At 47.0% G+C, this 72,089-nt stretch overlaps 2 protein-coding genes and 1 pseudogene across 2 annotated transcripts; all 3 read right to left on the bottom strand.

Moving 5' to 3' along the window:
* Positions 1–5,249: 5,249 nt before the first annotated feature.
* LOC119440712 (uncharacterized) lies at positions 5,250–18,500 on the bottom strand. Its single transcript, XM_049663022.1, has 5 exons — positions 18,191–18,500; positions 13,177–13,509; positions 10,770–10,955; positions 8,280–8,528; positions 5,250–5,393 (listed from the first exon to the last, which is right to left on the bottom strand). Exons 1-5 carry the CDS (start codon positions 18,293–18,295, stop codon positions 5,250–5,252), a joined length of 1,017 nt encoding a protein of 338 aa, XP_049518979.1. The 5' UTR covers positions 18,296–18,500.
* A 5,083-nt stretch (positions 18,501–23,583) lies between these two features.
* On the bottom strand, positions 23,584–66,341 carry LOC119442680 (dual specificity mitogen-activated protein kinase kinase 1-like). The gene is made up of 11 exons (XM_037707645.2): positions 66,147–66,341; positions 62,448–62,673; positions 61,256–61,402; positions 58,962–59,039; positions 58,730–58,781; positions 57,417–57,541; positions 52,088–52,241; positions 51,295–51,371; positions 40,098–40,159; positions 37,508–37,553; positions 23,584–29,649 (listed from the first exon to the last, which is right to left on the bottom strand). Exons 1-11 carry the CDS (start codon positions 66,239–66,241, stop codon positions 29,530–29,532), a joined length of 1,182 nt encoding a protein of 393 aa, XP_037563573.1. The 5' UTR covers positions 66,242–66,341; the 3' UTR covers positions 23,584–29,529.
* Positions 66,342–70,853: 4,512 nt separating this feature from the next.
* On the bottom strand, positions 70,854–71,027 carry LOC119443289 (U2 spliceosomal RNA; annotated as a pseudogene).
* Positions 71,028–72,089: the final 1,062 nt, after the last annotated feature.

Here is a 72,089-nt window from a genome sequence, read left to right as displayed (position 1 = left end):
GATCCTCCTTTCACGGGGGAAAGACTTCTAGAAGTACACTTCTGACTGAGCGCCCTTTATCCTATATACTGCCAATGGCGCTACCCCTTCCACCAAACATTATCGTTGTCAAGGCTGCTGGTCGAAACCAAAATAAATAAAAGCATTACAACTACATCAAGAACACCGTACCAGCATGTCGAGGGTAATAATTTAAGGAATATTTATACGCTTTTTTTAAACAAAATGTACGCCAACAAACTTTACGCAACACTCTTTCTGGTTGACATTGTGCCCGAGGCGTCAACCAGGTAAACGAGTCCGTGATTCGGAAGCCACGCCCGTGATTCTGCTTCCGGATACCACGGCTGGCGGCTTCCTGTCGCCACGTGAACGTTAGCGCGATTATGCAGCACGCGACCGCACGGGCCGGTGTAGAAGCGGTTGCGCTCGCCCGGGGTCCTCGGAGCATACATGCATGCAGTGCTCAGCGACCACGATGCGCACCGCACGGCCCGCCGTGAGGGAAACGCATGCTGGGAGTTGTACTGCTGACGTACACCATCCCGTAAGTAATGACCACGGGACCGTGGTGACCTTCACCGAGTCCTTCCCACGGGACATGCTCGGCGGCTGTCGGGTCCAGCAGTGCGTTGCGACAGCGCTCGTTGTTCTTCGCGCACAGCAGTTCCTTGCCGTGGTCGTCGTCGTTGTAGACGCCGTTGTCCGGCTCACCCATAACGCTGCTGTTTTTCTCTTGGATTTCCTGGATCCTACCGGTTCGCTCCGGGTACCGCAGGAATCGAGCGTGTTTGGTCTTCCGGGGAACATCAATGCCGTAATCGTAGATGGCAACTTGCAAGTCGAGTTCGCCGTTGTCGTGCTTCTCGGTCCAGCAGTAGACACGTTCGTCCACGACGACACCGCGGTAGAGGCCGAACGGACGCGTTAGCCCAGGGTCACAGACGGAAGGCGGCGCCACGTACGAGAACGGCGGCGCAGTGCTAGGCGACGCAACTGAGATCGTACTGAAGCCGTCGTCGCTAACGTCGGTACGCAGCACGACGCCCATGTCTCCACTGTGGTGGTTGTACCCAGACGGGGCGCTCTTCGCCGCGCTATCCAGCTGGTTTCGACTCTGCGGTCGCTTCTCTTTGCGGGTCTGGCAAATGGCCATCGTCCGGAAGCCGCAAGAAATTCTTATCTGCGACGGAGACAAAAAATTGAATGAGAGAGCTATAATCCTTCGAGTGCCGTTGCGAGAAATCAATTCGTGGGAAGCTGTACGGTAGCTCTGAGGCTACTGAAGAAGTGGACACAACCAGCTGAGCTAAACGGACAGCTTCCGCACAGGCTTAGAAGATACCTTGCCGAGTACATTGCTGTTAAAGTATGTGGACACGAAACCATGCAGAGAACTACGGTATACTATAGACCCTAGTTTCGCCGCTGTACAGCAGGGCGGCACGATGCTAGCTTTTAAACGAACAGTGAAGAAGCGAAAGGTGAGAAACAAAAGCGCCACTTACTCGTCTTAGCGGTGTTGCAAGATGAGGACTGAGTTCGCAGAAACGTGGCAGGCTGCGCTTCTGGTGCCACGCGCTCCGAATGGAACGCACGTGCGGCTTGTGCACGCGCTCTTCATCTTTCTTTACGGAAAACGGTACGTGCAACAATTTTTCTTGTTTAGCACGAATATTTAATTGATAACGAAATAAGTAATTTTAGAAACACCAGCAGCGATTTCGTCTCCGTTGGTTGAGGCTACAAAATTGTCTAGCGGGATAAAAAAAAATTACGTACAATCTCCTCAGGGAGTTATCTCATAGAGTTTCATATTATTTAGAAACTCTATGAGTTATCTGAACAATGCGTAAGCATTTCGTAGTAACGACGTGGTGTTGAGTGCTCACACTGAACACTGCTGGTAATCCTAGCACTTCTCAGCCGCTGCGGTCGATTTGGCGCCATTACGGTAAATGCGACAGCGCTGTGGCGACAAGAACTGCTGCGGAAGGCGGTGCAACGTGAACTGATGAGGCAAGCAAACTACTGCAGGTGGTAGCAGAGGTGCGCTGATGACGGTCCGATCCAGAGCCACGGCTGCTCCACAGTTCTGGCTTACTAAAGGTATGCCTAGTGCGTGCCTGATTGCACACGTCACGTGGCCATAGAGACGAGTTCGCGCCACTGCTCGCACGTTCGTCGTCGTGTTCTCCCACAGCTGGCGAAAGCATTGCTGCTGGCTCTATATTGAGAGCGATCGTATTACGCGAAGGATGTACGGACGCTCGAACAGCTTTCTCGTTGGGTAACCATAAAAATGCTAACGCATTTAAAAGAGGCACCTGACCCCAAATATCGTGTTGGCTGCCACTGATGATGCACTGCCAAGAAACTAAGCGAAGAGCAAGAGACCGCTCTACCAGCCCTTTATGCCCCCCTTCTCCTTTTTTCAGCGGCCAAGCACTTCTGATGCCCCTGCACTTGCTCGTAAAGTCCGAATGTCCGAAGTCACTTCGCTCGTAACAAAGCTTACGGTCGACGAGGTTAAATCGTGATGGCTGCCACTGCTCAATTTGCTGCTCAAATTTTTAGGCGGAAGCTTTACTAACCTAGTCGAGCCGAGTTTTTCCGTCGCCAGCAATTTGACTTTCATTTGACCGCAGCTGCACCGTAGCCTTGGCAACGCATCATGTGACTCGCCGCGCCGAGCTTCGCCGCCACCGGCTTGGCGCATGTGCTCTCCGCAGATGGGTCGCCGCCTCACCACGTGACTTGCCGTGCGCCTGAAGAGGAGCGCCGCGCTCGCCTAGTCAGTGCGAGCTTGGCCATGGATGAGAGCGAGGCCGTGCCGTCTTCTCCGAGCGTTGCGCAGGACCGGGAGCAATCGTCCAAGCAAGTCCAAGCAAAACGCTTGGACTTGTCGGCTTATAATTTATACCTGGCTTAACGATGAGTGTATACCTAAGTATAATAATTGCAGCTAAATCAAAGGTTAACCAAGTGAAACCAAGACTTAACCAGGCTAAATCAAGCTTTCGCATTGCATATCCAGAGTTGGTTATGCCTCCTTTGTTCAGAAGACAAAAGTGAAGTAAACAATATGCGCAGATTGAGCGGTGCGTCTAGATTCAAGAAACTACGGTACTTGCGCTAGATTGACTCCCAAGCATGGCAGAGACGTCAAGAATGCTTTAAAGTGAAGTTACGCAAAGAGTTGCCCATTTTCATTAGTAAAACCTACGCAGAAAGCACGGGCGAATAGGAGTTTCGCCGAGCTTAAGTTTAAGCTCTAGTTCCAGATGAGGTAATGGTGTAAGTGCATGTATCTGTTTCACTTTTTTTTCGTGCAGCATGAGCAAGCTTGCCCAGATGTGAAAGAGAAAAAAAGAGGAGAAATACGAGGAAAATGTAAGCGTTCTAGTTAAAGCAATGAAGCGAAATCCAGCCACAATTTCACGCAGAGGGGCGGACATTGGATTAGCTACATCTACAAAGAAACCCTGCGTTCTCAAATAGCTCAAGCTAGAATATCATGCTGCCTAAATCCGAGATAGAATAATCCATTAAACATTGATACATAAATCATTCATTCCGCACGCTCTCACGTATCTTTAACATCGCTAAGCAAGCCGTTCTGTCGCAACGTACGATCGAATAAATTACAATAGCCGTATATATATATATATATATATATATATATAGCGTTCAGATATTGGAAGACCGCATTCTGGGTTTAAAGAACAAACGTGACCAAGTGATTTTACTCAAGATTGGCGAGACGTAGTAGATCAGAGCACGTCATGTAGGACAGATAACCGGTCGTCTATTACAGTAGCCCAAAGAGTGCCGAAGGAATAAATGCATTCGAGCGTGTCAGATTAGAGGAAGTTACGATATGAGGAAATGTGAAGTTAATACATTAATACGTGTAATGTATCACTTCCCCTTTTAAAGCGATGCTTTATATGCCTAGGCGAAATCGTATATGGCTAGGCGAAATCGTCTTTCTACAGAAAACTATCATCATCAGCATTGGCTCGAGCGTCGTCGTCGTCGTCTTCCGCAGCTGGCTGCGTTGCCGCTCATCATTCCAGCGTAGAATTTCACTTCTGTCGTCGTAATGGGGAGGCCGCGTTTACAGGGGTATGAGCCATTGCTTATGGGGTATGAGCCATTCATTTGTCTTACGTAACGGACAAATTTAATTTTGAAGCAACCTAATTTCGAAGAATCGCAAGCGGCAATGGCGGGCGAATGCTGCTAACCACGCCGCCGAGCAAACTCGAGACATCGAACGCTAGCGACATCGGTGGACTGCGGGCATACCGTCAGCGACGTCGTTCTCTCCGTCGCAGCCGAACGTGTGTGTAACCTCATAATTCAGAAATACTTTATTGAACCCTCGGAATTAACAAAGTGATAAACACCGCAGCCGCACGTTTCAGCTTCGCTGGTTAACAATCTTCACGGAGTGGAAGGGCCGAGGAATTTTTAGATTTGCGAGTGCCTGTCACATCAGTTTTTATTCTGCCATTCTTGTTCTGCAGATTTTTCTTCTCGGGATCCCAGTAAACTGAGTCTACTTCGCTTGGGCACGGAGACATGTGCTCATTCCAAGATCGCGAGTACCATAAACGAACCCTTCTTGTTTCCTCGCCAGGCTACTAATCTAATCCGTCTTAGTAACCATTGTCATCCATCAATTCATTTCTTCATGCCAACGGTAAATGCACGATGTTTTAGCATAGCGCTACAAGTACTCGGCCACTCGAGCCAATGCTCTGCCGTAAAGGATAAGAGTGACAAAGGTTTTTGCACGAATTTTTGACACTATAGGAGCGTGCGAATATTCGAGTACACGTATCGAATACTTTTGTTCTTAATTGTATTTCGATCGACAATTTTAAATTTGATTTCCTTGGATATTCGATTAAGACCGATTGTACTAGGACATTTAATTAACAAGAGCCGCGCACATATAGTCTACCCGCTCCTTCGGGTACACAACGAGAAACTGTGGTGAACATTTTGCTCGTTTCAAAGACTTGCTTCGTCACCTTTCATCTCCATATATCTTTTTTTTAATTCAAAAGCAGAAAAAAAATTAAGAATTAGACTAGAAGTCCTTATTTTTTTTTATATTCGTGTTCGATTCGGAAGCTTCAGTGATCGTAACACCGACGCTTGAAACACCAAACGAGTTATACACACAAATGGACACGTGTGTTCACCGTTATCGACGAAATTCGCAAAAGAAAGCTTTATCACGAAATGAGGCAAGCGCGGGCGCATGCGCGGTAGCTGCGGAACATGTTGGGACCCAGAAGACAGAGCTTTTCTGCTGGGTCCACCGTCAGGCACTCGAAACGTCCATTCTTGTTCGCGGCAGAGAACACCGGAAAGTTGACCTGCGACAGTGAAAAGAAAGCCCCCCACCTTCAACGTTTGGCATTCATGATAGAAGGAGGCCACATAACTCAACAGTGCAGTACAGGTATAATCGGTCTATTTGAGATCCAGAACTGGCACAGCCGATAGAAAACGAACGCACTGTACGTAGATTAATGCAGAAAACTGTTTGATGCAAACTATCGTAGTAGTACCGGAAGTACTTCAATTACTCAAACAGTGGTACGTTTAAGTTTACACATGCTGTGCGCATTGGGCCGAAACACCGGATTCGAAACTTTTGTTGTCTTTACGAAGGCCTATTTTTATTCATGCTTTGTTGACTGCAAGGCATAACAAAGAATCCTGGAGAAACGTGTAATTATAGTTCCTTGCAACGTTTTCTTCCTTGTTTCGCGAAAGACAATTTCCAATAGTTAAATTAAATTTATATTCCGGATGCCAGTGTAAGCACCTTCAACTTTTTCTGCCTCCGCCAATGGGATGCACTAGCGTTGCTTGCGCGACCGAGGAGTATAACGATCCTCGACCAACGCGGCTTCGGTCTGTCGGCCGAAAGCCCTGAGGGCGACCTTTACTAAGGCCGAGTGCATTAGAACAGTTGCAAAAATCATGCATGACATTCAACTCCACTGCACCAAAAAGTACTTTGACATTCAACAAGAAAAAAAGCACAGCTGAATTTCTTCTATAACAACTTTGCAAGCGAAAGTGAACGGAGAGACAAGATGATGATGAGGATTGAATGGCATCCCACTTGAAATGGGGCGGTGCTAAATGGTCCCCTAGCCTGCTTGATTTAATCAGATATGCTGTACATGCATGTTTTTTTTTACCTAGCATTTCACTGCGATGGCAATTATATGGTCACTCCAAGCGCATTTCTGCCATCGCCGTCGTCGTCGCCGTGATGTTGCGTATAAAGTCCGAACACGATAACATCGTCGCCGCGCACCGTACGCTGTATGTGCAAGTGAAAGCTTGCGAGGGTCAGCCGACGATCGTGGCTCAATCTCGCGCGCGCGAGGGAGAAACGCGGGGCGGAAGTGTGCAGTCTTCTGTCGCGCGCGCGGGGCACGAGGGGGGAGGCGAGAGAGGGGGGACGTTCTACACCGGTGGCTGCTGCTTACGGCGCGGCCGCGCGGTCGCCGTATTTTGACAGCGATCTGCGACGTGGACAAAGTACGCCCAGTGCAGGTAGCTTCGTATGCGCTGTGCATTCGACGTTTAGTTCGCGTTGAAGCGAGAGACAGGGCGAAGGTCAATTCGCTCGCCGCTGCTCCCACGCTTCCAGACTGTCACGTTTTGACAGAGAGTTTCCGCGGTCATCGAAAGAGATGTGTTCATGTTTACCTGCGCGCGCGTGACGCCGTGCTTGTTAATTTAGTTACTAAGCAAATGTTTGCGAGTTCATACGGCCGATGAAACTAATATCCTTACTTCGTATAGCTGTCTACTAATTTGCTATCGCAATTGATGCTTCACCTTTCGGACGAAACTGCTACTTTTTTTTGCATACCTCTTTTTTTTTCTTCAAAATCTACCTCGTACAGCTACCTTACTGTAACAGATCCGGTCGTATCAATCTTTTTCTAGCTTTTTTTTTCTTTCACCAATACTCTAAACGGATCTTGCTTATCTCAACTGCTGACCGGTTGATGTTTCCGTCCACTTTAAATCCAAGCTAAAGTGTATGTTGCCTACGGTTGTCCCTGGGTGAATCCCTTCGCATTCCATGAGGATGTGCTGAGTGGTCTCCGGAGTTTTGCTGCAGCATACACATGCCTCATCTAGTTCCGAATATTTGCTCCGGTATGTTTTTGTCCTTAGGCAACCAGCTCGAGCCTCAAATAGCAAGGCCCTTCCCTTCGCATTATTGCACAGATTTCTCTTCCAATTTCTTTCTTCCCATTCTTGTTCTTCATGAATGTTTCTTCATGATCCTTTGTTTTCATTCTTGGCATCCAATTGTCTCCGTTTCTCGCACTTACTTTCTGATGACCCCTCTGAGGGGGGGGGGGGGGGGGTATTCTATAAGAATCCACTTCGGCTGTCGCCTTTGGCTTCCGCTTCACGAGCGCGAAGGTGCCAGCCAGTCTCCTTCGCGCTCGTGAGGCCTGAGCCAATGACTACAGCCGAAGTGGACAGTCCTCTAGGTGGATTCGTACAGAATACCCCCCCCCCCCCCCCTGGTTGTCTATTTACACTTTCATCCTGTACTTTGGTCGCCAACTTTCTTGACCTGTTTCTCCATTCTGTGTACTCGCTTTTCAGGTACAGATACTTGTGCACTTTAGCCGCCCATTTATTTTCATTTATGTTCCTGAGCCTTTCTTCAAAACTAATTTTGCCCTTCGCTCCTCTGAATTCAAAAGAGGCTCAACCAAGGGAGCCTACATGTAACGCTGTTTAGCTCAACCCATGTCACCCTGCACTGCTTCATGGTGGTTTTGTCGCGGGCTCCCAACGCCATCCGGCCTATCGATATTTGCTCAACTGCCAACCCCGACAAGATATCCGATTTTAAGCATAGAATGGCATTTGCGAACGTTAGCGCTGGCACCATTACTCCTTCGCAGATTCCCCGCACCACCTCATACTTATTGTGGCCCCATAATGCTGATTCGTTATTGTTGCATTCCTCTTCCCATTATTTTCAAATTATCTTGGTGGGTGCTTCAGTAAGTATTTCCTTCGTTTGTGACGCAGACGTACTTATATTGCTTCACTATGGGAATGACTTGCTGTTGAATTGATACCACGTAGCTACTCGTCTCTTCATTAAAGACCATAATTCCCTATTTGTGCCAAACTTGAGGCCTAGATTTGTCGCTAAGTTCGCACGCAGCGCCACCTGGGGATTCCCAGCGTTCCTCGATACGTGCCTGGTACTCTCCGCATCGCTGGCCGACAGGGTACTCCCGGCAGGCGGGCGCGTCGTGCTGCACGCAGTCGAGCAGGCACTGCTGCATGCTCTGGAAGAGGCGCAGCCGCACGTTGACGCAGCTGCCCTCCGGGAAGCCCCACTCGACGCAGCTGCCGTTGGCCGGGTAGAACCAGCGCCGCTTGACGTGCTCCCGGCTGCACGGCACCAGCAGCGCCGGCTCGCGGCACTCGGCGCGCGCGCCCTGGCCCTGGTGAGAGAGAGGCTCAATCACTTCCCATACAATGACAGCGCGGGTTCATGCACACAGCCGAGCAGAGTTCTCAGCTGCGGATCAAGTGCTCAGATTCGTAACGCACGTCAGCGCCATCAATTAGTCTGTGTTTGTGACAACCTGAAGCCACGCCACGTACAAGTGGTCTTCTGGAAAATTCGCTGCTCCAAAACTTAATATATATTGAAAGAACCAGTGTTTCTGTGCATAGAAGCTCTGGAAGTGCTTCAGATTCGCTGCATCAAAGCAGAGCCTTATCAGCTCAGACCAGATTCAGCGTTCACTGCCGCGGCATCTTTCGCACTCTATACCGGTGTTGTATGGAACGGCGTTCCTGGAATTAGTTCATTTTGGGAAGAACTGAGGAACGCCACCGTTCCAATAAGGGTCGGTAGAACGGTTGCGAAAACACCCGTGTACTTAGATTTAGGTGCACGTTAAAGAACCCCAGGTGGTCCAAATTTCCGGAGTCCCGCACTACGGCGTGCTTCATAATCAGATCGTGGTTTTGGCACGTAAAACCCCATAATTTAATTTAACTACCACTTGCCTGTCACGTGACTATGGCGCATTTTTTTTTCGTGAGTTCTCCGTTACATTTTTTTATGATTGAGCTTGATTGATTATTGTGGTTTATTGGCGCAAGGGCCAGATGTGGCCAAAGAGCGCCAAGACGATAGTAATGGCTTGTTAGTGGTACATGAATAGTGAATTATATCAACATTAGATGTGGCATGGCTGTAAAGGGGCCTAAAAACAGTCGCTGTAAAGTGCGTAAAATCTATACCTAATAATATTATGGCAATGAATAATTATGTGTACTATGGACATGAACAATGAATTGCAAAAGAATGATACGACTTACAAAATATTACAATTGCAAGAATTGGCCAGAAGCACAAGCGCCTAAATAGAGCCCTTTAAACACAAGGGCCTGGAGGCATGTGCTATAAAAAACTATCACAGCAACATCCTCTGGAGAAAGGATGCGCTACGATCTTATTGGGCTAATAACATACAGGACCACATCGTCCAAGAAATCGAGGACTGCTTTGGTGTTAAAAAGCTTCAAGATTGTCACGTGACAATCTTCAACGGTTGTCACGGGTTCGTCTGTCGGACACCAACACTGAGATGCAACTATTACAGAGTTCAGACAAGGGACACTAAGTTGCGAATATGTATTCTAGACATTTTTTCCCACTCACACTGCAATATTGAATCAGCATTCATTAAACGTCGATGTATTGTTCCTTTCGACGCGGTTTCTTGTACAAGAAATTTAATTATATTGGTGCATGTGGGTAACTTTCTATTTGCACAGCTGAAGCGCAGTATCCTGACTGTGCATTTGAAGGTCCAAGTGGAAAAAGCCATATGTGTTGCACTTGTAATAGACGAGCACCAACGTTGCAGTTAGACATGTCTGTAGTATGTCCGGTACCTTTTTTTATCCAGCGGCCGTGTCCGGTGCTCCTTGAAAAAGTTCGTCTGGGAGCGTTTTTTTTTTTTTTATTCTTTTTATCTCCAGATAATCTGCTGTCGGTGATGTTCAAATTCGTATAATATATACGTAGTTTTACGTGAGTTCTAAATTGTTCTCTTTATTTCGCCTCAGGTTTATCCGACACTATATTTGAATTTTAAAAAAAAAAATCTATGTAACGTTAATGTAACGAGACGTTCCAATGTTCACGTTCCTTTCGCAACTTGTAAGGGGAACTCGTTTCAAGATTGGGAAGAAACGAGGAAGGAGCTTTCGTTCCTGATCTAGAGGAACATGTACAATACTGCTCTTTACAAAGACTGGTAGGGCTCCGATTACGCCACTTCCGCTAAATTTAAACAAGCAACAAATGAAATGGCTGGCCGCAGTCACGCGCCCTTTCTCTGGCAGCAAATGAATTTCCGTCTTCATGCAGGCACACAATAAACGGAGCACATATGAAATCGAGGCGTGAAGCGCGTTTGCTACAATTAAAATACATGACAAGAAAAAAAAAGAAGATCATTTAAACACAGGAAAGGAGTCACTATTTTCTTGGTGGACTTGACTGCCACGAAAGAAATGTCAGCGGAAGTTTACTGGAATCACTCGCACACCGCGGTCAATATACGTAGACAAAAGCAAGTACTAGAACGTCTAAATAAGAACTCTCAAACTCTGACAATAGACCGATTCTCCAACAAACTCGGCGTGTTGAGCTGTGTTCTCACCTGGCAGGCGCCGCGGCAGTGGCCTAGCGAGCGGAAGCGGTTGGGGCCCTCCAGGCACCCAGGCGGCGGCACGCTCACAGGCGTCAAGCAGCGGCGGCCGTCGAAGAAGAAAGCCGGCCACCGACTGGTCTTCTCGGAGCACGGCGTCATCTGGACGGGATCCAGGCACCGGGGATCCATCTGCCGCTGTGCGAGTGCCGTCGCCAGCTGTAGCCCGTCACATATCATTCTCGCATATCAAGAGCATTTTTTTTTTTATGCGCGCACCCTGCTGCAAAATGTAGAGTAGACCAGGTGTGTCTTGAAGGAATGTTCCGGAGCGGCCAAACAAGTGAGTTGCGCGAGCCGGAAGTGGATTTTCACTAGCGGCAGGCTACTTACTCTGTCAGAGAGTCATTGTCACGCGAAATCTCTAAATACAGCACTTTTGTGCTAACTCTTGAAGAGCTTAATTTAGGTAGATCGCACAAAATTTCACATATGTCATTCCTAGAAACAAGACCAGCGCTTCTCATGAGTGAATAAAGCCATGTTCAAGAGCAGCCAATGGCGTTGAGATCTAAATCTTCGTGTGTTGAATAATATGCTCTTCAGCAATATGTGTGAATGCCTGTCTGGTCAACCCTATAGGCATCGTGCTTTTTCGCAGCTAGCTTAAATGAAGGTGCTAGAGGTGCCGGCTTTGCACCACGGGCTAAGTCGTGCCATGGGTGAACATAAAGTGCTTGTTGGCAAATTATATTTATTTTATGAGGGTGCACGCGCGTGAACAGACCACAGGGCGCTATAGCTGTTGTAGGCTGTATGGTATGACTGCATCCATCAGCAGTATAGCTGGCTGAGTGAAAATGCTGCCGTAAATAAAAAAAGGAGGAACAGAGGGAGAAAAAGACGGACGAAGCACTGTCCGCTTTCTTCTGTCTGTCCTGTCCCATGCGCTGTTATACCATTTAACTTCAGCATGTGCCAACCGGCCCAAGTTAGCACTCTTTTGCAGTTCATACTACCGTAATCTATATATATCTCAAGGACGTCGCCGAGTTGGTAGTCTGCAGTAACTGCCAGCTTCGGCTTCATGCGATGAAGCCTCTGCAGCTCTGTAAAGTGCACATGTAAATTCTCCCGTCCAGATTCCAGAGCTCACCATCCGGCGTCCGAGTGCTGCTGTTTTTAGCAGCATGTGATCTTTATCCATCCTGCTTAATTGGATCCATGCTTCGCGCGGTATCTCTATATAAATGCATGTGGCACCTAAGGTTACTGTATGATTAGTTAGCCGTGCAGTTTCGAAACTCTACCGTGAATCTCCGCGAAGTCTGAACCGTTTACGTCGCCTGCCACCACAGTCAGCTAAATTCCCTCGCGCGCATCGCCAAGCGATAGACAACAAAGTATGGTTAGGTACAGCTTGACTTCCGAGATCGAAAGCGCGCGAACGATATCTCTCGGATCATGGATGTGCATGAGGTCGTCGCGTCGGCTTGTTTTCAGCAGGGTATATAGCCTCCACTGCACTTCTAGATGGAGGTTGCTGGAGATAAACCGGAAAATTTTGGAGGATGCTTAAGCTTCGCACTTGGAACGCGACAGCATTCAAAAATTCCTGATTGTTTGTCAGGCTTCCCGCAACTGCAGCTTTCTGTTTTCTGCCTTTCGACTAGGCCCGCCGCTGCCGTGCCGTAGGGAGGCTCCCTACCGTGCCGAGGAGGCGAGCGCCATCTGGATGGTGTTTTTGCAAGGAACCCCGACCGGGGCGCGCCGCTGTATGAATGGTAGAAATGCTGGAAAATGGGTTTGTGTTTGAGTTTTCGCTTAACAGAATTATGCTTTCTCGTATATTCGCATTACAAACCGACGCTATCATATCTGTAGGTTGTGGTTAAGTCGTACTGTACGATTTTTCTGACGCATTTTACGTTGAGAAATTCAATTACTTCACCATCGCCTCTGCGCCACGCGGAGGGCGTCTATGGTCGGGGTGGTTCGGGATGAATTTCTAGGCCGCGGACACCGTCGCCGAATTTTCTGCGGCACGGGGTCCTTAGCTATCGAGTTAATTTGCAGATCGGATTAACGCGCAGACTTTCATTTCGCACTGCTACTCCGCGACGACCTCAGTCCTCAGCACAAGCCGTCAATCCCTGACGTGCGAGACCTCGGTCGTGGTATATATAGCGTACTAGAATATTCTAGTACACTGTAGTCGTGGAGTGGTCGCCACATATCAGCTGACCATTGGCCCCCTCTGGCCACGAGCAAGGAGGCGCGTGCAAAATAAAACACTTGGAGTTTGGTTCTGAAAAAGTGTGGTTGTCTCGTATGCTCCGCTCCGTCGTGGCCTGCCAGCACGACCTGACAGAAACGCCACGCGATAGGTTGCATACTTGAAAAAGAACTTGAGACCCACCGTGTCGTTGCCGCCGAGACCGCTGTCATCTTCGCCGGCCGCAAGCTGCGTGAAGGTGGCGATGTCCGCGGCTTCGCCACTCTCCGCGACGGCGGCTGGCATCGCGCCTGCAGGCTGCGAAGGTGCCGCCGACTCGGCAGGCGGGGCCCGCTCTACAGCTGGCGCCGCTTGTACCGGCAGGGCGGCGGACACCGGCACCGACAGGTAATCCTCCTCCTGCGGCCCTGTGCTCGCCGTCTCGGCCGTGAACGCCGGCGTCCCGTACATGTGAACCACGTTCAGCGCGAGCACGCACCCGAGCACCGCCACGGCAGAGACCAGGAACACGATAACCTGTCCGTCAAACCATGGATTGCGGTGTTTTAGCGTTACTGGGATCGAAAACGGAAGCAGTAACGCCGGTAGTGACAATGATGACATCAGGTGACGCTGTGTTTAATGAACCAGGAATGAGCGGTGCTCTCTTCTATAGTAACACTCTTCTCTGCAGCGAAAAAAAAAAAGAACTATTATAGGAAGTTCCCGTCGCTGCGAAAACCTTTACGCCAAGGATAACTACAGAACGTAATAAGAGGAGCGCGTGGTTTATTTGAGCTAGCATTTGGCAGTCTCCTTTTTTCACGTCCGAAGGCGCGCTAATCTTGATCCGTGCTTTTAATGGCTGTAATTATTTCTGGCATTCTTTAGGAATAGGTGAGCCGTAAAACGAGCAATCGCAAGGAATTATGGGGCGCGCCGTCTGCTACCAGGTTCCGGTTCGACGGACGACGCGGCGGCATCGGCGGCATGCCCGGCGCACGTGCACGTGTTTTTCTACGCGGTTTCAACTGTAAGTCGTGCGAAGCTTTCCGTCCGCTTTGTCGACCAGCAATTTCGTACCATTCATGCAGCTGATTTCTAGGTTTCCGTTCACTCTGGGCGCGACGATGACGAGCCAAGAAAGGCAAGGATACGCTTTTAATCATAAAGGAACTATGGTTTCCGTTTCGGCGGCCTTTTCTGTTTCTGCCAGGTTTAGCTCTACGACATTTGCCGTTACTTGGACGCACCGTCACTGACTGCTCTGCCTGCGGGTCAGTCAGACAGGTGAAAAAGTTATCGTTATACGATAATTTATCAAGCGTATAGAAGCATTACATAGAAAATGCGATGGCTACAGCGGTGCATGCTGCTCTGTGGTCGTAGCTAAAAACCGAGATCGTCGGTATAACGGCGCAGCTAGCGCTGAAAATGATAACTTGGCGCTCTGTCAACGGCATTTCTCGGTCGAAACTCTGGGTTCATTTGAAGTGGTACGTATAGTTAGGCGTTCTCGCTTTTTTGTCAACAATGGCCGTATCGCCGTCATATTACGGCTGCACTTTATCTCTATGCGTACTGAAGGAGCTAAGGAGGGCTAGTTGGTTACGAGTATTATGTATGTATCTCGCTGTGTCCCGCTTAAATTCGCGCCGTAAAACCTCGTCTCATAATACCTCTTATGTGAATGCGAGTACTGAAATAGTTCTGGTTGCCTGAGTCAATGTTAAAGAAAGAAATATATTGGGCAATCATTCCGTGTCGGCCCTTACACAGCTAAACGCCGCCTGATAAGTGGCACTGTACGTTCATTTTCTTTTTGTTCACGGATGGTGTCTGCCTTGTTAGTTTTGGAAGTGGCAGCCATTCCTCTGATGCTTGTGCACAGCTGACTCAGCAAGGGTTGCTGCAAGGCAGTAGGTACATGCGTTCACCTTTAACGCTTGAATTTGAGCAGGCAACGGCTGAACAACCGACGATGGTTTTGCTAGGCACTGTTGTGTCTGGCGGTCCTTCGGGACACAGGAGGCCGGCGCCGACTCAGACGCTCCAACCTGGCGCCCCTTTCTCGCGGCCGAGAATTGTCACCTGGGACTGAGGGATTAGCAGTTGGTCTCCGGGCTACCTCATGCGTGGCTAAACGGCAGCGTCGCCCCTTGGTGCGGTCCCGTGAATTACCAGCGCCGCCCGAACCACAACGAGGTCCGGCGTCGATTGCGACGCGCCAAACTGGCGCCCTTTCGAGACAGCCACCGCCCTCCCTGATTCCGCGAACTGGCCGCTATGGAGAGGCGAATCTTGAAAGGGGCCAGTGTCTGGCAATCCCGGGGGAACGACATCAACGTTCGGTTCCCAAGGTGTCAACCGCTGCCTGTGTTCGGGGGCGACCTAACAAGATTGGAGGCGGAGCCCGGCGGGAAACGACGACACATCACGTGCGGGATATGGCCACCTGATCCAAGATGCTGATTGGCTAAAAGAACTACAGTGTATTCAGTCGTCGAGTTAAAGAAGGAAACGAAAGGGATAAAACAGGGGACTTGAGTGTTGTGAGAGACGCTTCACCATGTAGAGACGCTTGAGGCTTGACCATGTAGAGCACGCTTGACCATGTAGAGCACGCTCGACCATGGAGAACGCTCGGAGATGTAAACGCTACCACATGCAAAGATGTTAGCACGTAGACGGCTCCAATATTCTGGAGCCCTTCTTGTAAAATACCATGTACAGTGTATATAAAACAGTTTTCTAATCTCCCTGGATAACTCCTCCTCTTGGCACCTGGCACGGCATCATACATGGAACCTTCGTGGCCGCTCGGACCATCACCATTCGCAACAGCACCTGCAACCGGGTAATCTTCGAGTGGGACAAAGCCGGTCTGCAAGCGCAAGTGGCTCAGTCAGCTAAGGCATTGCGCCGCTGAGCACGAGCTCGCGGGATCGAATCCCGGCCGCGGCGGCCGCATTTCGATGGAAGCGAAATGCAAAAACGCCCGTGTGCTTGCGTTGTAGTGCACGTTAAAGAACCCCAGGTGGTCAAAATTAATCCGGTGCCCTCCAATACGGCGTGCCTCATAATCATAACTGGTTTTGGCACGTAAAACCCCAGAAAGAAGAACAGACTGCAAGCCCATCGATGGAATTCAACGGCGAAGCGGTGGAGGCGGCGGCGCTCACTCGAACCGGAAACAGCTAGCAGACGGCGCATCCCACAATCCCTCGCTATTTTACGGGTTACCTATTGAGGCTTCGTGCAATATTTCGGTGCCACTGTGTGGTGTGTCCTGGTTCAAGGTCGTCAGGAGTCCTGGTTCAAGGTCGTCACCGTAGAACTATGTTATATATGCTTCGTCTTCCTTCCCTATGGCAAGCTGCTTAATGTGGGACTTATGCTGCCACATATCAGGTGGATACCTGTTGTTTAACGAAGACAGCACTGTGTCAAGTACTTCATAGAACCTCTGGCGGTACATGTCACTCGCTGATGGAAACACGTGAGCTGAGGAACCTTCATAATAGCGGCGTGGGGTCTTCTTTCGCCTAGCGGCTAGAACACACGGGTCCTCAACTTCTACTTTTCCTGCCTCTGCCATACATATGTGGGTCACACGCTTCATTTTGAAGTTAATCTCCGCCGAGTTCAAGCTTGGGCCATCCGAGATGGCTGGGGTCCCTTCGCGTGCGCTGTCTCCCCGCGCGCCTAGTGTTATGTTTCCGCTGGTGCTTATACGGTGGAAAATACGCTTCCTTTTCAGCGTCAGACGGGTTCTGGCGAAGTACCGATAAGCGAGGTGCTCACTATTGGTTTTGTCGTTGCTGCTCATGCTGTGTTTGTAGCCGGTGCACATTGCCACATCCGCAGCCGCGGTAGAAGCGAGCTCGACGCCTGTTTTATATTTCTCCTTTTATTGCGACTGCAATTGCATGTATCGACACCCCAGGCAAGTTTTCGCTGTCGTCGTCACTGTGATATTCCGTATAAAGTCCAAAAGTCTTTAAGAGTGAGCAACCTATACGCTGTGGATGGGAGAAAAAGCGCGTAACACTGAGCCGAAAAGGATCGCGGCTTGATCGACATTACCTTCCCACGCCGTCAATATTCGGGTTAGTTGGAGGTCACATGATCAAATGCGCGCATAGGGAGGAGAGCACGCGTCTTCTCATCTAGCCCTGCCGCAGCTGCAAATTACTGTGTGCGGTTGACGCTTACGCGGCCCGCGTGCCGTATTCAATTGTTGGTAATCATTGGGGGGTGCAATGATCTTTTTTTTTCCGAGTCCTAGTAGAAGCTCTGATGCGCATGACTGCTATTGATACTGATTTCGAGTGAATCCGGCTTGGCCTCCCTTCGGTTACTAAGTTATATATATATATATATATATATATATATATATATATATATATATGACCTCTGCATGCACGTTGCGATGTTTCCATCCCCAATAAATGTTGTAAATTATTGAGTTTTGTTTTCATGAGTCTCTAGCATTTCCTACAGGAAAGAGAAGCAATACTGAGACACATATCATTCACGTGTATTTCACACACCGTTGATGAAAGACTCTGCCGAAGGGGTCACTGAAGTCTTCAGGTCTTTTTCAGTGTCAAAAAAGTGTGCAAAGCATTTTGTAGCGAGTTGAACATACAGCAACATATTGATTCTCTGGACATAGACTATCCATATCATTAGAAATAATTATTGGTTGGCTAGCTCTTTCTCTTTAAAAATATAATAAACTTTGCCTGTGTACACATTGAAATATAATGTGTCCGTGAATGGTGTTCACACTGGAAATTTAAATAACATGTTGGAGTTAAAAAATACGGATGAGGGAGCCGCCGTTGGAGCTTCTAATGCGCTTGTTTTGCTATTGCTAGGATTTTCAGAAATAAAGCGAAATTATGAATAAAAGCCGTGAACGTCCGCGTCAACAATGATGCAGTGAGCTTTTAGCCACAATAACATTGTAAGGGAAAATGTAGAGGCAACTCAAAAGAAACCTTAAACGGTTTGGGTAACAGGACTCTGGTACTGAGCGGGGGGAGGGGGGGGGGGTTCGGCATCGCCGGGCAGGTACTGAGCAGGGGGGAGGGGTGGGGGGGCTCTGCCCCCCCCCCCCCCCGGAAAATTCTGGAGGGGGCTCGAGCCCCGGAGCCCCCCCGTAGTCGGCGCCTATGAGTGTCGCTGTTTACAAATTCTCCAAGATGCTCACCTTCTTGCTGGTCAGGCGGAAGCCGACGGACGACGTGGTGGACGCGTGTTCCATTCGGACACGCCTAGGGGAGTCCTCCTTCGTGATCAGCTGCTGCTGCTCCATGGCGCGATATGACTTGTCGAGGATCGGCGCTGTTCGCGACGTGTCCGCTACGCAAGACGGCTACAGAATCAAATGGAAGCAACGGCTGGCTCGTGGACTCCGCGCTCGTGCTTCGACCACGAAACAGCTCGCGCCAGTGTACAAGCTTGCTACCACGTTTCTTCGTCTTCGGCGTAGAAGCACGCAAGTTTACCATGATAACCGCGAATATCTAACATGCCAAAGTGCGCAATTCGAATATTTAGCCGATTCTGGCTACCCCGTGGGCTCAGCTACAAAAAAGCAAGATTGAATAATCTTGCTTTTCACCGTGGCTTGTGAGCATGTGTCATATACAAGATGATGTGGCTAAATTAGCCAAGGTTTTTTAATAGAGAGAGAGAAACGAGATGGAAAAGGAAAGTTTTAAAGGGGCCCTGAACCACGTTTCTTTGAAGCCTCAAAATGCATTGGAACGACTATGTTTTCAAAAAGACCGAGTATAAGCGCACATACTTGGAGCGCAATATTTACTTTTCTCATTTCCCCACAACGTCCTGCGTTCCGAAAGAGCGAGCCGGGTGGCGCCCCCCCACCACCTACGGCATCAATCAGGTCCCAGATGAGCAAGTGGCACAATGCTTACGCATACTTAGACAACTCCCAGAGGAGTTTCTGCGTGAATTTTTGCTGTCGTCATTCCGTCCGGTGAAGCTGCTTGAGCCGCTTTCTTCAGCAAAATTGTTGCTACAAGGCATATTCAAACCATTCTCTTCGCTGAACAGATCGAGCCACCATCCTCGGCTGAACCCCGCACGCTTTCACTCGCACCTACAGCATACGGCGTTCGGCCATGGTGTTATCGCACTTGGACTTTACACGTAACATCACGGCGATAACGACAACGGCGAAAATGCGCCCGGAGTGACCATATAATTGCTATCGCAATAAAATTAGTCTATGCGTCTTGCCGGTTAGGCAAATCGCTATGCTGCATCGCTATGCTGCAGAAAGTGTTGCAGGAGATTAATGGAGCCCTGAAATACTTCTCTATCTCGCGGACAACTTTCTGTGGCAATGAAAGGAAAGCTACGGGCGCGTGGATGCTGCACATGGTGTTACCGCGTCAAGTAGCCCGGCAGCGTTTAACAGTGCTTTTGGTTGCTCGGAACAGACGCTGAATCGACGCCGCTTCCACGTGCGACGGTTTCGCGTTTGGCCAGACGCGTAAGAGAAAAGTCACAACATAAGTAAACTTTTACCACGGCCGCTGGATAAAAAAAAGGGGGTGGGGGCACCTTTCTTTTTTTTAATGCGAAGCATCTTATGCTCGGGGCTGTCGCTCCCTCCCTCCCTCCGCCGTGCGGCGTCCACTTCCGGTTCCACTTCCGGAAGCCAGCTTCCGGCTTCCGGAGAACGCTTCCGGCGTTTTGCCCGAATGATCCCCAGGTGCTTCGCCCAATCATCATCATTCACTTCGTCCTCTCATTCTCCTCCCGCAACGCCGCGATGAGTGCCACGGACAGCGCCAGCGTTAACGCCAGTGTCAGCGCCGTGGACAGCGCCGCGAAGAAGAGGGCTCGAGCCGCTGCCACGAAACGGCAGCGGCGACAGGCCGATCTGAAAACTAATGGGAACTTGAGTCGACCCCATGGCTGCTTCGCATACTACTCAGGGTTCCCCTACGGGAAGATGGTGTAATTTTTTTTTTTTTTTTTATCCAGCGGCCGTGCTTTTACACTCAGTCTTGGTGCGGGCTCCCCTAGCCTCGGAGCAGATGCGTCTGATCAGATGAAGCACCCGGTGCGCTTGCTGCCTAATTTCGCGGATCCAAGCTTCTGCTGAGCCATTTGCCGTGGTGACGACGCCTAGTACGCGTAGCTGGGGAGCTGGTGTCAGAGCACATCCAGATAGATGCAGGTGGATAAGCGTGTCCAGAAGCCGTCGACGGCCCCAGCTGTTCGCAACCGACATGTAGAGCGTCTTCTCTGTTGAAAGTGTCAGTCCTATGGATTTACACCACTCGTCGGCTGTGTTGAGTGCTTGCTGTAAGGCGGATTCCTGTCGTCGCAGGTCGTTGTGAACACTCCATACGGTAATAACATCGGCGTATATAATGCAGTACATGTCTGAAATCGCTGCCAAAGCCCACCCGAGGGGTAACATTGCCAGGTTAAAGAGCGACGGTGGAAGCACCGACCACTGTGGCACATCCCGCTTTGCGTTGAAGCTGCCGGTTGCGTGTCCCGCCACACGGATGGCAAACGTCCGTTGAGTGAGGAAGCACTTTTTTTTTTTACACTCAGTGGTGTGTTGTGTCTTATTTAACAGTTGCTAATAAGCTGTTTCTGTTTTGTCGTCCCATGCCTAAACCAACGTGGATTAAAACGCGGAACTCTTTTCAGAAGCGCTCTCACTTGTGCGCTCTTTGCCTCCGTAGCTTTCCCTTCATTGACACAGAAAGTTGTCCACGAGCATCACTATTCATAGAATGGCCCGACTATGAAAGGATGTCACCTCACGAATCTCCTGCCGCAAAATATTTCGAACTCTTGAACTATAAGCGGAGTTGGAGATATACTTATCGCACCGACGCGCGGCTTTCTCTCTCCTTTTGTCCCCCTAGCGCGCTGTAAGCTACACTGGTGAGATAGCAAGGGGGCAACCCCTCCGCCCCCCCCCCCTCCCCTCCCCAATAGTAGGGCGTACTACGCTATTTGCGTTTCAGGCGTACGTGGCGCTCTCTCGGGCCACTTCAAGCCCCTCGATACTACTACTATTGCAGCAAGCTGGTGAAAGAGCTTCAGAACCACTGATCTGAATGATCCCTCTCGCGCTGCCTCACGTCGTCACGCGCCTGTCACCCTCAGAGACCAATCAGAGCATGGCATTGTCAGAGCGTTTCGCCGGCGAGACTTTACGGCGGGATAAAGTCACTGGAACCTGGAAAGTACCGCAACCGCCGAAGCGCGCGCAGGCAACACCGTGCTGTTGTAACCAGATTTGGCCCAACGCGTCTCTCGGATAAGACGCGCTCGTACAGGCCAGTTACAGTAACGTCGGTGATATATAGAATGACAATACAAGCCATAAAATTGGAACTGTCGAAGTGGCTGGAGAAAAATGATGTACTGAGGGAACTACAGAATGGGTTCAGACCAGACAGACGCTTAGAGGATAATATGTTTGTACTAACTCAGTGCATAGAGATTTCAGTAGCTCAGAATAGACCTTTATCGACAGCATTTCTAGGAAGGAAGGAAAATAAGAGGCGAAAGGCAAAAAAGACTCGACAGCATTTCTAGATGTTAAGGGAGCCTATGACAACGTAGACAGGGAATTGTTATGGGATATTCTTAAGCACAAAGGCATAGATGACGATTTCGTGGAGCTGCTGAGGAAGATATATAGAGACAACCGAGTACAAGTTGTATGGGAAGGCCGAAAGGGTAATGAAGGGGTGGGAATTCACCAAGGACTGAAGCAAGGATGTCTTCTGTCTCCATTGTTGTCCACGCTTTATGTTAAGGGCATAGAAAGGCGACTGGAAAACAGCGAATTAGGGTTTGCTTTATCCTACATGCGCAATGAGCAAATGGTGCAACAAAAGGTCCCTGGACTGTTGCATACGGACGACATAGTGCTACTAGCGGACAATATACAAGACACTTAAAGGCACTTGCGAATATCTGTGGCAACAGCAGCGACAAATCGATGCCTTAAGTTTAGCACAGAGAAATCGGGAATTATGATCTTTAATGAAGAGACGAGTAATTACGTGGTGTCAATTCAACAAGTCATACCCATAGTCAAGCAATATAAGTACCTCGGCATATACATAAACGAAGACTTGCTCAAGCACCCACCCAGATAACCTGAAAATAAAGCGGAGGCGGAATGCAGCAACAGTGAAACACAGAGCACTGTGGGGCCACAATAAGTATGAGCCACGCTTGCCATCGTGTAAACACAGCCACCTGTAGCACGCGCCCCAGCGCAAATTGGCGCGCGGTCAGCGCGGTTGCTCCAACAGAAAGAAAAGCGACCGAGATGTTCAAATCTGCCCGCTAGGGATGGAATCAGCGCTGGTGCAGAGGGCGGAAACTTAAGGTGGCCTCGGATCGCTTGGAATGTGCACGAAGGGCTTGCCGGCTTCTCCTTCTTTCTGGGGTTTTACGTGCCACAACCAGCTCTGATTATGAGGCACGCGGTAGTGGAGGGCTCCGGAGTAATTTTGACCACCTGGGGTTCTTTAACGTGCACTACAACGCAAGCAAACGGGCGTTTTTGCATTTCGCTTCCATCGAAATGCGACCGCCGAGGCCGGGATTCGATCCCGCGACTTCGTGCTCAGCAGCGCAACGCCTTAGCTGACTGAGCCACCCCGGTGGCTCGCGCTCCAGTCTGGCCGTGCTACGTGGTGTGGACAAGCTTTGTCCTGCACCAGCTTGAGCGACGGATAGTCAGATCGCGCATTTTGAAGCGCTTTTAAGAGCACAATACAAAGCTATGTCTAACAAGGCGTCCAGCCAAATGCTAGCTAGCGCGCGCAGGCAAACTTACATGTGGTCTGGAAGACGACGATATGCATTGGTAAGTAGTCACAACAGACTCAAAACAGGGCAAGTGAACGACTCAGGCAGGTAATGTTTGTAAGAGCATGCATATGCAATACGCCGTGCCGCCTCACATGATTGAAAACGCAACATTAAGCAGACGACCGTCGATCGAGACCGGATGAGCATACTTTTTTTTTGTCTTTGAGATCGCAGACATTTATTGAACTCGAAGTTAGCAATAGTATTACTGAGAATGGTCTCGCCATTACAAGATCTGCCAATACATATTCGGCCGCTTGTTCACTCGCAACTTAGCTACCAAGGAGAGAGCAATTTTGTAGCGTTCTTGACACAAGATTGTAAAATCCCTGCTGCTTTCAGTGCAATATTTGGCTCGCATGTTCAAGAAGCCTCGTCTACTGATCGGCAACGTTTTCTTGCTATGTTCAGTAAGTGCTTCAGGGCCCCTTTAAGTTTTAGATACTCTAATATCAACTGTTTCGCAAAAGCTCCTCTTCACATGGTTTCCAGTATGTACGTTGGATCTGTATTTTACTCAAGTCTTCCTGTCCTTTTTCCTCATTAATTTCTATGGCACTACACACTAAGAAAGTCCGGGTATGAAGCATATTAAAAGGCAGAATTAAATGCACGACAGCTTGGCACTTGTGGTAGAGCCATCAAAGCGCCCATTCTTGCTTGCTTGAAGAAATCTTCCGAGTGCAACGACATCCAAGATGACCAGACAAAGTCTGTCGTACCCAAGTACACTTTCATGTATGGGGCACTTTATTGAAACTCAAAATATTTAAAAATAGTCGTATCACCTGCAAAGATGCAGCAAAGGACTTCTTTGGTCAACAAAATGCTTGCTGCTTTTCAGACCCCTCACCACTTCTTGCTACATTACGAAAAAAAAAATCCCCTCACAAAAGAACGTAGAGAGCAACACGATCTTCTCAAACAATAGTTACAAGGCAGCACTTGCCAACTGATGGAACGCCCGCATACAAGACAGGAAAAAGGGCATTGTCCTATCAGTTGCCACCACAAAGCTGTAGTAAGCATTTTACTCCTGAATGAGAAGGTGTGCATCGATAAAATAACACACACTCAGACACAGTGCAGTCACGCGGCGTTATACTTGATGCTTGTGGTAGTAGACCCATAGCTGCAGCACAACTCTCCAAGGTGCATGTCCACTTGTTTTGTTCGCATACCTGCTCTTGTTTGCTGGAGCATTTCATAACACAGGGCCCAGAGGCGGTGGGGGCCAGCAGAACAAACCTCTCGCACATAAAAATGATGGGACAGTTGTTTCAATAAATAAAAGACTATACGAGGACGACGTGCACTTGGGAATGTTTCCTAGAGTACTCTACTAGAACACACCGCTCCCCTTGTTTTCCACCTAGTGTGTTCCACCGTCCATCCCCCTTGACGAAGATGGAGTGGTGCTTACTCCCAGTCTCCTCACCAACACTTTCTGCTCAGTACGAAGCATGGCTGCAGGCATAAACCACTACTAGACCAACGTCACTATCAATAAATTAAGAAATAGCCCCCAAAACACTGTACAGTAGGCTGTGACGTAACCAATCAAGCAGTACAAGTACAACAGGACATGAACGGGCAAAATTTCACGCTGCTACAGCTCGAAATTCCATAGTGGCATGTCAGTGAGTCTTCTTCATACATGGCCATGGCTTTTGTGATGGACACAATCCACTCTTGAGGCTGCCGAAAATTTGACAGCAGCTCTGTTTTCCCCGAGTCAACCATAGGCTTAACCACGTCACATTACAAACTGCGGCTGTCTTGAAGATGTGCGACACCGTGTCCCCTGTGTGACCACACCATCTTGAGAATGCCTGGGCTGTAATGTTTCCAACACAGTCCACTTTCAGAGTGCCAGGCATTTCTCCACCACCCCCTTTTCTGACGCAGCCATGCTGGCATACAGTACGAGCTCCTACACCTATGAATTCACCAGTGAGAACAGAAATAATAGATGCTTGAAACAAGGAAAGATAATCACCATGCACACTGTCCCACAGCTGTTTCCCGTCTGCACATCTATAGGCCACTTTCTTCAGCTTGCACGTCGCTTATGTACAATGTCATGCATAGTTTGCAGAGGAGTGATAATGCAACAACCATTAATCAAAACTGCAGTTTGCATGCAAGAAGGATACTGCACCTAATTATGCAACTCCCCTTTCAATGAAAATGGCTTCCAATACAGGCAAAGGGCACAAATGCACGCAACAGTATGAGTAGAGCAGTGGCACTGCCGAGACATTAGTATCAACCACATCAGGGTGCCATATTTGCACGTACATAATGCTTCATGCTTAGTCTCTTGCTTGAAAGTGAATGTATTGACACGCAACTGTACACTTTTTGTATCTCATGCATTGCACTTAGATACCAGATGTCCCAGCACAGGTAAGAAGCCAATCATAGACCTCCAATTACAGTTATTATCTGAGCTTCCCCTCGCACTTAAATGTGACGTGGTGCAGCCTACCACGACGGCTACAATAGAGCGAGTTTGATAAGGCAGCCTGGCTTCGACTACACTCTGGGGTAAGGTAGAGTTTTGCGGACATGTGAATAAATAAGCAATTTAAAGGCACCTGCTTAACAAGTATTTATGTGCATCGTTAGGCATTTCTTGAAGCCCTCAGTCATGGTTTGCTGTAGCAGGCATTGATACATTATCATCATAACAATCTCTCACTTTTCAGCTTTCGAGAAGCCTGCTCTTATATCATACTTGTTGCTATGCTATGTACGTGCAAATATATAAACTTCAAGCACTGCAAGGGCATTTACAATCAATAGCTGCACTGGAAATGTCTAGTGTTAACTAAATGTAATCTAATGTAAAAAATATTCTTTGTTAATAACTAAAACTGAACGCAATGCAACAAAAACTGCAGCATTTAGACACAAGACCACAAATCCAATCCAGCTGCATCCACTCTAGAAGCCACAACCTTCAAGGCAGCTTGGTCAAAATAAAATCAATACATGTGAACTATTTTTTTAATGCCGTTCGCAATGCTTGAAGCTCTATTATCCTGGCATGATGTCAAGCACAGCAAGGTAGAGCATAAGCCGCAAACATCACTGCAGCTCCAAGTTATGCACTCCTTATGCCTGAATTTCTTAAAGGGGCCCTGAAACAGTTTTACAACTAATCATAAAATTACACCATTAGTATTAAATTAGGTCACCTCGCGAATATCCTGCCGTAAAGATGTTTAGAATTTTTCAAGCACAAAAGAAGTTAGATGCAGTTACCGGACCGATGAGAAGCTTTCTCTCTCTCACTTTCACTAACTTAATAGAAGCTATACAGGGGAGACGGCAAGGGGGCTAGAGCAATGGGCCGCTGGAACTGCCCAAAGGCTGAATGCCCCGGCAGCACAACGGCTCATGGCGGAAACCCGTAGCAGCCACGGTATCTATGCTGTGCTATTCATTTTGAGGCCACACACAGCAAACGCGCAACTGTTGTGTGTAAACCGGCAGTGCAAATATGAAATGGTTTTTCAGTCTTTTTGAGATCGCAGACACATGCTTTTTTCATTTATTTAGCTCAAATTAGCAATAATTGTATTAGAATGTTCGCACGATCACAAAATCAAGCTGGTGTGGGCTACTCTGCTTGCGATGACGCTGCATGATAGCATTGTGAAGAAGAGCAAGCAATTTTTCACTGCTTTTGACACCACATTGGGAATTCCCTGCGGCATGCAGAGCTTGGCTCACATGTTCACAGGAACCTCGTTAATAGATTGGCAACGCTTTCTCACTATGTTCAAAAAGTGTTTCAGAGCTCCTTTAAGGGGTCCCTGAAACGGTTAGGACAAAATTTGTAGGCGCGTAGGCCACAGCTACAGTAAAACAATCGCGGCACAATGTAAGTGAAGCGTCTCATATTCAGAAAGCTATGGGCAATTGAGAGTTACCCTCCTTCCTAGCCAGGCTTTTCCTCATCAACTAGTTCAATGAGCGATTGGGGCTAAGCTCTACCTTCACTGGCTCTGCGTCATGTGACGTCGTGTCTACTTCTGGTGTCTTGACGCCAGCACGCGAAGTCTCTCTGACCTCTCTGCTAGCCACCTGGCCGTCGATCCCCAGCAAGAGCTATCCAAGCAGCGTGCATTGCGAGCATTCTGTCCCAGCGCCAAATCGCTGCACGAGCACGGTATTGTGGCACATGCTCCAGCGTCAAGTGACGGCCGCCAACACGTAGATCCTGGCGCCAATCTGATACCGACAGCCCAATGCACTGCAGCCTCTCCGCCCGCCTGTTGCCTTTCAGAAGGACACGATGTCACAACATGACATGTCGCCAATCGCTAGATTTGAAGCCGACAACATAACAAAGGTGATTCATGGTGTTCGTGAAAAGAAACCTTGAGACCAACACTGACCGCGCAGTTCGTGCCAACATGGAGCACGCTGTAGCACAAGCAGATGACACTTGCTCCGTGCTGGAAGCGCCCGAGTGTAGTGATAAATTGTCGTGTATTCTCTTTCTGTTACTTTACTTCTTTCAAGAGAATCTAATTAACCAATATTACAACTATTACAAAGAACAGTTGTTCACCATAAAGCTGGAAAAATTACCATTGACACAACGTGGGTAGCCAAGACAGCTCGCCCGAATGATGTTGCGCACCCCTGCTATGTAGCAGGGGACGGGGCAGGCTAAAAACATAGGAGAGTTGTGCCACAGCAATTGGTAGTGATGCATATTTTTAAAACCTTGAAATACATTACATGCTTTATGCGGAGCACTTATAAGTATCAATGATCAGAAAGACCTACGCAAACGGCTCACCATGTTTGTACAAAATCATCAAAATCGTTTCAGGGTCCCTTTAAAGGAGAATTGGTACGAAATGTTTCACTTTTTGCTTTCTTAAGTAGGTGTCAACTCTTTAATTACGGAATACAGCCTGCAACGAATGATTAATTACTGTCTTTTAATACAACCAGTTCAAAACATGCACCACCTGCAGTGAAGCTCCAGGCATCAAGCAGGCCATACGTTGTGTCAGGGAGATCAGAGATGGTGGTCTCATGGCACTGTAAACCACTGACAAAAGTGCCAGTCAACCCGGCAGAGGTCAAAAGCCACACCATGCCACTGAAAATTTAGTGCATTTAGCACTCGGCAGAATAAAAGTTGAAAGGAGGCAAGAGGGGCACCCAGGACTCCCAAAGAAGCGACAGCAGACGGCCAGGCTTATCCCATGTCGCATTTGTCAAAGAGCCTAGTGAAAGGCGAATGCAATGGCTCATTTGACAGCGTGAATCTAGCTTCATGCTACAATTATAGAGTTGACAAGTACCTGTCAAGCAAAGAAAGGCGAGGCAAGATTAATGTGCCTGTGTTCCTTTAAACACCTTGTGCACTCACGGTAGGCACAAGTTGATCACACAAAGAAGGAATAAGAAAGAAAAGGCACTGCACAGTCCAACTCAAGAGCACTCAGCTTCACACATGGGTGCAACTTCCATCGAATGAGCTGCAACTTCAATAAGCAAGTGTTTGCTTGTAACTTCAACTAAATCTGTACACTAAAAAAAAAAGCAATGAACAGGGAAGAGAACATTCCATTCCACAGCCACTAACAGTCCGCTTCTAACCCAAGTTTGAGTCCCAAAAGCAAAAGCTCGAAGTGCAGCTGCATGGCATGAAAAGGTTAAAAAAGAAAGCTAAGAACAGCTGTACTGCAGCTAACCTCACAACTACCTGCAGTGGACAGCGTACTCTTTTCCTTCTGGCCTGTGAAACGAAAGACGATGGTAGCCATAACTGACAAAACAGTCCTGCTAACTGCGCTTCGAAACAGTAGCAACCTGAAAGCATTACCTGGCAAGTTAACCAGGAGGCCAGCTGTTCTATCGCAAGAAAAACTAAATAATGAACAACAAGCAAAGATGGATAGAAAATTACATCCTCTCTACACGACAGCAACAACGCAAATGGCCTGCACACAGGCACAGACAAGGCATCCCCCCTTAAGCAACAGCAAAGTATGAGTGTTACCTATGCAATATCAATCACTCCTTAAAAGGAGCGCATCATTTGCTGAAGAGGAGACCTGTCCTCGGGTACCCAGATTCTTTAGAGCACCCAGGAGACAGTCTGGGTTAGCTCTTTTTGAGCATTGCACCAACTAAAGCTCTCCGCTGCAACTGTTGCTGTGCACATGCAAAGTAGGCATGGAAGAACTGCCCCTTCACATCTGCTCCTCAACTGCTCTGCTGCAACACACATAAACCTTCAGAATCTGCCAGTTGATGCGTTAGCATCAGTGCTCTGAAACTGCAGGAAGCACTGCACTGCTGTGGCAGACTGCTTCCCACCAGCGATTATAACCTGCAGGTAAGTTCATTTCACGGAGTTGTGATGGCCAATGGTGACACTTGTGCCCAAGACAGAGACACAGCTTGGAAGCAACAGATAGACGAAAGGGAAGGGGGTGGGGGTGGAGGGGGGGGGGGGGGTGAGCGGCAGACCCGGACAGAGCCAGTGCCCACAAGAGAGAAATGTGTGGGTGTGAAGAGGCAGAGATCGCACGCATGTTCGCCCCCGTTGCGAATGCACTTCCCGTCTTCATGGGCCGAGAGCAGCTGTCATCCTCCACTGCGTTTTGACCATTATGGAAGTCAGGCCTGTCCCTCCGGAGTAAGTTTTGTAGGAGTTGAGGGGTCCAAGCCCATGGTTTGGCACACCCAGCCAGCAAAATCCACTTTCTCTTGCTCCGATGTCCGCACATACGGATGGTTCTGTAAGTAGACACCAGTGCCTTGGCTCACAAATCTTCATGTGTGCATTATTTAATGGCATCAAACTTTCGTCAACTCAGCGATAGTCAACTTCTGTTAATTCGACCCTGATAGTAGAAACGAAATTGATCTAATTATCCTGTGGGTCAAATTAAACAAGACGCAGAGAAAACATCATAACACACCGCTGGTTAATTTGGCAGTACTATTGGTCCAATTCTTACACGCCCCCTAATCAAATGCACGCCCGCTTTCTTTGTGTCCAAAACAGAAAACTAACAAAGAGATAACAGTAAGGCTCCTCAACAAAGTAGAAATCTAATGTGCACCCAATATTTTAGCCAGAAAAGTTGCCATGTGCCTAATACTACATGCTCTACAGTGGCGGCCCGTTTCCTGAAGTCAGCTTTGCTGCAGTTTCTTAAAGTCGGCTTCGTTGCAATGCAGTTATTTCATGCAGCAAAGCATATGAAAGCCGCGAACGCGGTTTCTGACCCAATCTTCTTGGAGAAAAAAAAGCAAGCATCAGAATTGGGTAAATATTGTAATCAGACATTCAGCTACAATTATTGTTTAAAAATCCTCCTAGGGCAGACCAAAAATAGGCGTCTTCAATGATGACGCGAGTTCAACGTATTCAATGTCCTCCAAGCTCCGCCAAGAAAGACACTACCCGTAAAGAAGTCGCTATTCGGGTGACGGTAGTGGTCAGGCGCGTGTGTGCAAAATGGCCAAGTTTGAATTATCTCGCCAAGGCTAAATTACAATCGAAATAACAAAAGTTTGGGACATTGCACAAAAGTTGTGCATTTACAGAGCGACAATCGCTCTGTAAATGAAAACTGGGCACTTTTCAAAGATAAAATGTCCCTGCTCATTGACGAATGTATCCCAATTATCACAATTTCTAACGATAAATCAAACCCTTGGTTCACCAAATCCCTTCGTAAACATAGAAACAGGAAAAAATGCTTGTAATGTAATGCGAAGCGCATTGGTGCATCTTCTGCTTGGGAAAAATACAAACAATGCTTCACCAGTTACTGTTCTGCAATATGCAATGCCAAAGATAAATATTTCCACAACGATTTGCCTTCCCTTTTGCAAAATAACCCGAAGAAATTCTGGCGCTTCATATCCCCTGACCAAGGCACAAACCAGTTATCATTACTGGATGATAACAAGCTTCCTCTCTCAGATTCCGAGTGCTCGTCTGCATTTAATACGTTTTTCTCATCTGTATTCACTCGGGAAGATCATTCCGACGTGCCATATGTCCCTGAGCACAACTACCAGTACATGCAGCCCATTTAAATCATGGTGGATGGTATCGCATGTCAAATTAGGCAGCTTAAGGCATCTTCGTCAGCCGGTATCGATGATATTAACTCCAAAATGCTAAAAAATACCGTTTTTATATCGAGCACAATATTATACCACATCTTTCGACAGTCACTATCATCTGGACAACTACCAGACGACTGGAAAATTGCTAAAATAATACCAATTTTTAAATCCGGAAATAAGAATTTACCTGAAAACTACCGTCCAATATCACTCACATGCATCTGCTGCAAACTTCTTGAGCATATAATCGCCTCCCACATCTACAATCACCTGGAGACTAACAAATTCTTCTTTCCAAACCAGCATGGATTCAGGAAGGGCATGTCATGCGAAACGCAGCTACTGGAATTGACCACTGACCTTCATTCCAACATGAACAATGGCCTACAGACCGATTCCATATTTCTTGATTTTGCCAAAGCTTTCGATCGCGTTGCCCATTGCCGCCTTATTTCTAAATTATCTGCCCTTCGATTAGATTCTCTCACTTTATCATGGCTTCGGAATTTCCTTTCACTTCGCAAGCAGTTCACGATTGTTAATAATACTTCCTCTCACTCTTCCTACGTCTTTTCTGGCATTCCACAGGGCAGCGTTCTAGGCCCACTTCTTTTCCTGATCTATATAAATGACCTGCCAAATAACATATCATCAAGTATTAGAATCTTTGCTGATGACTGCATGTTATACAGAGCAATAAACAGTCCCGACGACCACCTGATCCTTCAAGACGATCTCAACATTATCTCTATTTGGTGTAGCACCTGGCTCATGACCCTAAATACTAACAAGTGTAACATTATTTCTTTCGGGCGTAAGCAAGACGTTTCCATTTTTTCCTACCACATACAGGGAGACAAGCTTTCGCGGGCATCATGTTATAAATATCTTGGCGTTTACCTTACACCAGGCCTCTCCTGGTTTGAACACATCACTGCTACGTGCGTGAAAGCCTCAAAATCTTTAGGGTATCTACGACGAAACCTCCGTCATTGCCCCTCAAACGTTCGCAAATTATCCTATCTAACTTTCGTCCGCCCACAACTTGAATATGCCTCATCTGTTTGGTCCCCTTCCGCTCATTATCAAATTAACATGCTTGAAGCAGTTCAGAACAGAGCCGCCCGTTACATTTCAAGGAACTATGACAATCATTCAAGTGTGACTCAACTTAAACTTGATCATTCCCTTCAACCATTGGCCATCCGCCGTCAAATATCTCTCCTATGCCTGTTTCACAAGTATGTCTACAGCAATAAAATAGCCTCGTTACACCTTGAACGCCCCCTTTTCACGTCACGCAGGCTACATAATCACCTCAGCTTCACGCGCATCTTTGGCAATACGAACGCTTTTAACACATCCGCACTTCCACAAGCCATCCGCATGTGGAATGATCTTCCCGATCATATCGCCTCTGATAATAACCTTAACACATTACGCCAGAAGCTTGAGGTACATATTTTCTGTTAAATAGTGCTGTAACACAGTGATGCTACTGCGCACTTATGATTTGGAGCAATTTTTGGAGCATCAGAAATTTCATTTTGGAGCACTTTGGAGCAGGCAATTTGGCATTTTGGAGTAGCTTGGAGCAGCTGATTTTTCACATCCTGAAGTATTTCGAAAAAACGAGTTGCAATTTACATTCAATTACCTGAATAATTCTTATGCTCTCACGAGAAGCTTCGTAAACATTTCCATCTATTGCAGATCTCGTGGAGAAAAAAATGCACTTGTGTGCATGCGACACACACAGACACAAATTGATATCATTTCGTATATTGCTAGTTTTCCCAGATGCCATCGGTAATATCCAGAAACAGAAATGATGGACACATTGGCGGCACGCAGTTATAACCACGTCATGCTGCGCTTCAAACAAGCTACTAGCTGCGTTTCCGGAGTAGATAACGTCCGCCAATGAATCGCCAATTAACCTTGAAGCCGCGAGCCTCGGCAGAAACCGCACTTTGCCGTCGAGCCACCTTGCAAGGCAGACACCGCGTCGCCGCCGCTCGTGGCACTGCTAAAGTCACTGGAACCTGGAACTCTGAAAGTACCGCAACCGTCGGAGCGAGCGCAGGCAACACTGCGCGGAAAAGACGAGCAGCTCTTCCTCGGGTTTTCTAGGCTTGCTACAGGGAAGAACAGAACGATGGCTGCCGCAGTGGGCGCTGTGAAATCCACAAACAAAACCGCATTTCGTTTAGCTAGATACGATGTAAATTACAAGTACAGTAGCCGACGGATTTTTCGGACTCCAAAAATTCGGACTTGTTGGATATTCCGGACTTCATAGATGTACCGGCAGGATTCCCATAGAGCTAATGCATTTTCGCGAGCAATTTTTCGGACGAATATAGGAGCCAATGTTCGATTTTCCGCACTAAATCGCTCGCTCCGAACCACGCTACCCGATCTTGGAGGCCGCCATGTTGGATTATCCGCTGGCTTGGCTTCCAGTGCCCCCCTGTATAGCCTTGAAGATCCGTAGACGCACGCTATGCCCTCGTCTCCGAGGCCATGCCCGCTCTTCCTTGGCCGACAAAACGTTCTAAAAAGCTGCACTTGCTTTTCTTTTCTTTTTTTTGTTCGGTCCGTACGCTGTCTGCGGGTGAAAGCTTGCGCGGGTCAGCCAGCAACCGCAAGGCGGCCGGAGGCGCGCGCGGACTTCGTTCGCTCGCGGGGCATGGGGAGAAGGCGGCGGAGACAGTGGGGAGTTGCATTCTGCTCTTGCCGCTGCCGACGGAGCTGCCGCGCAGGCACCGTATCTTGAAAGCGATCTGCTATGTGGCCGAAGTGTGCACCCGCGATCTGCGATGGGTACAAAGGGAGTGCGCCGAGTGCCACTAGCTTCGTATGCGCCGTTTTTTTCCCCCTTTTTTCGACGTCCGCGTTGAAGCGACAGAATAGACAGCGCGAAGGTCAATATGCCCGCGGTCATCGAGTGAGATGTGTTCATGTAACCTGTGCGCGCGTGACACCGTGCTTATTTAGTTAGTAAGCGCGTATTTACAACTTTATACGGCTGATAAAACTAACATCCTTACTTCGTACCGCTGTCTATTAATTGGCTATCGCAATCGATGCTCCGCCTTTTGGGCGAAAGTGCGACATTTTTCTTAAGCCGCTCTAAGCCTCAATTTTTTTCTCTTAGGGGGTGGGGGGGCGAGTTTTTCGGACTGTTCGGTTTTGCGGACTGCTTCGATTTTTCAGTCCCCGCGAAGTCCGGAAAATCGGTCGGCTACTGCACTCGCAAAGTGAAGCATTCAACTGTGCGCCACCCGTTCTAAATGCAAAGCGATCCCGATGCTCGTGTGTCACACAAGATTTTTTTTTCGGATGACTAGGTATTAAGCGCTGCCACAAAATCGTTTATACGCGTGGATATTATCGCTTTCTAACGTGGCTACTGATTTAACCACGCACGAAATGTTCCATACAGATATATTTCTACAAAAATAAACAGTCCCTGACTGCACTACAAGAAAAGGGATGCTAAAACAGAATTAACCAGGTGATGTTCGTGTTTTAAACAACACACGAGAAAATATATATTTTAATTTTCAACATTGACAGGTCGATCGATCTTCTCACTACACTTTGGTATTTTTGACACAGCCGCCCGTATTGCGTCACTCTTTGGTTTGCTCGGTTCTGCATATTTCTGAGCATCTCCTCGGTTTGTTTACTCAAGGCAAACCGCAGTCTTTGAATGCGCGAAAAAGCTTTTCCATCACATTATGGCATTTAGGGAGTTCGATGAAATACCGCAAGGAGCTTCTCAGCTTTGCGATATCAACAAGTTCACCAAGTGGGAGTGAACTTGTCGCTCTTTATCCGGTGCAGCCAGAGATAGCACGGCGCTTGCTGTCGCTCTTTCCGCTTAACTGGTATCGCGAAAAGCGCTTTCCCGGACTCCCGGCGGTTGCTGCACCCGAACGTGCAGCACCCGGGCATTTCCTTTCGTTTTGTTTTAAGTCTACGAAAGTTACATATACACTAAATTATACAAAATGCAAAATCTGACCTCGTTGATGACTCGTACGCGCGGCGTGTGCGAGCGATGTCTGTCTGCTTATCTCCTCCGACGCGGCTTAGATCCGCCATCTATAGTGGAAAGTGATCACCTGACGGCAACTGACCAATCGGCGGCGCAGCGGCTAAGAGAAAAGGGCTGCGGTACTTTCCAGGTTCCAGTGACTTTAATTGGGAAATACGCGCTGGAGCTTTCTTGTCTCCTGTTTGCAGCTAAGGTTGCAACTAAGGCTTGCCCTATCGTCACGTTGAACGTTTTAATTCCCCGGTGGTGCAATTGGCGATAGACATCGTCAAATCCGAGACTGTTTGGCGCAGTTAGGCGCAATTTTCGTCGATTGTATCAGGATGGCGCAGTAAATCCCAATTGGCGCACTTTGGCGCAGTTGGCGCAGGAGTGGAATCACTGTGTAACATGGTCTCGTCGTTTAAGTTCTTTTGTTTATTTTGCGATGAGTGCAGTCCACATCACCACAGTCACCAGTGCATTTAGCACTGTGTATGACACTAAACTGGCTGCATGCCTTCAGGACCTTTTGGCTGGGATCTGTTATCTGCAGCAGTCCCGCCAAGCAGTGTTTTCATTTTTATTTAGTGTATTCAGCGCCTGGGATGGACGGCGATCCGCATAAGCTGGCATTAAACCCATCGACTACATTGGGCACACAGCAGTTAACAGTAGTGAAAAGCATATCTACTTAGACGAAGGTGCACATCTCGCCCGGATGCCACACTGTGAAAGAAGTCTCAACTCATCGAGCATGAGATGACGAGAATTGGACCTACTGTACTTATTCTGTGTAACATAGAAACGAAGGTTGCAGATTTCGTCAGTAAATAAAGGCATGTTCATGTAGTAAGCATTTGGTTATTATTTTCTTGGTCCACTCGATAATTCGATATACAGTTCATTTTCTAATACCATGAAATCCAAATTAACAAGATTTTAATTAATTACGTATTGCTGTCCTGTTCACATTGTTATAATGGTTTAATTTATCTACAGTATAGACCACTTATAACGTAACCGCTTATAGTGCAGGACCGGATATAATATGGCCTTTTCAGACTCCCTATAAGTTTACCATAGCACTCTATGTATACGCGTATCGCTTATAGTGCAGTTGCGGGACACGAAATACCGGTTTAAGTGCAGCTGCTTGGAAGTTCAGCAGTCAACCTAGACGGCAAACGCTCCCCTCAAGCCACAAATACCGTATTTACTCGAATCTAACGCGCACTTTTTTTTTCCGTTAGAACAGGTCCAAAAATTGCGTGCGCGTTAGAATCGAGTACAACCCTAAATCTGCATTACTATATAGGTGTCGGCATTTCATAATGGCCACCTCGCACGCGCATCAAGCCTAGCTACTATTGAGCCTAGCTACCGTAGCTTCCTCCATGTGCTGCAGTACACGTGCTTAGGCAATAGTCTACCGTCTGTCTCCACGTTCTCTGCGTCTGCTCTATCAGTATGAACTACCGAGTTCATCATGATGCCGCATTTAAAAGGAAAGTGATCATGTGTGCGGAGACGGACGGAAATCGGGCCGCATCACAGGCGTTCGGAGAATTTGAAACTTGCGTTCGGGACTGGCACAAACAGAAGGAGAGGATTTTTGCCAGCAAAGCAATGCGGAACGGTTTCAGTGGACCGAAGCAGGGTGTAATCTGCAACGATCCACTTCGGCAATACGATCGCCTTGGCCCTATCTTGAAAGCAATCTGCGACGGGAAAAGTCCGCCGCGCGCCGTGTTTTCGCCGCTTATAGGGCGCGTTGAAGCGAAAGGCATGATAGCGCAAAGGTCAATTCACTCGCCATGCTTCGTCAATCGAGCGTTTTGACAGTTAATTTCGATGGTCAACGAGCGAGATGTGTTCATGTTTGCTTGTGCGCACGTGACACCGTGCTTGTTAATTTATTTAGTAAGCGAATACGGAACCTAGAGCACGGTGACAGCGATGGCAGAAATGCGCCTGGAGTGTCCATTATCGCAATAAAATAGTTGTTTTGGTTATAGTGCGGTACCGCTTATAGTGCGGATATTCGCGACTCCGGCGACTTGCGTTATAAGGGGTCTACACTGTATTCTCCTGTCTTTTTCCTTCTTACCAGTAAAAAACAGTCTATTGGACATCTATTCATTTAACTTCCCTGCCTTTAATTGTTTACTCTCTCTCTCTCAAATGAAAAGGGCAGTTTGAATTATATGACCTCGATTAAAGGCAAGCTTATTGTAGTGTTGAGTGCAAAAAGCCACTTCTGTTGTCTGTCCAATTTTAAAGCCATCGTACAAGCAACTGGCAAAGTTCAGGGTGCCATGCAGACTTTCATGGACATCTTTGCGACATCATGAAAAGCACTGCTGAGCTTTCAACAAGACAGAGAGCAGCAGAATATTAGCCAACTTCAAAGAGTCACAGTATGAGGACTAGTTACCTCTATAAAATAAAAAATATGCTACTCACCATTAATGTCTTCAAATCCCCTCGTTCATTTGGATTCCTCTTCAAGCTATGTTGTCATAGAAAAAAAGATTAAAAGAAGCACAGATGACATTATATTTATTTAAATTGCTAAAGTATTACAATGACACTGCTAAGTACTGCTTCCTGTGTAAGGACAAGCTGAGCTTGTTCACACCATGAAAATAGTTTGTTAGCAAATACAGGATGCATTCAACTACAGTAAAAGCTCATTTATTCACACCTCGTTAATTCGAACGAAATGGCACAGTCCGGCCATGCTCCATAGAGCCCCATGTATTGAAAAGCTCGTTATTTCGAATGCTAATCCTGCCCGCCACGGATAATTCGAACTGCACGTCGCTGTAGCCAGCTCGCAGTCTCTGCTGTTAAGCGACAGATGGCGCGACATACACTATCATCATCGCGTGTTTTTAGTGGGCAGCACTTGCGTTTATTCGCAAATGCTCTGCCGCATCGTCATGGACAGCGGGATACGTAGTGCGTTCGGTGGCAACCCCGAGATCGGCCATTCTCTCTGTCGCCAGTGCAATCGCAACGTCTAAGCCTACGAGTGCGCCGTTGCTCTCTTTTGTTCTGTACGCTTCTGTCGCAGACCGACACTGCTCGCGTGCCACTATGTCGTCGCGTGGAAAGTACCGTGCTAAAACGTTGAAGGAGAAATTGGAAATTCTGTGGGAAGTGGATGCAGGGAAACAGAGTAAGAACGAAATCGCCGAGAAGCACGATATACCGAGAGGCACGCTGTCGACATACATCTGGAATAAGAAGACGATTGAGGACTCCTACGCGGCAAAACGCGGCCAAGGATCGGAAAAGGCTTCGTACAGCTAAGCACCCGGACCTGCAGGCAGCGTTGCTCACATGGATCAAGGAAAAACGGAGCCAGGATATCCCATTGAGTGGCTCTATCATCGTAGCGAAGGCGGCTGATTTCGCGCAACGTCTGAACGTCTCCGACTTCGCCGCTTCGGACAGATGGTATCACTGCTTCAGGGACAGACACGACCTCGTTTTCCGCAGTGTGTGCGGCGAAGCCAAAGCCATAGATGCAGAAACCTGCACCGTGTGGCGGTGGTGCGCTACTAGACCACCTGAACAGGTACGCACCATCCGATATTTTTAATGCCGACGATACCGCCTTGTTTTTTAAACTCTTACCGGACAAAACAATCACGTACAAGGGGGACGTGTGCGCAGGCGGCAAACGTTGCAAAGAGCGTGTGACGGTGTTGCTCGGGGCCAACATGACTGAAACAGAGAAGCGCCCCCTATTTGTGATAGGGAAGTCACAGAAACCTCGATGTTTTAAGAACATCCGCACACTGCCGGCCGACTATGCAGCAAATAAGAAGGACTGGATGACGGGCGAGCTTTTCAAGCAGTGGCTGAGGAAACTTGACCGAAAATTTGAGCTCAGCAAAAGGCAGATTCTCCTCCTCGTCGACAACTGCTTGCACAAGGTGGAAATCGAATTGAGAGCCATTGAGCTGGTTTTTCTTCCGGCTAACACCACTGCGGCTCTTCAGCCTATGGATCAGGGCGTTATAAAATTTTTGAAAAGCTTTTATAGACGCCACGTTCTCGAGAAGTTGCTCCTGTGCTCCGATAATGATGATGATGATGTAGTGTTTTTTTTTTGGCGCAAGGGCCAGGGATGGCCAAAGAGCGCCATCCGATAATGAGAAAAGCTACACCGTGACTCTGCTCACAGCCCTGCACATGCTTGTACGTGCCTGGAATCGGGTAACCACAGAAACAATTGCAAATTGTTTCCGGCACTGTGGTTTCGGAGCACTTAACGCAGACGCTAATGAAGTTGAAGAGGACGTTGGCGCCCCGGTTCATGTACGGGAGGTGCTCAACAATGTGGACTTCAGCGACTACGTGAATGTCGACAGCTGTGCGGCGGTCTACGGTGCTGTGACCGATGATGAAATCATCGCCCAAGTCGCCGGCAAAGACGAAACACCAGCCGTGGACGATGACGACGCGAATGATGAAGATGATGTTGGTGAAACACCGGCACGACCTTCGTTGGCACAGGTGATGGACGGACTGAATGATGCCCGGCTTTTCTTCAGTTTCGAAGGTGAAGATGACGCTTTCCGGCTAATTCGAGCTCTGGAAAATAAAGCAGCAGCAATCGCTTTCAGAGGCAAAAAGCAAAAAACCATTACGGACGTTTTTTGCAAATAAATGTACCCAGAGGTGCTCTACCTTTTTTTTGTCATCAGATGTGGCCTTTTCTTAATCACTTTTGCTAGTTAGAATTTCGGTGAATTCAAACTCGTTAAGTGTCCCCGTGAAATTCGAATTAACGAGCTTTTACTGTACCGTCGCATTAGGCCGGTTGCATGTCCACAGGTGGGGCTACCAAAATGTTTTATGGTTACTCACCAGTAGCAGCTGTCTAATCTTTCAATCTTTTCTTCGACATAGGTCAAAAGCAACTGACATTTTTTGGTGTTCTCGCAAGATGATGCAACCGCAAGAGGCGCACTTAACGGCACCGAAAATAATAAGAAAGCCAGCGAGTATGGCGGGAAAGCTTAATAATGGTGTTACTGACCATCGATCGACGAGGTCCTTGAACTCTGGCGAGAAGACACCTGCTGGCACTGAAGGTGGGGCCTACGAGAAGCAAGAACGCAAGGTCAAGCAAATGAAGAACAAGGCTCCTTTGTAAGTATGTCCTCATCACATCAGGTAAATTAACAAATATGTGATAATTGCAGAGTGTATCTAATGCACTTCACTAGTCAGTTTTCACAAGGTCAGCGTCATGTGCCTCAATACAATAAGTTTGCATGTCTAAAGTGCCAGTGACCGGATTACACGAGGTAAAAGAAAATTTTTTTAAAATAAACGTCATTGACAGTGCAACGATGACAAGAGATCTTCCCGCATGCACTTCAACAGAAAAGCATTATTGTGCACAAATGCAACGGCACAAGTGTGTTGAAGTTGAGTAAGCTTCTTTGTCAAAGGCATTTAGCAGACTGTCTTGTATGTCTTGAATCATAAGTTCCCTAAAAAGCATTTTTGCTTTAATCCTCGTCACCTTCCTTGCAGCACAGGTGTCGAGGCCCATGCCATATATCATATACGCAGCTACAGTCGCCATAATTCAGACTCAATGGGGACTGCCTAAAAGTCCAAATAATAAGGAGCCTGAAATATCATATTCTCACAAATTAAAGTGAATTTATTCTACAAGTAGCCGAAAAAGCTTGTCAAAGTGTCCCTGCATGCATATATGCTTATGTGTAATCTGATCAGTCTCTATTTTGACTAACATCATGTTGTCGCTACAGACAATAGCAGGGTCAATGTATGCACCAAATATCCGTCACCTGTAAATATAAAGAGCTCAACCACACTTTGCAGCCGGATGATTACAAGTTTCTTCACAACACTCATTGCAACGACACTTTATTAACTTATCCTTCCATGCCACGCTACCAGCCCGAGTCCTGACCAAAATGGACAAATTGTATATTTAAAAGCCTCAGTTGCCAACATTTTTTTACCTCCTCAAGAAGAATAAATTCACTTCTGCTTGCGCTGTCTCATGGATTATGTACTGCCATCTACCAAAAGCTCGACAAAGCTAGGCTTGTCCATGGCCATTGGTAGAAAATGCTAAGCTCAGCTGACGAACTGAGCTCGAATTTGGCCATTTTTACCAGAAACCTGTGGACGAACCCAGCGTGTCCAAGGCATGAAATAGGTTAATTGCCGCCCTTATTGGTGCAGACATCTAAGGTAGAGTTGGCCCCATTTGAAGCCGCCAGAGGATTCTGAGGAACAAAAACTCATGACAGTAGTCAAAGAAGTCACCCGGGACAATGTCGCTATTTCACACATTAAAAAAAAAAAAGAACGCTGTATACACAAAACACGCATGACAAACCGTAAATGCAGCCTTTACAACTTTGGCTTGGCGTTGCTTGTCCTGAAGTTTTGGTGTGGTCGACAAGTGCTAGATCGACTCGGCTTCGCTAGTTTCAGTTTTAAGGAGGCATTGGTAACATATTGACACGTATACATGTTTATCTTTCACCGGTGGCCGCTTTCCACCGGCTAACAAATGTTAACGTTATCGCTCGGCGCAGGACGCGCCTGTACCGGAAGTTTCTAGAACGTTATCGATGCTTCTTTTCGTTGCCTGTTTTCACCGACGCTTATGTTAGCCGATTGTATGACCGACGCGAATTGTCTAGAACTTTCTGGAATACACGCGGGCATTAGGGATTAATCTGGAACCTTCGATGACTCAGGTATAAAAGCCGACGCGCTTCGCCGCTGATCAGATTTTCGACGATCGCCGACTCTGTTCACCGCTATCGGTGTGCTTTGAGTGTAGCTTGCTTTTGTGGGCACAGGTTCGCCCAATAAACCAGTTTCGTCATTCACAGTTTTGCGACTGTTTTATTTACCATCACTACTACGTGACATCTGGTGGAGGTGCTTGTTCGTTGATGCACCGAACGCCCCCGCAATGCCGCGATCCAAGCCCGAAGCCAGAGGACAACGCCAACGTCGCCAAGGACCAGCGAGCTAGCCGTAGGCAGCAAGGACTTCTGCTGGAGTACGGACTTCTTCCCGAAAAGACCATTGCAATCAAGGCTAAGTCAACGACCAGAATGGCAGCACCAGCGTCCCCCATCCTGCTGCAACAACCTCGGGAGCCACCGACCTTTCGTGGATCATCGGCTGAAGACCCTGAAACCTGGCTGGAGACATATGAGAGGACCGCGACGTTAAACAAATGGAGCCACGACGACAAGCTGCGCCATGTTTATTTTTCATTGGATGACGCTGCTCGGACCTGGTTTGAGAACACCCTGGTGACGTGGGACCTATTTCGTGAGAACTTCGTGAGGACCTTCACGAATGTCGTGCGAAAGGAAAGGGCCGAAGTTTTATTAGAAACCAGAGTGCAATTACCGAACGAGAACATCGCAATCTTGGCGGAGGAGATGACTCGCCTCTTCCGCCACGCCGACCCCGATATGTCTGAGGAAAAGAAAGTTCGGTTCTTGATGGGGGGCGTCAAAGAGCATCTATTCACCTGGATTGGTTCGCAACCCGCCCAAGACTGTGGCAGAATTTGTTGCGGAGGCCACAACGATCGAGAAGACGCTTGAAATGCGAGCCAGGCAAAACAACCGCACTTACCCGGCGAGCTTCGTAATCCTGCAGCACTGCTCCAGGGATGTCATCCTAGGCATGGACTTTCTAAACCAACACGGTGCAGTCATCGACTTAAGGTCCAAGTCGATAACGCTTTCAACGTACAACGCGATACCACTGGATACAAGCATAAGTTACCATGCCTTGAATGTGCTTGAAGAACAAGTCACCGTTCCGCCTCGCTCCAGTGTAATGATTTCCGTCGGTACCGAAGTGCCTGCAGACATGGAGGGCATCATCGAGGGCGATCATCACTTACTGCTCTACCGTGAAATTTGCGTCGCTAGAGGCATAGCTGAGCTACATGCAGGGAAAGCAACAGTGATGCTCACGAACTTCAGCCCCGAATACAAGCACATTAACAAAGGCACCACGGTCGCCTACATCGACGAAATAGTACAAGCCAGCAGTGCTTTCGCCTTCACGGATTCCAGTGCACCCGCAACGACGACTATAATACCTGAATCAACTTTCGACGTCAATCAGAACCTTCCCAGGCATCAGAAAGAACAACTAAAAGCTCTGATCCTGCAATACAAGGATTGCTTCTCGTCGTCGTCAAAAGTTCGACAAACCCCTGTCGCCAAGCACCGCATCATAACCGACGAAAATGTCCGCCCACTGCGTCAGAGCCCGTACCGAGTTTCGGCGCGCGAACGCGAGGCCATAAGGCAACAAGTCGACGAAATGCTACGCGACGACATCATCCAGCCGTCCAAGAGTCCGTGGGCGTCCCCCGTGGAGTTAGTGAAGAAGAAGGATGGAACCCTACATTTCTGCGTCGATTATCGTCGCCTCAACAAGATCACGAAGAAGGACGTATACCCCCCTCCCACGGATTGATGACGCCTTGGATCGACTATACAACGCAAAGTATTTTTCGTCGATGGACCTCAAAACCGGCTACTGGCAAATCGAAGTCGACGAGAGGGACCGGGAGAAGACGGCCTTTATAACACCAGACGGACTGTTCGAGTTCAAGGTCATGCCGTTTGGTCTTTGCTCGGCACCTGCGACTTTCCAACGCGTCAGGGATACAGTACTGGCAGGCTTGAAGTGGCAGACTTGCCTCGTCTATTTGGACGACGTCGTTGTGTTTGCCTCAAGCTTTGAAGAACACCTGCGACGCCTTGAAACAGTTATTCAAGCAATCAAAACCTCCGGACTCACGTTAAAGCCAGAAAAGTGCCGCTTCGCATATGAGGAGCTCTTGTTTTTGGGCCACGTCATCAACAAGTCTGGAGTGCGCCCCGACCCTCAGAAAACTGCGGCCATCTCCAACTTTCCTCTGCCCGCTGACAAGAAGGCAGTGCGTAGATTTCTTGGACTGTGCGCCTATTACAGGCGCTTCGTCAAGGATTTTTCACGGATCGCAGAGCCACTGACGTATCTCACGAAGGCCGACGTCGAGTTCAAGTGGGCGACGCCGCAACTCGAAGCATTTGAAGAACTGAAGCGACGCCTGCAATCGCCGCCAATACTTGCACATTTCGACGAAAACGCCGATACCGAAGTCCACACCGACGCAAGCAGCGTAGGACTCGGCGCCGTGCTTGTGCAGAGGACTGATGGACTAGAAAGGGTTGAAAGGTGATGGACTCGCCCGCCTGCGCATTAAGAACCAGCAGAGAACCGACAGCCGACACTACAATCTTCGACAACGCTACGTCGAGTACCAGCCCGGAGACCGTGTTTGGGTCTGGACTCCGATATGCCGACGAGGACTTAGCGAGAAACTCTTACATCGCTATTTCGGACCATATAAGATCATCCGACGTATTGGCGCACTGGACTATGAGGTCGTGCCAGACGGCATTTCGCAATCACAGCGGCGCCGCGCACGACCCGAAGTCATCCATGTGGTGCGTCTTAAGCCTTTCTACGCCCGCTGACGAACTTGAGTACTTTGTTACTTTATTTTTGTTTTTTCTTCTTTATTACGCGTGGTTTTGTTTTCGCTTTCACATTTGTTTGTAGCATCGGGACGATGCTTTTTAAGGGGAGGGTATTGACAAGTATACATGTTTATCTTTCACCGGTGGCCGCTTTCCACCGGCTAACAAATGTTAAACGTTATCGCTCGGCGCAGGACGCGCCTGTACCGGAAGTTTCTAGAACGTTATCGATGCTTCTTTTCGTTGCCTGTTTTCACCGACGCTTATGTTATCTGATTGTATGACCGACGCGAATTGTCTAGAACTTTCTGGAATACACGCGGGCATCAGGAATTAATCTGGAACCTTCGATGACTCGGGTATAAAAGCCGACGCGCTTCGCCGCTGATCAGATTTTCGCCGATCGCCGACTGTGTTCGCCGCTATCGTTGTGCTTTGAGTGTAGCTTGCTTTTGTGGGCACAGGTTCGCCCAATAAACCAGTTTCGTCATTCACAGTTTTGCGACTGTTTTATTTACCGTCACTACTACGTGACAATATGAAAATATCACTCTTACTGCTCGACTTAAATCAGGCATGTCTTCCACGGAATTGAGGACGACGCATTCCAGATGTTGGCCACCCGAAACCTGACCACAGTGCCTGTTGTCATTGCGCTGTACCAGAGTTATGATGAACTTCGAAGGCAGCGAGTAATCACACGACATCCGCCCTCTCCGAATTCGCCTCCGTCTCAGGTCTGACGCTAGGTGTTGACGAGTTGCCTCTAATGCACCAGTAAAGGAGTTCGTGCAAGAAGTTGCTCGGCAGATTTCCCTGGTGCCCTTTATGAACGCGCAACCATATTCCCCATTGACACCGGGGTTACAGACCGTTATCAAGGAGCAAGTTGCTGAGTGCCTGCCAGCTGCTATTCAACCGCCTACCGTCGCGGCGTCCTTTACGTACGCTGGCGTCACTCAAAGGCTACCCTTCACTCCACGTCCACCTAATCATTGCTTCAAGAGAAATCTACCATAACCACGTCGCTCATCGGTAGTTAACGCCCCGGCTATTGACTAGACTTCCAAACACTGGTCAGTGACTTCAACCAGCGTTGAGTCCTGATCGGACTGTTCTGTGCTGTGCCTGTGGACTTTGTACCCATTTCCTGTACTACTATCACCCACTCTTTACTACCTTCATGCCTTATTAGTATTCCTTACCGTTCGTATTTTCCATGAACATGAGAATAAAAACATCTGTTCTTACCCTTGTGCCTGGGACCTCTTTGGGTCCCAGGTGTGACAGGGTAGTTTCAAGGGCGCATTACAGGCCCCGGAGCCCGCCACCCAGAGTCCACAGGGATATGTGCCATTGCACTTGGACCCTTTCTGTACTATCACTAGGATCGGCCCACATTTTACAGCGTAAGCTGTAAAATGTGGGTTCATTCTAATAGCCGTTTCAGTTCGCGTTGTTGCCCACCGCCGCCGCGTAACTGCTATCGCCCGAAATGCGAAAAAAAAGTACCAAGTCTCCGCTGGGATCGAACCCAGGCCCGCTGCATGGGAGTCGGATACTTTACCACTGAGCCACGCAAGCGCTTGCCATCAGCATCAGAAAAAGGCCCTATAAACGTGCCCTAGGCAGGTGCGCAGGCGCAGATGACCCGAGCCTTCACCAGGTATGGTGGAGGTATATAGTTAAGGCGCAGACGACGAGATGCGATTCAGACGAGGCGCGCAATAAACGCGATCCCGATATGAGATGTGCACCACGTATTCTTGGTACCTCTTCGATACACATTATGGCGTCTCCTCGCAAGGTACAAACCGCTGCTGAAGAAGTGAATCATAGAGCTACATGCATGGCTACAACTAAGCATCATCGGGCTCAGCAGACTGCTGTGTAGAGAGCATTACAAACTGCAGCTCGCCGTCGACGCCGGGCGGACAGTTGAGATCGCTCTCGTCAAAACGAGGCGAAGAGACTGCTGTGAAGACCTGTTGTGCATGGTGCCGAAATTGCTACTCTTAAGCCGCTCCACCAGATTACGCTGTGACTGTGCTGCGTGTGCCGCGCAGGCCTGTGACTTTTTGTTGACGCACACGAAAAATATATGCAACCCTAGCCATATACAGCTTCGCTGTAATAATATTCCATAGCAGAAGTCCTTTTGGCGAGCCCTCAGAACTTCCAGTTTAAGGTTGGGTTTACACCTCACTGGTGCTAGAGCAGTAAACGGCAGTTCGGTGTTTGGGGAAAGATTTTCTTAACTGATGGCAAAGGTTCTTAGAGCAGCCATTCAATCTGAAAAACTAATAAAGTGGGATGCAAAACACTGTCGAAGGCGCCTTTGAAATCAAGAGAGTTGAGTGATGCATGTAGCCTTTTATCTTTAATTTCACGAAGTGTTTTACGGGGCGCATGTAAGGCTTAGGCGCACTTTTCCCATGCGTAAAACCAAATTGTTTAGGATGGAGTAAATTATTACAGCGTAGGAAATAACATTTACGGGAAATGAAATGTTGTTCTAGAGATCGATATAGGCTGATGATGATGATATGTTGTTCTAAAATATTCTTAGAACAGGAATTCATTAGATTAGGTCAGTACAATGAGAATGAATTGGGTGGTCGGAATATTCTTAGAACAGGAATTCATTAGATTAGGTCAGTACAATGAGAATGAATTGGGTGGTCGGTTAGGTTTTGCTACAAAAATAATGCTACCTTTTCGCTGACAATAGGGAAGTGCATTAGTTTTAACAAACTGATTATGAAAAAGAAAAATGTCAGTTGTTAGTAGAAAAGAATTTTGAACATGGGAAAAGGGAGCCCATCCTGCTCTGAGCAAGATGGGTGTTACCCAAGGTTGTTTGATGTCTCCAATGGTGAAAGGCATGTCGTTAGTCAGATCGTGGTCAGCTAATAACTTCCGGAGCCGAGTATAATAAGGATCGTCAGTGAATGCAAACAAATTTGTGTGGTTGACAACTTAGCGGAGTGTAAAAAATTTGTTATGAAATCACCGTTCAGGAGTGGATTGATGGAAGTTGTCGTACGGCACGCTTTTCTCCAAATGAGATTTTAATAGGAGTATATTTCGCTCTCTAAACCATGTGCAACGCTGCTTGGAGGCCGATGTCTTAGCAACATCAATGCACACTTTATAAGCAAAAGTGTCATAGTATTGAGATTTCTGAAAGCCCTTGAGTTGGGGTTGTTATTTTTCGAAAACGTTTACGCCATTGGCCTGATGTATTTACGTTCAATTGTAAAATTTGGCGTCCACCAGGAATTGCTGCCACACGGTGGCAGAACAGCTGGTCCTAAATGACTTTTACGGAAGCGTTTGAAATTAATATAAAATTTATTAAGGGGGGACGTGGCTTTGAAAATCAACTTCCTGATTTCTTCATGGATTTTGATGAAAATTGGCACAAATGTTTAGAATGTCTCCCTGATACTTCCATAAAAGTTTCAGAGTGATACCTTGAGAACATTTTATTGAGCAGAATTTTTCTCTCTTGAACTTTCTGGAGGGCCTGGGGAGCTTAAAAAACATGATGGAAGGCTCGTTGAGCATTGACTGCATAGCTCAATGCGTGCTGAAGGTCGTGACAGTCTTACTTTTTTTTTTTCGCAACACAAATTTTTTAGATAGTCATTTTTCAAGTTACCTTCGCACCAAGCACACTTTCGGGGTGAACGAATAGCCACGCCATAAATTTATAAAATGTCAAGATAAAAATGCGAGACTGTCTCGACCTGCACTGTAGTCCAAGGAACGTGACAAAAAAAACAGAATCAAAATAGGCTAAACGGTAACGAAGAAATCAGCTCCAGAAACTGAGCAGAAAGGCGAAAAAACAGTTTTGAGAAAATGGCTCTCAAAGTTGCACCTTCTCTTCAGTTCTCTAAAACGCACCAAAGTTGTAATCTTTAATGTGTTTTGTGACGTGGGGCTTCTGGTACATGTGGCCTCTGGCCTGCTGAGCCTTCGTTCTGCCTTTTTCATGTTTGTATGGCATTCTTTACTGCTGCTCTACAAAGAGCATGGTGCCTGGGTTTCAAACCAAGTGAGGTGCAGAACTATGTGGCCATAAATATACAGTGGTTCTAGCGTTTTATCTGCAGACTGCCTCATTGATAGCAGCCTATAGTGCAGTCAGTGAGGCACTGTTTTCTTTTGGTAGAATCGACCATGTTACTGAATGAAGCTCTCAGCAGCCTTCTGAATCATCTTCCATTGACAATGGCTATGTAGGTTAGGAGAGCCACTGATAGATAGGCAGCAATGCAGCTGCTAGGTGCTTACCAGCCTGTACTTTTGTATCATGCCTCACTTCTACAGCCAGGTGTCTGTACCAGCCCAAGTGGCCTAGTGAACAGAGCTCATGATGAGGTTCTCTTTATGAAGGGGTGGTATGATAGGTATTATTACTAGATATCGTGGCATTACAATAACAGAGTCGGCGCGCGATGTGCTAAGTCGCGGGTCGATCCGAGGTGCCGATGTTCGAAATGCCTGGTCGCGGGTCCGCGGAATAGACGCTCGACGAGCTTAGTCGCGCAGTCCGAGGTGCCGATGCGCGAAATGCCTGCATGGTCGCGGATCCAAATGCTCGGTAAGCTCAATCGCGCAGTCCGAGGTGCCGACGCGCGAAATGCCTAGCCGCGGGTCCGAGGAATAGACACTCGAGGTGTCGACACGCCATGAGCGATGTGCCGACGCGCGAAATGCCTAGCCGCGGCCTCGAGGAGTCGACGCTCGCGGTGCCGACGCGCGAAGTGCGTAGCCGCGGGTCCGAGGAGTCGACACTTGTTGAGCGATGTGCCGACGCGCGAAATGCGTAGCCGCGGGCTCGAGGAGTCGACGCTCGATTTGCTTAGTCGCGCAGTCGGAGGCGCCAACGCACGAAATGCTTAGGCAAGGATCCGAGAAGTCCGCGCGCGATGTGCTTCATCGCCGAGTCGGAGACGCCTACGCGCGAGAGGCTTAGCCGCGTGTCCGAGCATTCCGTGCCCGAAGCTCGGTCGCGAAGTCCGCAACACCGATGCTCGGAATGCTTAGCCGCGGGTCTGAGACGTCCACAAAAAGCGGGATCGGCCACACTACTGCTATGTCCATGTTGCGCCCGCTTTAACACTCGTCGAAATTACGGAAACTGTCCGGAGCTCGCGAAAACGCCGCAACAAGCGGAGCAGACGACGCCATCACGGAGCGAGCACCGGACCAATGGCGAACCGCGCTGGAGTCACGTGGCGGGCGCGGCCAATCGGTGGCTCCGGCACGACCTTCAATCATTTGCTTTTTGTGTGCTTGTTTCTGTATGGAGGAGATAGCTGAAGCGGTAGATTTGAAGACGGAGAAATGCGCTTTCCAACGAGACCAAGATGGCGGCGCTCGGCTGCGCCGTTCCGAAGATATCGTGGCTTGAAAAACGCCGTTTTTTTCGCGATTTCCGCGCAATTTTTCGGCACCTTGGCTGATACAACAATTTTTTTAGAGCACTTCTACTTGGTTTTCAGTGATGATATTTCGGAATCAGATAGAATAGGAGTTACAGAAACTGAAAATGTGATTTTCAAAAAATCGATTTTTTAGCCATTTTTTGCGATGCGAAAGCCGCGTCCCCCCTTAATGAAAAACTAGAACTTCTTTTAAATGAAGGGGTTTGTTGAACCAATCGGACACAATTCGAATTATAGAGCGATTCCAGAATGTCTTGTGTTCCAAATTTTGTAGGGCAGTTCAATTGAGGCTTGTTTTGACAGAAAAGAGAGAATTGAATGTTTTGATCGTAAGAGTTTTGGAATCGCTAATGAACCACGAGGCAAGAGCAAGAGATGCTAATGTGCCACACATCCAACTGTGAGCAACCTGCGATTGAAATGTAGGTTGGGATCGAAGATTATTGAGTACTAGATCACTGCCGGATGCGAATTGTAATCACTATGCACCACGCATATCTCCGTCAACCGGGTCCCAAAGTTAGCGTTTTGCATTGAAGTCTCAGGAAATGTTTACAAATGAGTACATGGTGTGAGTGATGCAAACTTGAATTTCGTCGAGCAGTGTCCGAGTGGAACATGAGGTGCATAAACTGCGTCAATGACAAATGTGAAACCGGGAGTCACACACTTTGCTGCTACTACCAATTCTGAAGTGTGAGATATAAATATTTTGTATCCATTATTGGGTGCTAATAGGTCTGACAGCACACACCGACAATGCGTACAGTTGAGTCAGCCAATAAGATGACACTGGGCTGATCCTGTGGTCCAACCGGTTCGAAACGGTTCCTCCAAGGAGTTCCTGTTTGGATTCGGTTCCAAGATGGCGGAAAACATATCGGTTCAGTTTGGTTCTGGTTCAGCTCATAATAACAGTTCAGTTCCGATTCGGTTCGACACCCTGTTCGAGAATGCAGAGGACATAGGGACTGAAAAGCACCTCCGCCACTTATGAGGCGACTGTGCGGCCACAGGTCTCTATTCTTCCTGCGAGCATGCTCGCCATTTTAATGGCCCTGTGTGCTTATAAGAATGTACAGACGAGGAAGATGACATGCACATGCAGCACTTTCAACATGAAAGAAATTTCTTGCATTGCCATTTTAACAATTACCGCTAACACTAGTGTGAAACTGTCTTCTAAACATTGAAGAAAGAATGAATCGTTGCTCACTTCGTTGACAATGTAGTCGAGAAGTTCGAAGATTGACATGGGCCGTGGTCCATCACCCGATGCCATGCCAGAGTTACCTGCACAAGAAGGGGGCCCCACATCACACACATTTCCCATTTTTATCTTGTGAGGTAGTCATTTATAGAAACAGTCATTTATAGAAACGGTGGTAATGACGCAACTTTGTTTAAGACTGCTGATTAGTTTTTGAAGCCTAGCCTCTGAACTTTTTTTTTCCTTTGGCAACAAATATGAGCCATGGTGTTAATTTCAGTGGCACATGTGGCCGGTAACAAGCAACTAGCAAGTATCACTAAAGAAAATGCCATAAAAATAGCAAGGTTATAATAGGCTTTGATCCAAGGTCCCTCGAATTATGAGCCAAGCACTCTATTTCTAGGGTCATGACAGCTCCCTCCATAATGCCCAAGTGGCTGTCCAGACAATGATGCATAAATTCATTTGTATGATGCCTATATGCTGCCCCAGTTTGATGCCACAAATGTAGTGAGCAGGAAGGCATTAGGCTAATGACAAGCTTCATAAATAGCAATGAGTATTTCCTGTCAAAATGGCTGATGTAAAAGTGCCACTTTGTACACTTCTACAATTTGTTCAAAAGTCATTTTGCTTAAAGTAAATGCAAAGATTAAGTAAAAGTGAGAAGATATGCATTCAGGCCAGTTATTGAGTGGCATCATAGGCAACCTTCAAGTGGGCCACTAGGTTTTACACCTTCGCAGGAAACTGGGAAATAAATAAAGAGAAGGTGTCTGCAGTACTTCACACTCACTTTCAGGGGTGTAGTTGCGGCCAAAGATGGCAGTCAGTTCTCGGTCATCAGGTGGTGGGATCGGGTAGCGGCCCAGTGCCATTTCCACCAATGACAGGCCCAGGCTCCAGATGTCCGATTGAACAGTGTAGTGCGTGCCTTGGAGTCGCTCCGGCTGTCACGGGCATAACATATGTCACTAAAGACTGATTGAGGAGGCAACAACACAACACTAAACATATCTTGAGTGCTGATTGACTGTTTCAAAGCAGCACGGGGCCCATGGGAGATGCAATCTGGGAGGCATTATTTGATTAACTTTGATTACTTAGAGTTCTTCAATGCACATATTGAAGAAATGCTAAACAGCAACATTAAATAAGTTTTTATTCTTTAAAAAGAGTATTTTCAATCATAATACGAAACAGTTGTTTATTGATGGAAAAAATAAAGGCCGGACTCCTCTATTTGGAATCTCATACTGAATCCTTGGCACCCATAGGACAGTGCAGCGTCATGAATTTGAAAGCACCATTTTTACTGGTATAATCAACAATTTTTTTTAGTGAAACAAAAGCAAAGTTGGACAGCTGGGGGGAATGGGGGGCATGCGTTTACTATGCAAAGCGAACTTTTATGGAAACGTTTTAGAAAGAGTGAAAAATTGAAAAGTAAGACGGTAATAACTAAAAGAATGTGCTGGATTACCTAGCTTTGCAGTAAATATACATGTCCACTATTAGCAAACAGTGACAGCTTTCCGGTCTTGGGCTTCCAGAAGACGCGAACCATCCTATTTGCAGCAAGCAACTTGTTGGGCTGCTTTTGCCAGTAGCACATGCAGACTTCGCCAACACCGAAATGCCTTCTGGCAGCACAGTTCCCATGCACCCCTGCATACTCCACAGCCTTTGACCTAAATCATGTACAACTAGATTTACAGCCCGATCGCTTGCAGCAAAGCGAAAGACGGTCCTTCACACTAGAAAGAAAAATTTCATGCAGATTCCCTGCACTATGAGAATCGGTGTAAGCGGAGCTTTGATGAGCGAGCAAGATAAACGGCACACTAGGATAAAGAATGCACCAGATTTCAGTGACGAATGCATCCCGCAACAGTCATCAACCATGGTGGCGTACCATGCTAAGAAATGTTAAGTTTTATTCAGGGGAAATATTCTCGAATTATCAAATTCAGTGTTATCACCTTTGAGAGATTTTGCATGACTCAGCACCAGATGCATTGGTGTAGGCAGCTTAAACTTGATATTCCGTTTAGTGTCCCTGTGTTTACACAACTATTTATGCATCCTAGCTCCATCGGAACGCAGCTGTGGCAACTGGGTATCGAACCCACAACCCTGTGCTCTGTAGTGGAACACCATAGCCACTGAAGCACCGTGGCAGGTACACCTAGAGTGCAATTTTTATCAGTGTCAGTGCAACAATTTTAAGACACGTGAGACATCCCCAGAAAAGTTTCTTTTAGATGCATTCCATGCATTGTCAAATGATTTTGGACAACACCAATTTCTGCAATATTTGATTCTCTATATAGCCATTCCTGCAGCGAAGTGAGTTTGCCGAACACGCTTGCCGGCGAGTACGTTCTGCAGTGAGTGTCGCTAAACGTTCCTGTGTGACAGCCTGCAAATGACACTACCCGCAAAGTGCACTCGCTCGAAATTACACTATACAGTGGAACCTCGATTATACGTCCCCCCGTTATGCGACGACCCGCATTTTACGCCAAATTGGTGTGGTCCCGGCAAAACCTCCATATAAATAATGTATTCATAACCTCGATTATACGACACAATTTTACGCCGACCCGTCTCGTACGACGACTCTCTGGTACCGTCCGAAAAAAAAAAAAAAACTTCCAAGCAGACGCAGGCTGGCACGTAAGCACACTGCTGATAACGGGTGTGCAATACCGTATTTACCCGAATGTAACGCGACCGCAATTGTAACGCGAGGGGCGACTTCTAGTCACGCGAAATAGCGAAAATAAAACCACTAATGTAACACGAGATGAACGAAAAAAGAAACGGTACCTTTATTCAAGGAATCACAATTCGGAAATGTTCTCTTCAGTAATCATGGTCGTCTGAACAGGTGTCGGCAGTATACTTCGAGGGTGCCGGGACGAGCAGAGTCTCGCGAAAGCAAAACTATCTCAAAAAGTGATTGCCCGAGAATTGGCATCTTCCGTGCCGTCAAGCTTGTTTGAGACTTAAGTGCTTATTAAAAGAGCACACAATCATTTCATTTGGGGTCAGTACCAGGCCACTTCATGTTGCATAGAGCCTTCCCAACTGCCATCGCAATTAAAGTGGGCCTGCCGTTGGTCCCACCATCCACAAATCCTCGACTCCTTGATGTCGAGACACCGAGCCGCGGCGGACTTTCCCAGCCCCTCGGTCATCAAAATTGCTTGTCTCTCGAATCGACCGTCTTACCGAATGCGCTGCATTGCCATAACGTCGTGAATAAATGAAGTCGAACCGCAAAAGGTCGTACGGTATTGCACAATCGGAACTAGTCACAAGCACAGCAAAAACAGCGTCGATTCCAACCAAAAACAAGTTCTGCCTCTGGTCGACTTGTCTATGGATTGGATCGAGACGCAAAGTTACAGGTTGCCAATGTAACGCTAAAAATCACGGGATTTAGAATATTTGTTTTAAAATGGTAAATTTTGCCGTTATTCGAATGTAGCGCGGCAGTCGAATTCATGCAACGAAAATCATGAAAACAAGAAACTCGCAACTCGCAAATAAATACGGTAATTTTTAATAATTTAATCTACCTTCCTTGGAAGCAGTGCTGGTTCGTGCCCTGGGCTTATTCAGGCGGTCTGTACTCGTTTTTTTGGGCAAGACTGAGCGTCACTGCCGATATTCTTTGTTTTTCAATTATACGACGCCCGGATTAAACGACGGTTTTACGTGGTCCCCTGAAAGTCGTATAAACGGGGTTCCACTGTATTTGCTCGGGTATTATACTTTGCCCAATATCTTTTGCATAAAACAATAAAAATTAGGAATGCTACTTTGTAGAATATTATTAGAATTATGCGGACAGGTAAAGAACATGAATTACAAGAAGTATACTTTAAAATTTGAAATGCACGAGTGTTCTTAGCCACTGAAAGGGTCTATTGGCTGATATAGATAACTGTAGCAACCACGAAATGCACCTTCATGCAACAACTGAAGCTTGACACATCTGTTTTTTATGCTTACTTTTGAGTACGAGTCTTCACCTCTCACAAGGTCGAGGGTGTGGCTTGTATATATATACCATATTTAGTACTCACATAATGAATGCACTCACGTAATGAACACACCCCTCACTTTTCCAATCAAGAAGTGTGTTTTTTCTTTTCCTCGCATAATGAACGCACCCTGAACTCGCTGCCGTCATAGGAGACACACGGTACGATTCGGCGTCGGATGTGGCGTCTTACGATTGTATCGGACGCCATATCAGACGCCGAATCGTACCAGGTGTCTTTTACTTTTATTGCGATAGCATATACATGGACACTCCAGGCGCATTTTTGGCGTCGGCGCCGATGATTGCGCCTCGATCTCCCGCGTTCGAGGGAGGAAAGAAGGGAGGAAACGCACCATATTCCGTCGCACGCGTGGCGCCGGGGGGAGGGGATGGAGGCGGGTGGCGCGCAGCAACTGCGCATTGCGCGGTCGCACACGCCTTGAAAGCGATCTGCGTCGGGTGCTGAGTCTAGCAGTGCGACGGCGGTTTATACCTTTGTGCGTTCTCCGTTCTCACCGCTCAATTTGCGTTGAAGCGATACACAGAAAGAAGCTCACTTCGCTCGATGTTGCTGCCATGCTTCCTCACGCCAGCGTTATGATAGTGAATGACCACAGTCATCGAGTGAGATGTGTTCATGTTTGCCTGCGCGTGCTGACACCATGCTTGTTAATTTGCATGGTTAGCGAATGTTTGTAAGTTTATATGACCGATAACTATTATCCTTACTTTGTGTAGCTGTCTATGCACTTGCCATCACAATTGATGGCTCGCGTTTCGAGCGGAACTGCGACTTTTTTGAGAGGTGGCTGCGGAAAAAAAAATACTGTATTTACTCGATTGTAACGCGCCCTCGATTGTAACGCGCACCCGTTTTCCGTGACAAAAAAAACATCCTTTACAGTACCCCACATCTCATGCTTTCATACAGAAATACGACTTTCTCTCATTTGGAAAAACAATTATTTACTCCCGGTGCACTAAAGTTGCGATGAATAAAAAAAGTCGCAGTTTCGCCCGAAAGGCGAAGCATCAATTGCGATAGTAAATTAGTAGACCACTATACGAAGTAAGGATAGTAGTTTTATCGGCCGTACAAACTTGCAAACATTTGCTTACTAAATAAATTAAGAACGGTGTCACGCGCGCACAGCAAACATGAACACTTCTCGCTTGTTGACCGCGGAAACTCGCTGTGAAAACGCTGGAGTGACGAAGCGCGGCGAGCGAATTGACCTTCATGCTAGCATGCCTCTCGCTTCAACGCGACCCGGTGAAAACACAGCGCGCTCAGACTCTCCACATCGCAGATCGCTTTTAAGATACGGCCGAGGCGATCGTATCGCCGAAGTGGATCGTCGTAGAATACGTCCTGCTTCGGTGCAATGAAACCCTTCCACGTTGCTTTGCTAGCGAAAATCCTCTCCTGTTTGTGCCAGTACCGCACACATGTTTAGGATTCTACGAACGCCCGTGATACGGCCCGATTTCCATCCGTCTCCGCACACATGATCACTTTCCCTTTAAATGTGGCATCATGATGAACTCGGCACTTTATGGTGATAGAGTAGACGCAGAAAACGGGAAGACAGACGGTAGACTAATGCCTAAGCACGTGTACTGCAGCACATGGAGGAAGCTACGGCAGCTAGGCGGCCATTTTGAAATGCCGACGGCTATATGGCAACGCAGATTTAGGGTCGTACTCGATTCTAACGTGCACGCAATATTTTGGACCTGTTTTATGGGAAAAAAAGTCCGCGTTAGATTGGAGTAAATACGGTAGCTCAAAATTTTACCCCGCATAATGAACGCACCCTCTAACTTTGCGCATATTTTTTGGGAAAATTTGCAAGTAAATACGGTTGGTAAACTATAAAAAAACTTTCTTTTCTGTGTGTACATGAGTTTGTTCAACAAGGGGTAGCAAACTATTAAACAAGTGCTATTTTTACACAAGTCTGTACAGTGCTAAATCTCATGCGCCCATTCGTTTCAATGGCAAAATAATGTTTTAACTTTCTGATGGTCATCTGTGTAGAATAAAGGGGGCAGCACTAGCACTTACCGACATGTAAGACCGTGTTCCCACAAAAGAGTTTGCCATTGAATCAATCAGTTGCCCGCTCACGCCAAAGTCGCAGATCTTGATTTCGCCCCTAGAATTCACAAGCATGTTTGATGGCTTTACATCTGCAAGTGAGGAAACACAGAACCAAAGAATGTGATTTTTTGCACATAATCACCTCGACATTTTGAGTGGCACTTTAATAAAAATGCTGAACCGTAGTCACTGCAACATACTGGGTGCAAAAGATAACATAATGAGAGCATAAAGATTTCAAGGAAATCTTTAAAAATTGGATACACCCATGCCAGATTTCATTGATTGTCCAATGAAATCTTAATCAGCTCTCAAATCTTAACCAGTTCAGTGCGACGTCAAAAGCAACTAAATGCATGGTGCAGTGCACCCACTATGACAGGCTTCGTTGATGATGCGGTAGTTATATAGTGATGTTGTAATTTGTAGTTAGCTATTGCTTCCCTAGACAGCATGAAAAAATCACCAGCCCTTCCCCTGTCGAGAAAATGGGGGTAAGCAAAGCTTGTCGTGTGTGTATCTGACCTTCCTGGTGATTTTCTCTCTTTCTTTCTGTCGCTCTCTCTTTCTCTTTCTTCCTATCTCTCTATCCTTTCTTGCTTTCTCTCTCTTTCTTTTTGTCCCTGGTATGTGCCATTGAGCTTGGACCCTTTCTGCACTACCACCAGGATCGGCCCACTTTTCAGCGTGACACTACCACCACCGCCGACACTTGTGAGCCTATAAAGCTTCGCTTAAAACAGATGTCCAGAGGGTGTAAATCTGAGTTAGGAGGTCACTAGTTGGACGAAGTATGGCGTAAAAACGTGCAACTACCTGGCTGTGCAGATCATGTCGATGCACTGGGTCGGCGTTAATTCATCAGCAAAAAAATGTTGGGACGTTAATACCTAGATGCAAAGAAACCCGCTTAAAAATAGATGTGACGCAGGCCAACTGAAACCACCAAATGGAGGATTTTGCACAGTGAGCACGGAAACCACACTAAGTAAATGGCACGAGTTAAAAGAGATGAGAACATCAATGTTGCAAAAACAAAGTATCCTTTGCAATTATTGTAATGGGAGGACAAGCTATCGGTTGTCTCAGTTGGTAGTTTCAGCTGATCCGCATTTCTTCTTTAAAGGGGCCCTGCAACAGTCCTGCTCTGTGCCACTATATATATATATATATATATATATAAACCAGTAATAAAACAATAAAATTAACAGCATGCCAATGAGATGCAGATAAGAATAACAGAAACCAGGAAGAACATAATTGCAATATTCACATACCGCGATGCATTATCTGATGCTTCTCCCTCAGATAATTGAGACCTTTCAGTACCTGCAAAATATGTTTGCTATGTACTCTCTACAACCACATACAAACACTGCATGCATGCAAGCAAGGTTTTAGAACTTTCACAATTAGAAAGCCCTCATCAACAGTGCTTTATTTTAGTTTTTAAACCTACTGCGCTTGCATTATGGAAATGTGAATCTTGCATGAAAAGGTGGTACTCACCGCTATTGTGACCTTGCCCAAAATTTTTTCAGGAATGCGGCCTGCCTTTTTTAGCACTAAATCTAAGGAGCCACCATCCTGCAATGTTATTAAACATAAGAGTCAGTCATGCTGTACTGCCAATGCTGACAGCACCATATTACATATTGAGGCAGTTAGAAACATGTTAGAAGAGCCATCAAAATAAGTTACAAGAGACAAAAATAGCAAAAGAGCAGTTGAAGTCAAGCCCACATGACACAGAAAACACAAACTTGTATGCCACTTGTTGGTCTGCGTGGAGAAAATTTCTGCCTGGTTGAGGCAAACAAGATGCAAGCAGCCATGTCCAATTTATCATCTCATTTCCTCTTTTGTGCTGTTTAAGTTGACAGTAACACTTTTGGTGCAAATGGAGGTGCAGTGCAAAAACGGCACCAATCCCAAGAATTATTGTTGAGAGCAGGGAACTTCCAAGGTGGCAACTCCCCCAGGTCAGAATTGCACACACCACAAAATAATCTTGCCAATGTGAACATCCGTAGTGGCAAGACACTCCTTATTTACCAGTCAATGTTGGCCAGACGACTTCTGTCACGTGCCTGCATGAACACACTTTTAACCGTTGCTAGCTTAAAAGGCCCCTCACCAAGTTATGGTATTGCAAGCAAACAAGCGCAGCACGTAGATAACGCGGTGGTGATCGTTCCAGCAAAGTAAGAAACGGCTGCGTGGTGCGAAAACAATCAAACTTTCAAATAGAAGGCAATGCGCCCTTCCTCTAGAGGGAGCTGCACTGCGAGCGAGAGGGTCAAGGTCACACGAAAAGACGCACTGCTGGCAATGTCACCAACCATGGCCCGTGACTTCGTTTAATCATCCCATGCAAAACAAGCAATGCTGCCTACTGGAAATGTGCCACGCAGCAGAAAAGGAAAAGAACATGGCGGTCATGGCGGAAGAAGGCAGGGAAGGAACACCGCTCGCGGATGCTAGTTGAGGGAAAGGGGGACACTCTGTTAACACTGACGGCTCCCTTCAGGCGACATGGTCTCTCCTCCAATAATGAATTGATTTGAAAAATTACTTCAGTAATATGCTCACTAGACAGCGCCTTACAACTTCCAGTGCACAGTTAAACTTTGATATAAGGAACTTCAATACAACGAAATTTTCAATATAATAAAGTATTTACCTTTTTATATATTCTCGTCCATAGAGCACCACCTATTTAAAACTGCAGTATAACGAAGCATGTTTATAGAGGATTGCACAATATATCGAAATTTCGCTGCCGCCGCAAAGGAACCCCGAGAAATCAAATGGCAACTTCTGCGGATGCAGATGATCAAATGGTTCAATTACAACCGGCTACTTGCAAACGCACCTCTCAAATTGCACGCCGCACCACCAAGCACAACCAGCTGAAACGGAGCAGCGTTGTGTTTCATATAAAGTCCAAGTGCAATGAGATCCTATCGCGCGCTGTGCGCTGTATGCTTTCGGCACAAGTGAAAACGTGTGAGGGTGAGCCAAGAAAGATGGTAGCTTGATGAGCACCGTTGGGCTTTGCATCTTCCCGGGCAAGCAAGGGGAAAGGGGAGGGGGAGCAGGTTCGCGCATGTCTCCTTTTCTAGCGCAGCCATGGTTGCACATGGCTGAGCGCATGTGCAACCTGCGCGCATTGTTTTAGAAGTAATTCGCCACATGTGCAAAGAGTGCGTGTGCCAGATGGCGTGACATTATGTGCACTGTCTTCCCGCGTATTTAGAACTGGAGGTTGCTTACAATGCGTAATCTCGAGTTTTGGAGACATGTTGACGCGAGAGGCAAACGAATCATTCACACCCCACTGCAGGCACTTTTCATGATAGTATCGTCCCACTGCGGGTGGCACAATCAGCCGCGGGGGAAGAGTGGACATGAAGGTGGGGCTGGCTTTGTTTTGTACCACCGGTGTGAAGATATTGTCGACAAAGCTTGAAACCGTATCTTTCATCACCATCTTTCAAATTCAACAAAACGAATTTATTTGTCATTCAAATTTGCTTTTTCCAACGACCCAATAATCTGGAAAATTTCGCGACCCTTTCCGTGTAACAAATATCCATCGATGACTGCACTTATTTGAGAAACAAATTACCGATTTTACAGACCTTCGTTATATAGTAGTTTAACTGTACAACCAAAATTTGCAATGGGGCCTCGTGAGGGGCCCTTTAATGGCATTTTAGGCTGTCCATGCAACAGGATTGTTAATTCAGCCATGTGAAAATCCAGCATTAAAGGTGAAGTCAAAGAGGGCTGCCACTCACCATGTATTCCATGCAGACATTGATTTCACCATCACTGTAGAAGGCTCCGTAGAAGCCCACTATGTGCGGAGAGTTGCACTCATGAAGCACCTTCAGCTCTCGTATGATCTGGTTCCGAATGGCAGGTTTGACTTCCAAGTGAATCAGCTGCATCAGATGAGGACAAGCCACTGTTAGCATTGGTCCACCCCCCCCCCCCCCCCCCCTGCTCTTTATATGCTAGCATTTTTCACATCAAAGCAAGTAAATGACTGCATGCACCATCTAATGAAGCAAAAGAATCCATAGATGTTTAAAATTTTGCAGTGTTATGAGGCATACTGCATATATCTTCTCACCAGATTTCTTTCCCATTTCATATATCAGCCGCTACCAAACACCTAACAAAGATGTGGCGCTGTCATCACCTCTACTGGGCAGAGTTCCTAGGTGAAAATGTTGGATGCTTAGTTCATTACGAAAGCAATGCCAGGTTAGGGTGAGAGCAAAGCTCAAGCCACAAACAGGATACATGATAATACATAAGCACCGCTTTGTATATGATACACTTATATATTTGCAAATCATGATGTTGAGGACAGCAAAGTAACTAAGCCACTCTCCAAAGCCAATCTAAATGTACAAGGCTGTACTATTAAAGCAACATGACATTGCCATTAAAATCATAAGTATAAAGCCTGCACTCAAAGCTGCACTCATTTCTGCAGCACAATGCAGCACAGGTAGCACAAAATTCAGCCCACAACAGCTCTGAGCACATGATATTTATGGTGTAAAAGCACTGAAATTTCACTGCACCATGCTGCAATGACACTGACAGCTAGGAATATGGCAAATAACTTAAGCAGGAATCTGCAAATTTTAAGTTTCTTGAAAGGCATACCTGCCAACCTGTGAAGGTCAAAATTTTTAAAAATTAATAATTTAGTAACACTTAATGCAACATTCGTGCAATCGCAAGCAAGCACAAATTTGTAAACTTTATGGAAAATTCGGGAGAGTTGGCAGGTGTGGAAAGGGGGAAATTGACATCCAGCTAAGAGTACAATGAAGCTACAGATGTCACTCCATCTAAGATGGTTAACTATATGATAGGGTTCTACTATAAGTCACTAAAATACTGCTGAGCGGACCTTGGTACAATAGCACTGTGCAGCCGGAAACAGCGTGGAAGAAAGTCAAGTGGTCGCACCTTCCGGGCCATGATGAAGCCACTGGGTCTATGCAGCACCTTGGTGACAACTCCCCCATTTCCAGCACCAAGCTCACCAAGGTTCTCAAAGTCATCACTGCTGAGCTCGCCAACTTTCTGCTTCTGGGACAGAAATGCCTCCAGCCGCTTGCGCTGCTGTTCATCTAAGTCCAAGCCTTCGAGTGTTTTCTGCAAGTCTTCGATGCTCGTGTTCTGAGTCGATTTGCTGTAAAAACAGGCGTTAAAAGAGACATCAGCGTGAGAAAGTTGGTCTGCAATTTGTCAAGCGAGTTCGAGAGTTTCAAGATTCAAGACACCACAAGTCAGAATTTTGACAAACATTGTTGAAAATATATATGGTGGAAAAGATGTTACTGCTTCCACATTGATTTAACCATAAGCTGCATTCCAAATAGGTGTTTCAACATCAATTTGGCAAGCTCCATAGAAGTCTGCAATGTGTGGAAGGCTGTACATAAAGGATGTTAAACTCTCTTAAGGTCTGGTTTTGAGTGGCAAATGAGACCTCCATGTAAACCAGCTGCAGATTCTAGTAGATCACAGGTATAACCATCATCTTTAAACATTGCCTCATAAATGCGCCAAATGTATTAGACTTAGTGTTCCTGTTTATCCCATGTACTGCAAATGTGCTTCTCCTGCTATGGTAATGTGGCCTGCAGTATTTTGAACTAAATAAGCAAACATCAACTAATGACGAACATGGGATCTTGATTTGCAAAAAGCTGAAGCTTCAACCACCTTGCCACTCAGGCCAATTTAAAAAAAAAAATTTTCACTGTATTTATTACAGTTATCGAAGATTCTAGTGCAATTAATGCTAAATCCAAGATTGCCCATCCTTGCCTGCTCCATAAGCTTTGTCATCATTAATATTTTTCAGTCACCATCCACTGTCATTCCATACCAGGAAGATTGCTTCAATGTAAACTGCATATCGTGCCCCCGATTACCTTATGCATGTTCCGAGTGGAACAGCTCACCACCGCATATTGCCACTGAAGTTGATGCACAATCATTCTATAATTTGCTGAGCATCAATAATAGGCTCTTTTGTTACTTTCCTGTTGCATTGCTATCATTTAACGGAATAAAAATGTGCAAGCTTCTACATTAATTTGTTTCTCCTGAATCATTGTATTCTGCACATTTATTTATCTGCATATACATGTTTTATGTGTGTTCTTACATACAAGTTAGAACGTACAAGTTGAGTTTAGGTTCTGCAAGTGCAGTTTGCCGGGGTTTCTTTTTTTTTTTTCGTACAACCTCAAAAGCATTCTAAAGTTCCTAGGCATTCTTATAGGGGCCTGATTTTCTTTTCGTTTTTTTTTTTCTTTTTGTTGGTCACAACCATAGGAAGCCAACAGAAAATGAAGCCAAGAAAGCACAGGAAAAATTACTTGTTCTTTTTGAAATGGAGAAATCATGACGTAAAGGTAAATGCAAGTGGACGAAAAAAATTTACTTGGTCGAATCAGCAGCAAGCTTTTTTTTTTTTTTTTTCATTTACTTTCATTTCCCTTTACCTTTTCATTTTTTTTTTTTTTCGAGAGTTCGCCCATTGGCATAAACCATTAAATTTCTACATTTCAATTAATACAACAAGTAGTTTATCCTATGATTTCCTTGGCTTCACTGTCTGTTTGCTCCATATTCACTCTTATGTAATACCCTCAAAATTTTAAAAGTAGTGCACCTAAATAAATAGTTTTGCCCGAGAGAGCTTTACGGAAGGACAAAACAGTGCTTATATGGTGTGCTTTTTCTATATACTTGTTGCTTTCCAATATTTAGAAATGACTATTCGGTGCTAGCAGTTCCGCATACAGTTTATGTGCCACCACGCCAACGACAAATGTGTCAACAGAATTTTTTCATGAGCCAGCGGTTGCTAAGCACATTACAGTGCACGAGACTAACAGACATAGCATAACAGACAACAACAGAGATAGAAGTGAAAGTCGGGATAGGAAAGAAAACGAGATGAAAGCCATGGCTCTACAGTACAGGTTGTCAGTACAGAAGTGATTGGTCTTGCACAAATGACACTGTGGGAAACAGTGCAAGTCTTGTTCTGCACAATAATGCACTAGCTAACAATAACTCTGCTTTGCACTTTAGATGAACGACAAGCTTCTTCTTAACAATTTCAAGGTAAATAACCATGGCAAAATACCACATGGCATTTCAGTGTCAGGAATTACGTTGTCTCACATAAAATAATTTAAATTGGCAAGTAGCTGATAATGAACGAATAATGAGTGATAATAAATTAATGGTGTTAGTCAACCAAGAAAGTTTCCTAGTGATCACAATAAGCTGGTCTACTCAAGAACAGTAGACAAACTAATGACAACTGAAGATCTGCCGTGCTGTTTAGAACTGCTGATTTCCACAGCAGATGTAGTTACGTGTAATCCAGAGTTCAATTTAGGCACAAGGGCACAATGGTGCCATGCTAAAATACCTACCTCACAGTCATTTCTTTTATTATTTTACCACACACAAGTATGAAGGGTGGAGCTTTAAGCTAGGGGCATTCCTGTAGGGTTCAAGTGCTTACACCTTGGTAAATGGGTGACGTAGTGTGAAGTCGAGACGGCGCTAGTTTTTTTAAACGTGGATAATTACCCACCAACTTGTGTTAAAGAAGCAGAATCTTGAATGTTTGCAAAGAATTCTGTTATCAGAAACGCTGCGCATTTTACTGGCCAACACGCTTCTTATGAGCTCTCATAAGCTAAACCACGACTATTCTGCGCCACACCTGTTCCGCGAGAGAAGCGAAACAACAATTTACTAAACGCGCGCGGAAACTAAAAAAATTCAAGTGGAAAAACTATTCCCCTCTGCGCGCAGCACGGTAATATTCGCGAGTGCCCTCGCCTTGCCAGCGACCACAGATCGCCTTCGCAAAAGATGGTACACCTTTGTCGTGAAGCGGTAGCGCGTCTTGGGCGTTGCACGAGAACACCGGTCGGTCGGCTTTTGGCGGTCGAGATTGCCTCTCGACGGACCACGCACACGGCGCTTCTGGCAGTCGGGCCCGATCCTCACAAAGAACCCCGTAACGACGCCCGCCCGTTTCTGGCAAATTATTCCTACCGCGTCGCCACTGACGCGTGTCGCCTTAGACATCCCTAGACTTCAGCGAAAAGCAAGAATAAACGAAAAAGACAACACACGTGCCTCAAAGAGAGCGGCTCAACCACAGCGGCGCAATCGAGGCCGAGTATATGTGCGACTGACGAGCAACTACATGCGAGTATCTACCGACAAATTGCTCAAAAAAAAAAAAAAAAAAAAAAGTCGGTACAGCGAAATCTGAAGAAGGCACTCACACAATGTGATGTGCCGTCTCAAAACTCGTACAGTATCACGTTTTTGGAAAGACAGAATACGTATAAACGAAGGCAAGATGCGTCAGCGAAGGCTGGCTGTCACCCGGAATGCCTGCCGAAGCGCCACAATACAGCAAAGCGAGTAGCGGTAAACTGAGCGAGAGGCTGCGCAGCTCTAAACCGCAGCGCACGTAATAGCGCTCGCCAAATCGTCAAGTGAAATAAGACTACGAAGTAGACTGGTGAAGCTGAGCTCCTGTCAATTGTTGACGCAGGGAATGGTGAGTTTTGAAAGGTCAAGTTGGGTGCCTCCGGTGGCATCGCTTTTACTTACTCGTTTGTCGGATCGCACCCCGAGTGATCTAGTGGCTCTATGGAGCCCGGCGGAAGCTTGAGATTTAGTTTGTTTTTTCCAGGGTTTCGGCTCATGTTAGCCGCTTCCTTCGCGCAGCATACAATCGTACAAAATGCGAACGCTACAACTCCGCCGTGCTGAGCACCTTCTACAAGTTTGCGGTAGTGATAAAATAAACAAGCAAAAAAGTTATGTATAAACCAGCAGCGAGAAGGCGCCACAGTAGCCTTCATCACGTTGCCAACCGTTTCTGTGACGACGGCAAACTGCAGGACTACAATGTACATAATCTTAGAACACTGTACTGCGGACCAAAGATCAGAAATAAATCAAAGAATGACATTGCCTTATTGAAAAAAAGTAAGGCGTTGCAAATTTTAACCAAGGTGGTGGATTAGCTGTTAATTTACCCTTGAACCAGTACATGGAAGCGTAGTTTCATATGGTCCTTTTGAGATTATTTCTCCCAGATCTAGACGCGGGTAACAAAACTATGAGATATTTTTAAAGGACGAATAGCCAATGATACATTATGGTGCGTTTTTAAAACAACAGGTCACGCAGCTGCACATTACACCCGCTGATTACACACATACACACAATTGCATGAGAGCAGCCATGGACCTCTCGCCCTGGTAGTAGCAGCATTCTATGGTAGCAGCGTAGCAGTTTCTCCGCAAAATGGACGTCAGAGATGTTTTCACTGTTTATTGCCCGTCTACATAAAGTCCAGAAGAAGCCCAGAAACATACTGATCGTATCATTCCAAACACTTAAATAAATCCAGGCACAGCCCTCAGCTACATAATGTGGTGTGCTTGTGATAGCAAAACCTTATCAAGACTAAGCGCTGGTCATATTCGTGCATCCGCAGCGAAACACTTCAAATGGCCTCCGTGATTCTGGAGAACCATTTTACTACCCATATTCCTGGCTGCTTTGTCTCGGAGCCCATAGTTTTGGTTCTGGTTCTACAGTGGCAACATCATGGTCAGTTGTCACACTGCAGAAGGATCACCTTTGAAGGAGCTGAAATAACTTTGGACGCAGTGAGCCACAAGAAGTGGAAACGACAGCCATCATTGACGACGAGATGTACAGTGCATTTTAGTGACTTTATTTCGAAAAGGTGCGCTATCGTTGAGACCTAAAATCCGGTCTGCTTCGAAGACGCTCATTACTGTGGACCTGACACCATGTGCTTCCACGCTGAAATTTCCTGTAATATGCGTGAGTGACGTTAATTTGAGAGCAGTTATTACATGGCTGTAGTTACCTGCTGCACTGAGGCTGAGAGCTCCAGCAACAACCGTGAAGAACACAATAACCGCAATTATACAGCACGCGGCCGTACATGCCGAGCTTCGAAGCCTGTAGTCCATGTCAGCTGGACGCGGCCGGGGTGTGAAACCCTATTGTATCCGGACGGACATAGGGTAAGACAAGACAAACATTTTCCCACAGAATGTCTTATGCACGTAAAAGCACCACAGCCTTACCTCAACGTATACTCGCTAGCATGCTTTCTCTTTCTTCTCCATGCAAACACTGCGCTATTATCAACCAAATGTTTTTGTTATACTGCAGCTCATATTCCCCTGGTGAGCGCGCACGAGATTGCGATCTAGCTATAGTACACATATATAAAAGAACTTGTCAGAGGGGTAAAACATTATCCGTTCCTGCAGAAAATGCAACAAAATATTCGAGATTTCGTTAAGAGGCAGAAGAGGCTCGAGCTACATCTTGTTACTCTGCGCTGCATGGGGTCGATTTTTGTAATGAATATGAAACTATTGATCATTTCTTTTTATTCTGTCGTCGGTATAGAAGCACTGTTTCACCAGCCTTGTCTCTCTCGGAGTCCGGCGCGCTTTGGGCTTTTAGCCACAGGCATGCACAAGGATGTTTATACCTTATTGCTATGAGCGATTTCCTTTGCAATACGACATAAGCCCTGTCTTATATTTGTTTGAAATTGTCATGCAACCTCAGTTTTACTTATTTCACTTCCAAAATTTTATAGCTTTATTATTCTTAATTGTTAATATTACGATCGTAGAAAGACGAGGGCTGCGTTAGACCAAGGACCCAAAGCAATGCCATAAGATGGTCTGCTAACAACTTCAGCATTGGGTTGCGTAATATAGCATGAAATTGCTTTTAATGGCAAAGCATTATATTATCTGCCCATATTACGCGAAAATCTGCCGGCGTGACCGAAAGATACCAAAATGGCTGACAGCGCAAGAGTAAAAACAAGTAAAAAAAATACTCGGTTTGACGTCAAATTTCTCAGGGAGGTTCCTTTAAACAAAGCTGTAAACAAAAAAAAATTAGCTTTTTTCTTCTTTATTGCATGGAATGATGAGCAGTATCATGCGAAACTTAGTTACATTACGTTTAGACACACAAAAAAACAAATGCACCCATGCTACGCAGCGTAGTCAAATGAAAGTTCAAGAATCGGGCAAACAAATACAATTAAGCGTCCAGACGCGAAATCCACTCGGGAACAGGATCAAAGGTTGCAATAATACGCACTTCAGCAGCCTCTTCTAGAAAGACGGACCTTGTCGAACGAGGTGGCTCCGCATGTCTGTCTATCTGCTTCCCCATCACGGTTCTATAGTTGACTAAAGGTGTGCCTACTATGCCTAGTGTGTGCGTCGTTGCATGCCGCATCGCAGCCATACACGTGTGGCCCAGTGCGTGCGTCGTTGGCCACGTGACGGCACAGCCAATGGAGCGAGGAGGTGGCGCCACGTCATGAGTGCATAAACAGAAAACATTAATGTCCAATTGAACGCGCTGAGCGGTCCTTCGTGTTATGAACTCCTCGCGGGCAAGCGAGCGCGTTTTCATTTGGCCTTGCCGAAGCGCAGTTAGATCGCAGAAGAGAGCTGAATATCAAAAGGGACTGCAATGCTTCCGCATTCCCACACGTCTTAAGTGTATCCGCCGAATTTTTACAGCGAAGCTGTATATGGCTAGTTTCCAGCACGTTGTTCTTCAGACCGTTAAACACGCGGCCTACCCATTTCATAGTCAGAGCAGAACTGAGGGATGAAGCCTACGTAGAGCATGACGTCACGAGACAGAAGACACTCAGATTAGTAGGCACTAGTTTGAATACATGGCTTGCACTGACGTCACTTCCGCCAATGCTGGGTTAGGTTTCCGCCATACCGGAGCACCCGGAGCACCACCATATGGCACCACGCTGTTAGTCGTATGCGAATGACTGTTTTGCAATGGCTATTTGCGCAGTTGTTGGGTGTTGCAACCGCAGTAAAAGCAGCTCGAGGAAGGAGTCGGCAAACACGAACCTTTTTCGGCTTCCGAAGGTTGTGGAATGGCAAGACGAACGAACGAAAGCACTTAGCTCGAAGCTGCGCAGCCTGTGGCTTGCGCGTATCAAGCGTGCTGATCTCAAGGACGATCTCCCAAACATTCGAGTGTGCGGCGCCCACTTCGTAACAGCTAAGCCTGCGCAATATTACATAATGCGCACTTAACGCTGCACTAGAATCACATTTGTTTGCATTTGTAGGAAGACCGTCCAAGCTCTGTGAAGAAACGAACTCGGACTGGGCGCCAACGCTTTTGCTAGGCTACAAAGCAAATAATGAAGGCACTGCGCGCTACGAGCGTGCTGCAAGGCGATGGTTTAAACGAACGACTCCCGAGGTCGACGCGGTGACCGCTGCACCGGCAAGAGCTTTTGGAGTCGGCGCAACGCCACCCGAAAACCGCTACGACGACGGTGACGACTACCGCACATACACAGACAGCCCGTTGAAAACTGTTGAAATCAAAACATACATGTAAACAATGCAGAAATATCGATCCAAATAAAGCATGGAAAGTACGCACATCATTCTCCCAGCCACAAAACACTCGCGCAAGCTGCATATCCTGTTTGAAAATTTTCAGACCCTAGCACATAAACTCCGCTTTTGCGTGATTGTTAAATGGACAGTATCAGTTCGTTTCTTCTCTGCACCAAGCTCCAATCTTGCATGTCTCCTGCACGCACCACTGACTAACCAGAGAATGCCTCTGAATGTTATAAACAAAATGCGGCATGGAAAACGGGGGCTGCAGCCTGCATCTCCTAGTAGGAGCACCTTTTCTCCTTGCAGCCGCTTCGCCGACAGTGTTTTCACCCAACCGCTTGTGAAGTAGTTGTGGGATTCAAGCGATTTATAAGCCTTCATTTCCTCCAGTGTCGCGAAGCACGGATGCATTGTAAACTAGGCAGTTTACAATGCATCCGTGCGAGACCTCGGGGAAAGCGCTAACGTCCATCGTCGTATCCGCACTCAGTCGCAACGTGTACGGGTCCACATCGTCGCACAGTTTCACTTTTTCTTGATATGGTGCACGCGCCGAACCGATCATTCCTGCGTAAAATGCCTCGTTAAACGCAGGCCTACTGTAACGGTTGGCATTTCTCGCCGAGGAGCGGTGAAATCCGCTTAGAAAAACACAGTGCAGACCGCATAAGCGCACGCGATCAGATGCGAAGGCGGCGCGCGCGGTGCTCAGGCATGGCGCGCGACGCAGCGGGCGCGGGCGGACGTGACGTCACGTGCAAGCCATGTATACGCGGGATGGCGTAAAGTGCATGGTGCCAACGTAGATATGGCTGACATGGTTCAAAGTGTATCTGTTCGTAGACCAAAAACTTCGACCAATCCCGAAGATAATGCAATACCAGGTCGACCCGCGGCGGAGGTGAAGCAGGCTTCAAGCACTCCGCCAACTTGCAAAAATAAGTTTAATATCTTGGGTCCAAATGCAACCCGTATCAGATATTAAGCTAAGAACAGATACACTTTGAACCATGTCGGCCATATCTACGTTGGCACCATGCACGTTACGCCATCCCGCGTATTCAAACTAGTGCCTACTAATCTGAGTGTCTTGTCTCGTGACGTCATGCTCTACGTAGGCTTCTTCCTCAGTTCTGCCCCGACTATAAAATGGGTAGGCCGCGTGTTTAACGGTCTGAAGAACAGCGTGCCTACCAAGAACGACGGCGTGTATAGAAAAGGGAATAGAGGCGGCGGCGGAAGACCACCGACGATGAGCGGGCTGCGGACGCAGCGTGTTGCGTGCCAGGACCGCGAGGCGGTAAGAAATGCGAACCGTCCATGTGGCCCCGATCCCGTAAACTTGGAACGTTTCACCGGAGCAACGGTCAATCACCACATACACAGCTTAACTGGTCATCCAACTTCACAAAGTGTAAAGGCACTGAATTTTTTTACAACATATCTGCAAAATTCTTTTCCGTGTATATGGGATGAGCTCACACTTGCAATCACACTATGTTCAACTGGCATTAGAGGTTCATGGTGCAATGGAAAACTAGATCGAGGTGGCTGTGGAAATGCCATCGACTTGCCCCGAAAGCAGGGGCGGCCAACCCCAAAATTTCCTCTTGCTCCCTAGTGCCACGGATTGCAGAGCTTGTGATACACTATCATCCTGCACCCCCATCGATAAAGGGACTGGTTTTGTCTCTGTACTCTAAATTTTGGCAGCACCTTTCACACATGGCACTCGAAATTACATACCCACAGCAGCCTTTAACATGTTACTTCCAAGAATCCTGTTCGTGTATTCTAGTTTTATGGCAGAGACCTGTATTTGTGTGCTATTATGTACATGTACATATGGAAGACCTGCCGCCAAATATCACCCTGGCTGTCATACATTTTTGTACTTTGTGTGTGAGCAGAACCACTGTACTCTGTAATGTTTTGAACCCCGCTACTGTAATACCCACTGGGCAATATGTAAGTACATAAATAATGTTGCCTTGCCACAGGGAAACACATTAAAAATGTAATGGGTTAATAAAGCACTGCCAAATGCAGACACATGAGCACAAGCAATGTCGACATACTTTAG

This window comes from Dermacentor silvarum, chromosome 2, assembly GCF_013339745.2.
Source record: "Dermacentor silvarum isolate Dsil-2018 chromosome 2, BIME_Dsil_1.4, whole genome shotgun sequence".
NCBI lineage: Eukaryota > Metazoa > Arthropoda > Arachnida > Ixodida > Ixodidae > Dermacentor > Dermacentor silvarum.
Note: the sequence above shows the minus strand (reverse complement) of the source record. Positions and strands in the feature narration are given on the sequence as shown.

Excerpts from the sequence above, each read along its gene's own strand:
- LOC119440712 (XM_049663022.1), bottom strand. The coding sequence starts at position 18,295 with ATGGAGCAGCAGCAGCTGATCACGAAGGAGGACTCCCCTAGGCGTGTC. Across the intron at positions 13,510-18,190 it reads TCCGCCTGACCAGCAAGAAG|GTTATCGTGTTCCTGGTCTC; the intron begins GTGAGCATCTTG and ends TTTGACGGACAG. Across the intron at positions 8,529-10,769 it reads ACTGCCGCGGCGCCTGCCAG|GGCCAGGGCGCGCGCGCCGA; the intron begins GTGAGAACACAG and ends CTCTCTCACCAG.
- LOC119442680 (XM_037707645.2), bottom strand. The coding sequence starts at position 66,241 with ATGAGCCGAAACCCTGGAAAAAACAAACTAAATCTCAAGCTTCCGCCG. Across the intron at positions 59,040-61,255 it reads ATGTCTGCATGGAATACATG|GATGGTGGCTCCTTAGATTT; the intron begins GTGAGTGGCAGC and ends ATAACATTGCAG. Across the intron at positions 51,372-52,087 it reads CCGCAACTACACCCCTGAAA|GTAACTCTGGCATGGCATCG; the intron begins GTGAGTGTGAAG and ends CTTCTTGTGCAG.